General features: G+C 45.5%; 1 protein-coding gene across 1 annotated transcript; it reads left to right on the top strand.

The window, feature by feature from the left end:
- Window positions 1–291: 291 nt before the first annotated feature.
- TNFRSF11A (TNF receptor superfamily member 11a) lies at window positions 292–60389 on the top strand. The gene is made up of 10 exons (XM_084774264.1): window positions 292–419; window positions 28968–29049; window positions 30140–30265; window positions 34100–34243; window positions 38678–38771; window positions 40735–40829; window positions 42967–43080; window positions 45173–45225; window positions 47359–48142; window positions 59217–60389. The coding sequence occupies exons 1-10, from the start codon at window positions 342–344 to the stop codon at window positions 59564–59566; spliced, it is 1920 nt and encodes a 639-aa protein (XP_084630390.1). The 5' UTR covers window positions 292–341; the 3' UTR covers window positions 59567–60389.
- The last annotated feature ends 11700 nt before the right edge of the window (window positions 60390–72089 follow it).

The raw sequence follows: 72089 nt of genomic DNA on the forward strand, positions 1-72089 counted from the left end.
GACAAGGCCCGGGACAACAAGGCAGGGTCTAGCCAAGGTAAAGGGCAACCTTGGCAGGGCTGTCTAGTGCCTGTTGGGGGGCGGCTACACCCGAAGAACTCAGTGCCGGGGGACACCAGGGCGGGACCCAGCGCGGGTCTGGAGCCCCCCTGGAATGCCCATGTCACCTGCGCCCGGTGCCACGGCTGCCCACGTTCCGGCACCCCCTGGCGGACGCGGGCGGTGGCGCGGGGGCAGGTGCCGGGCGGAGCCGGGCTCGCGGGGCGGGACGAGGCGGGCGGAGGGCGGCGTCGTCCGCAGGGGCCACAGAGGCCGCGCGCCCTGCCCGCTCGCACCGCGCCATGGCCCCGCGCGCCCAGCGGCGCCGCCAGCTGTCCGCGCCGCTGCTGGCCCTCTGCGTGCTGCTCGTCCCGCTGCAGGTAAGGACCCACACCGCCGTGCCGCAGGGTCGAATTCCCCTGGCGCCTCAGCCTCACAAGCACCAGCTGAAGTTGGGGGATGGGGTGGGAGAAACGGGGGACCGAGACACCCAACTGGAGCGTGGAGCGAAGGAAAGGTGAATGGAAGGACGAGGTTTGCGGAACCCGGACTCCGAGACACGGCGTCTACAGAGCGCGGGGCTCTGGTGGTACCTTGGTTCTCCTGTCACACCCAGTAGGCTCCTCCTGCCTGTTGCTAATGCGGGTCTCCGGGACTCTCAGGGAGATCGTTTCTACGGACCAAGTTAGTGACTCTTTCCCAAAAACTGCTACCAGGAGGGTGTGCTTTCAATCCGCGGGAATCCCTGGGAACGCGGAGCCCCTGACTTGGCCTTCGCACCTTCCACTGTCTTAGTTTTCCCTTCATCTCCCCAGGCGAAGGTGGAGAGGTGTAGGAGGATGTACTGAGTGTGCACAAAGGTAGAATTTGGAAGATTCCTCGGCAAAGCTGACAAACTTTCCTTTTCGTGTCTTCCTTTCTCCTCCCACCTCCTCACAAGCAGTTCATGGACTGGCAGGAATTGCTTGTGCTTAGAAACCTTTGACCATGTTAGGATGAAATATGTCTTTGCAATGGCAGAAACTAGGGTGATGATGCGCCTCGAGCTATTCTTGATGCCAGGAACAAGCTTCACAATCGTTGCTTCCACCTGGGACGGGCCTGGGCCCAGCGGCTATGGGCTAAGATGTTAACTGGGATGCGCAGGACTCGGGCTAGGTAGGGCCTTTCTGGAGGTCTCCAGGCACCATCAGCAGCCTAGGGGAAGAGGTGAAATTCCTCCCTGCAGCCAAATTTTCTCACAGGAAGAGCTCCCAGATCTTTAAACCCCTCAGGGTCCATCCTCTGCCCCTACACTAAGGAGCTGCTAAGGGCTGGATGAAGAGCTTGGTTTCCACTTGCGGGCTGCTGGCAAGTGAGGGGTCTAACTGGGGCTCTTGGAAGCAATTTCTTTACTACCATCTTTCAGTGTGGCAGCCATCCCAAGCATGAAGCCAAATGCTCCCTTCTGTCCTGGTGGACCGAGCTGTGGAGTGTAGCAAGTCTGTATACACCCAAGGCTTCATGCTAAACGTCGTGTGTGCTTGGGGGTTCCTCCGAGGGAGGAAGGGAAAATGTCAGCGGGGTTTCTTAGCTCAGCAGTTTTAGATCCCCTTCCCTTATTAAAACAGCCTTACGCTTCTGTGACTGTCACTGCCCTGGGAGACCTAGCTGTGTTTGGGGTGAGGAGAGAGGAGAAAGCCAGCTTAGCTGACGTCAGGACAGAAATGGTGCGAATGTGAAATGGTGCGACAAAGGTGTTCAAAGTTGGAGCTGACCAGTATTCTAGTAAAGACTTGTTCTGCCTCATTCCCAGCAGAATGGGCCTAGTCCAGTGGTTGAGAGAGAGAAGGTGCAAGGACCTAGCGGAATTGATTACTTTGGGCACTTCAAATTGTGCTTAATGAAGTGTTTAATAGGTGGGACAGAGAGCTACTTTTTTTTTAAAAAAGCTAAAACAAAAACCAACAACAACAACAACAAAAAAAACAGGTCTCCAATGGATAGCTAACTGCCTCAGCAAAACCTGCCTGACCACACAGCAAAAAGGAAAAGAGAGAGAGAGAGAAAAAGTACACACATTTGATTCCAGCAACAAAACAGCATAGCATTTGGAACTAGTCGGCACCTATTTCGTATGTGTGTTTGTACGTCTGTTTGTATGCATGTGTGTGCTGGATGTGTTCTTGACTGGAGCCTGGTGCATGAAAAGCCAGCATTCCACTGAGCTACATCCCCAACCTCCTCATAGGCTTTTCTAATCTCAGGATAACAAGTGTGCATGCTGTGTGGGACTTGCTATGCTGTCTTATTTAGAGAACAGAAACCCAAAACCAGCTGTTACATGTTCACCATAGTCACAGATTTTAAACTGTATCTTTGACCAGCAGTTGATTAAATTGTGTGCAGAATTCGTGGGCACAATGGACTGACCACATGTGGCATAAGTTGATCTCTCAGATCACCCTGTCTCTAACTTCTATTTCCCTTCTGCTTCTCCTTTTAGCCATTTTAATTATATGCATTTTTTATGTGTAACAAGAAAAACTATTTGTGAGGGGTGGGCTAGAGGTCAGACTCCCATCAGTTCTCAACCTGTAAGTTGTCACCCTCTTGGAGGTTGAATGACCTTTCATGGGCATCCAATATCAGATAGCCTGTGTATCAGATACTACAATTGATAACAGTGGCACATCACAGTAATTTTATGCTTGTGGTCACCACAGTACGAGGACCTGTAATGCGGGTGACAGCATTAGGAGGGTTGAGAACCACTGGGTCAGAGGATAACCCACCTGGAAGTCACCTCTGTCCTTGCACCTCGTGAGGCTGAGGATGAAGCTTAGCTCAGCAAGCTTAGTGGCAGGCATGTTTGCCTGATGAGCCATCTCACCACCCAAGAGGGTGTTTTATTATTTCCAATGAGCCTACTGGGAATATGTGCTACTGAAATGCAAATTACCATTCAGATTACACTACGACAATGGAGATTCACACTGAGCATTAGTGGCATGCATTTGAACCGTGTGCAGAAGGTGACTGACCCCTGGTGCTCTTGGGTGTCTTGTTTGTGTCCTGCCTCCCCAGTGGAAGCCTGTGCTCTCTTAGATCTGTCTGCCTGTATCTGCAACTGAATTTGTTTTCAGAGCTAGTGAAAATATGCCTTTAAACATCGTTAAGTCTAATGTTGGTTGTTTGGCTACTCATTCAGTTGCACAGTTGTCACTGAGATAACTGTGCATACATACACCAGGTTACCTATGGCCTCAGGGCTGATTCCACTAAAGGCCGTTTACAGAGTGTAAAACATGCTGTTAAGAAACAGGACAAATGCATAATTGGATCTGCCCAGGTTATAGTCTAATGGCAAAGACAATGTGAGAAGCTGTAATGGTAATAAAGAACTGGGTGATAAGAAAACCACATTGAAGGGGGAGGGGAGGAAGAAGAGGAGGGAAATAAGAAGGAGGAGGAGGGAGAAGAGGAGGAGGAGGGAGGAGGGGAGGAGGAGGAGGGAGATGGCATGCTTTGGGAGGAAGAGGTTTCTCAAGTAGCCTTTGAAGGATGGAGGATCAAGCTTCAGAGAAGACATGGTCCAAGAGGTGGGTCAGGAAGAACGCTTTCTGGGTCAAGGGGATGGTGTGTGTGGTTTAGACATAAAGGGATCTTGCCCGTGAGAAACCGCCAGTGCTTATGACCTTACAGATTAGCATAAGACCCTGCGTTCAGGAAGCACACTGCACAGATGAGACAGAAAAGCTTTATAGTTTTGAGATAACGCGTGCATGGCCCTTGTTGAGGTGGTAAGGCAGACTATAAACAACTTGGCTCTGGAAAAGCCTATGGGGACCCTTCCAAGGAAATCCCCTAGGGTGTGGCTACCTTTGTGCTCTGTGCCACACCTTCTCCCGGAGACCTGGGTATGGATTAGCTTTTTGTTTGAGAACATGGACATACACTTATGAACTTTCAGATCTGGAGTTGGCAGGATTTAAGATGCCTCTCTCTTACTTCCTCTTGGCCTCCTGGACTGTCTGTGATAGGAACAGTCTCTGCTTCCACTGGGGACCATGAGCTGGCTTTTTCATTATCTGCTCAGCAGTTGTTCCTACACCAGGAAAATGATAACAATAAAGTTGTGTCTCTGAAGGTCGATAAATCACTGTTTTATGAGGCTCTGGAAAGGGGAGTTCCAGGCTCAGACCTCACGTAGAGTACTGTTTTGAGAAAGTGTAGAGTGAACTTTATCAGCTGTGGAAGTATCAGAAAAAAAAAAGTCCCTTGTTGAATTTTCTTATTTTTGGAGTGCATGGGGGGGGGGGGTGAGCAACTTTCCCTCCTCAGGTGTTTGATGGATGCTAGGTATGTCTGTGCTTTTTCTCTGGGTGTGAGTATGTGCCTCCTCTGATAGGCCTTGCTGTCCAGCTATTTCAGGCCTGACATCTCCTCCTGATCCCCTACCCCCAAGAGCTAGCGGCTCCTCTCCTGCTTCCTGCAGCTTCCTGTTCTTCACCTACAAGGGCACCCAGATGCCTGCAAGTTGCTAGCTCTACCACTGTGTCTCCCTGACTACATAAGAGGCTTCCGATGTTGGCAGGTTTTCCTCCTGCAGTTGCATCCTTGTCCAAGTTTGCTGTAGGCGTCCCTCTGGGTGCTTGAGAGTCCACTGCTAGAAAGACAGTTTAAGTTCAGCTCATATAATCTGCCCACAAACACGGGCCAGAGGAACCAGGAAGGAGCTGTGGGCTTCTGCCAACCGGCTTGGTCCCTCCGAAGTTGGTCAGGTGCTTTGAAGTTGGAAGTCCTGTGGGTGTTTTCTGTCCTGATTCTAGACATGAACGAGGTGTGTTTCCTGCTATTGCTCCTTTCCAGGCCCTGCCCCCCACCACCCCTATTCTTTACCTCACCCCTCCCCACCCCCCACTCCCAATGCCCCCAGTCTGCCTCTGTCACCATGGAGCTGCTGACATATCTCTTCTCACAACAGCGCGTTCTCTTTCTCTCTGACATGCAGCCCAAAGAACCCGCAGTCAGCGAGTGGAAAAACATTCTTTACAGTGTGTGATGACAACTTTATATCTTCTGTCATTCTGCTGGCTGCCATCAGCCTTCAGCCTTCGGTTACCAGGGCCTGCTCTATGCAAGGGGCATTCAGCTTGAGCAGTGAGGGGAAACATATGTTAAGTGTATGTGTTTGTTATAGTGAGATTAACACCCCCGACTGCTTTGACACTGTATCAGGCTAAAAGAAACAGACCAAAGGACAAAGCCTCATTGGGAGAGCAGAGGTCTATTCATGTGAAGATGGAGCGTTTTCAGTGGGAACATCCCAACCCAAACTGTCCAAGGGTATTGCCTATGATGCCAGGGAAGAGAGGCAGCAGTTGACCCTGTCCTCCGGAGTGGCCAAGAACCGCAGGAGGCTGAGTGGAGTGTTTTCTGTAACTAGAGAGGGTAGCCCTTCCTGGAGTCAAGGGTGTGAGGCAGAGAGAGAAGGCATGAGCCGGCATCAAGACTTTAAGTGCAAGCAGAACCAGCTGCTCAGATATAATCTTGCTGCACGTGATCTGGAGAGAAACCTGGGCCAGATTTGGGTGTCAAGGGGAGGAGTAGCCAGGGCTGGTGTGGGCCGGCAAAGAGGCCTCTGCCTTGGTTCAAGGAGGCGCTAGAAAGGGCTCAAATCAGGTCAGGGCAATAGCGAGAGAGGAGTGGAAGGAAGGGGCAGTTTCAGAGCTACTGCCTATCTATGCCTGTGGTGCAGGTGGCAGAAGGTGCTGCTTGCAGACACAGTGAAACAGCATCAGCAGCCTGGCAGAGGCCAGGGCAAACACCTTGCTACTCGGATTATGTGTTTCGCAACTTATAAGTGCTTGGTTCAAATCAAAGCTTTTTTCAGGTTCGTGTGAAAACAGACTTTTCCTTTTTAAAAAAGGAGGGGGGAGGGGTGAAGTTTAATGTGCTGAATTGTAGCTTAGAGTTTCTCCAGCTGGCGGTGAACATTCCAAAGGCCCAAGACCTCGCCTGGGTATGTGTGTGTTCTGGAACTGACAGAACCCATTTCCTGCCCTAGAGGTGTTTGGGGATGTGACAATCAGGATGCAAGCTCCACTCTGAAACTCACTGAAGACACAGAGATAAAGCGGCATGTGATCTCCCGAGGGCACAGCATCAGGACATCAGAACAGGTGTGGCCTGACCTAAGGTCTCCCACAGCAGCACAGAGAGATCCCCGCCTCCTACACATCCTTAGGCAAGGATGTTTATGTTGGACCAAAACGTGTGTGATCGTTTTCCTGGCAGGTTGCTGTTGCTTTCCTCTCTGCCCAGCCCCTCCTGGCTTCCACCAGGAAAACATTCCTAAGCCGGCAGGTGACTCAGGAAGAACTGAAGACCCTTTAGGCTCACCAGAGAAATGAAGCTTATTGCATTTCCTGCTCAGAAAGCCAGGAGCCCAAGGGGCACATCCTTGTTTGTGCCTGGCAGAAATCTGAAGGCTTTCTATTAAAAATGAGGAAGAAAAACTAGCTTTGGGTGAATGTGCCACCTAAACTGAACAAACAGGGAAATGGGGTGTGGCGTTGCCTACAGTGTGCAAGCACAGGCAGGCTTGACCAGGCCAGAGTTCCTGTCCTCCAAGTGGGGAGTCGACCACTTCCCTAAAGTCTTCATAACTGCATTTCTTATTTTACTTTATTTTTTCCTTTAAAAATTTTTAAGTTATTTTTTCCTTTTTATTATTTTTTATTATTTTCCTTTTTATTTTTATTTTTTTAGTTTTTCCTTTTGTGTGTGATGTTTGTGTTTGGAGTATATGCACACATGTATGTACACATGCAGGGGAGAGGTGGGCGTTGAGTATCTTATTCTATCAGTGCTACTTTATACTTTTGAAACAGTTTCTCACTTAGCCTGGAGTGGTGTTGGCGCCAGAAAGCCCAGCCAGTCCTTTGTTTTCAGCTGACACGATGCTGGAGGCACAGACATGTGAAACCCTACCATACGTTATCACTTGGTGCTGGTTTCTGAACCCAGATCCCTGGGCTCGTGCAGCAAGTGCTGAGCCACCGAGCCATCTTCCCAGAGCCTCTTTTACTCCTTCTAATGCAGTTAGCACCCAGCTTGAAAAAGTCTGGCTTACAACGCAGCAGGTGCAAACCCCATGTCTGGGCCCCTTAGCTTCTCTTCTGTGACTCAGTTAGACAAGCCAAGCCACAGCTACGGTGCACATGTTGCTTTTGAGGCTTGGTGGAGTTTCCTCACATCTGCCCTCACCAACCTGTGCCATTGCTTACCAGTTACCAAGTCCCGGGAATGTCCAGAAAGCACATCTAGCGCCAACATATCTTCCAAATGTGTTCTTTAGTGGGTCAGTGTCTTCTTTATTTTAGTACTTTTGTTTATTATTTATTATTATTTTTAATACCTTTATTTTATTACACATGTATAAAACAAACTACATACAGTAGGGAGAACCATGTGGCAATCATGAGAATAATGAGTTCTATATATGTTACATTCATAGTGACTTGGCCATCTGCATTCGTCTCGTTTGAAGTAAATGTTTTTCCTGTCTTGTTGGGTCTAGATCTCCGAATGAGATTCAGTATCTATCTTATCTCAACTCTAATAACTTAACTTCTTTATCTTGATCTAAAACGATCTTGCCCCCTAACCAGCTAAACTTGGTTATAAAACTATACTATCTGGTCTTCAATGCCCCTCAGAGACTTGAGAAAGAATAAAACTTAAATTCCTGAGTGAATCTGCAGTGTGGGTTAGCAGCTTCCAAAATATACAAACTGACTTAAGACAGTTTACTGCCTGACCAGTTACCCAATACACTTTATAACGTTGGAGCCTCATCTTCAGCTTTCTGGCTTAATATTTCTGCCAGACTTGCTCACAGGGCAGGAACTATTGAGGACTTGTATTTTAATCCTTTCATTGTTCAAGATTGTTCATCCACAACTTCCCTACCCCCAGGTTGGCCATGCTGGTTCCCCAGACCTCTTAGTCAGCATTTTCCCTTTCAAGGCAGTTGACACTCATTTAATACTTATTGGCAAAGCTAAAGCTCCCCAGGGTACTGCAGAGAGTACGGGACTTCGGACTTAGCAGTCTCTGATCTCCCGGCCCCAACGCCCAATGCTTCCCTGTCTGAGATGTCCAGGAGCATGGAGAACGATGGCTTTGACTACCCTAGTTTGGTTCCTGTTGATTTGACCAAAAGCATCTTGGCCAAGAAAGTCTTTATTTGGCTTACTGGTCGCAGCCACAGAAAATCACTGAGGGAAGAAGTCAAGGCAGGAACCATGGAGATATGCTTGTTTACTGGCTTACTACCCATGGCTTGCTCAGACTGCTTTTACACACAAGCCAGGGCCACCTGCAGACGGTTGGCACCATCCTCTCACAGTAACCATCAATCAAGAAAATGTCCCCGCAGACATGCTTACAGGCCAGTGGATGAGGCAAATCCTCACTGAGGTATCCTCTTCCGGGGAGATGTTAGTTTGTCTCAAATTGACAAAAACTAAACAGCACATTGCCCCAGTGCTCAGGATTCGGAGGGGAGAGGGAAGAAGGGTGGAAGAGATGGAGGCGGAGGCAGTAGAGCCTGCTTGAGAAAAACCTTGTCTAGGCTGGTGTCTGACTGCCCAGCCAGAGAGAGGAACTGGATTTGGTAGCATCTGGACCGTGGAGCAAGAGATGTGGGCCCAAGACCCAGCAGGCTGTACACATCAGGCCACAGAAATCTCCAACTGTGTCTTTGATCCCAGCACCAATCCTACCTGGGAACCTCCACTTGAATCAGAAGCTCCAGGGTCGGTCACAGCTCCTCACCTCCCAGCAATCCTGACCAAAGAAGGGAGCTGCGGTGGCAGACCATGGATTTTATAAAAAAGGCTTGTGCTAAGTGGCGTTATCAATAGGATAGGATTGCTGAGCTAACTGAAAGCATTTGCCACATGTTGACCCCTTCTGTGTGCCGTACTTGTGCTAGCTTTATCTGTCTCACCCACTCCACTGGCCTGGAAGATAAGAAAACTGAGACATACATAAGTTAAGAAACTTGCCTTCTATCATACAACTGGAAAGGGGCAAAGGTGAAACTCATTTCAGGCATGTGTTCTGGTGGCCATGAGCTTAACCCCTCAGGTGAACACCTTGTTTGGCCCTCTCAGAGGGCACAGAGAGAGGCCTTCTGGAGTGTGGGACAGAAGTAAACTCTCAGAGGACCTATGTTCTAATCCCCTGTACCCATATACAGAGCAAGGTGGCATGCACTCTAATCCAGCTACTGAGAGGCAGAGATAGGAGGGTCCCAGGTGCTGGCTAGGCAGCTAGCCTAGCCAACCAGTGAGCTTCGGGATCAGGGAGGGACCCTGTCTCAAAAACTTACAGTGAGAACTGCAGAGATGACTCTGTGGTTAAACATGATTCCTGAGCCATCATGAGCGATAGGCTTTCTCTGCCAATGAAATAAGCCAATTCAAGCTTATTCAATTCAATTCGTTCGAATTGAACGAATATAAAGGCAGGTTTATTGGGGGCAGCTCTTGCTCGGGTTCACTGATCTTATAGGAGGAGATGCAGCCAGAAAGACAGAAAAGAGGGGGAGGGATGCAGAGGGGAGAAACGCAGAAAGAGAAAGCAAGAGAGGGGGTAGGGAAGAGGGAGAATGAAAGGGAGAAGGGAAGGGGGAGGGGAGGGGAAGGGAAGGGAGGGGACCAAAATGCCTCACTTATATAGTGAAGAGCCTCTGGGGGAATTCAGGGTAGAGGGTTGGGTATTCTAACCATGCCGTCTAACAGGTAGGGACTGACATCCATTTTGGTATGTGAAACAAGAGCTTCAACCACTTGTCCCAAGTCTGAAACCCAACATCCCAGCCTTTTGTTGATAATAAGTGAATAAGGGGGCAATGTAATTGTATATGACTACTTCCCTGATGACATTGGGGCATCTTTATTGGGGATCCAAAACCTGGAATATTGGCCAGGTCTGGAAGAGCAGGCTGCTGTCCAAGTGCTGCAGGACCATCTGGGGCTATAGCTGTGAAGGCCCAGTTGAATCAGTTTTGGAGGCTGGACTGGAGCAAGAAACAGGCTGTTGAGTGACTGTACTTATCTGGAGTTCATTTGACCTGTGAGACATGGATTCCAGTAGATTCCCTGAAGCTTACAAGAATCTTTTTTTTTTTTTTACAGAAGAGATACATTTTAGATATATTAGTATTACCACTGTCTGTAATCTGTACTGAAATCCACATTGCAGAAAGAGCAGCAGCCCTCCGCCTTTGAGTCTTAGTAAAAGATGCAGTAAAATGATTTTGGTTGAAAGCCTTAACACTCTGTCCTATATCTAGAAGACTGATTGTATATACATTTTTTTCCTAGCACAGTGAGAGTCTCTTTTGGGTCTGTACAAAGGAACATTTAAAGTCTTGAGCTTGTGACGATGATAGTGAATCTATAGTGGAATGCTTTGCCAGAGTTAGGCTAATAACTCAGAGTTCCGCTGAATAATGTTAAGCTCTGAACTTTTAAGTCTTAATACAACAGTAGCATAGTGAGGAGAATAAATCTGATTGACTGTGCTTACTGGGTCCTTATTTCTTTTGCATAACTTAAATCACTTTTTAAAAAATCACCATTTAAGTTTTTATGTCCTCCAAACTTCATTTACCAGCCTTAAAACACCTTCTTAGACCCTTGAGAACTTTCTTAGTTCCTCATAACTTAATCTTTCATGTGCTCAGACCATACAAGGAGGGCTGGAGTACAGTTCCAGAGCCTCACATAACAAACCTGGCGTCGCATACCCGCCTCTGACCTCAACCGCAGTGCATCCACGGCTGGGACTTGCTGCCTTCTAGTCTGGCTGAGAGAATGAGTCCTGAGTGCAGGGAAAGAGCTACCTCAAAGGAGTAGGAGGAGAGTGATAGAAGAGCTGGCCTGACACTGTCTTCTGGCCTCTGTGCATGCACACAGATATGTGTACCCACACGCACACTCACACACATATAAACAGATAGATCTTAATAAAAATTGAATAAAGATGGAAAGAGATCAAGGAAGACATTCAGGGTTGAACTCTGCTTCCATGTGGTGTGCTCACAAATATTCTCTCTCTCTCTCTCTCTCTCTCTCTCTCTCTCTCTCTCTCTCTCTCTCTCTCTCTCTCTCTCTCTCTCACACACACACACACACACACACACACAAATCCTTAGAATGGCTAGACAGAAACGAGCTTGTATGCTCTGGAAAATTCATTTGTGGGGTCTGTGTTCTCTAGTAGAGGATGTGTTTGTTGAAGGATTTCTGGAGGTGTTAACGAGTAGAAATGAAAATGCTCCCTTTCGTCTACAAGAGATAAAAGGTACGCAGAGTGCCTTCAGCGCAGGCTCTGCGTGCCAGTTGATCCCTGACTCACAAGGAAAAGAAGTGTGACTCACTGAATCCTCCCTGCTACTTCCTCAGGCACAGGCACCCTGACACCAGGCACAAACTGTGGTAAACCATGATGCTGCCATGCTGCCACCCCCAACACAGGCCACGTTCCCTCTACACTCACAGACTCTACACTCACACACCTATGGCCGCCCTGTGTATCAGCCCTGCTGCCCCCTCCACATTCACATAACATTTGCCCACTGCCACTGCCTGCTAGGGTTGGGGTTAGATGTGACACCTCACACAGCCTTCTGTCAGAGGCTAAGTGTCTGGGCCCATGAACTTTTGGAGGAAGTTAAATTACATTTTGAAGGTTCTTTCTGCCTTTGTCTTATAATTATAATGAACTTGAGCCCACTCCTGGGATCATTACTTGTCACTGACTTGATTGAATTTGGAATTTCCAGGCTTGTAGCTGGGCACTTGCCTTAGAGAAGTCCTATAGAGGGCAACAGAGGAAGGGCACCCCCTGGATGTGGGAGGCCGCGGTCCCTGGTTCCGCCTCTCACCCCATGAGATGGACAGACCGCTGTCTTCCACCATGCTTCCCCAGCCTCAGAGGACCTCTGAACTGTGAAGGAAAATGATTCTTTTCCCCCTTGAGTTGTCCTGTCAGGTGTTTTGTTCAGCACGGTGATTTAAAGTTAACTAATATATGTCCTTCGCCCCTGGGCTCTGTTGATGTCTGTGTATGCTGTCTTCCATCACGGACATTTTGTTTTAGTTCTTTGAAAGGCATTCCACTGGTAGTAGGTGTGTGTGTGTGTGTGTGTGTGTGTGTGTGTGTGTGTGTGTGTGTGTAAGGGGGGTGGTGCAGAGGGGAGGAGGGAGGAAAGGAGGGAGGGAGGGAGGGAAGGAGGGAGGGAGAACACACATAGAGAATAGCAGGGAATACTCTGGGTCACCCTCTGGGTCTCAGTTCTCTGGGTGGTGGGTGATGCCCACGAAGATGACGATGGGGTGTTAACACAGTGACTGGAAATCTAAAAGCAGACCTCTGATCATGGAGGGTGGGATGTAGGCAGAGCAATCAACTTCCCTGTGGACATATCTGGACTTGAACACAGCTGTGCCTCAAAACTCAACCCAGTAATTTCTTTTTATTTTTATTTTCAATTTGTTCACTTTACAGCCCATCTGTGGCCTTCCAGTCCTACCATCCCTTCCTCATCCCCCTTCCTCTCCTCTTGGCTTTATATACAGGGAATGGTCCTCCCCCATCATCTGATCTCAGCCTATCAAATCTCATCTGAGCTGCCTGTATCCTCTTCCTTTGTGGCCTGGCAAGGCCGCCCCGCTAGGGGAAGTGCTCAACGTGTGGGCACCAGAGCCCATGTCAGAGGCAGCCCCTATTCCCCATATATGGGACCCATAAGGAAATAGTGCTGCCTATCTACTACTTCTGAGCAGAGGGTCAAGGTCCTCACCATGCATGGCCCTTGGTTGGTGCATCAGTCTCTGCAGCACGCGTGCACCCCCACCTCCACCCCCCGCCTGGATCTGTTGGATCCATTGCTCTACTTGTGGAGCTCCTGTCCCCTCCAGGTCCTTCTTTCCCCCATCACCCTAAAGTCTGGCTGTGAGTCTCAGCATCTGCTTTAATCCCCTACTGCAATATGGTAATTTCTATTGGTCTCATGATTTAAAATAGAAAAGACAACATTATAAAACTGTTTCCCACTTCTTAACAGCCAGATTTTACCCATGAGAATCCTGATGACCAAGATATTGGGGTCTAATCTATGTGTAAAAATTACAAATGGCCAAAGCCCTGCAACACATAGCCAGTGAGCCTAGATGTACAGACCTGGACTCTTGGCGGAGGGAAACCCAGATCCTCTGTGCTAAGAGTAAGTGTGTGTGGAACAGTTCATAAGCTGAGCCAGGGGCCAGTTCTCTGTTTCCTGGCCCATATGACAAGCACAAAAGGGCTTGTGTACTGTGTCACCCAGCTCTGTGTGCTATCCCTATTACAGAAGAGGCTGAGGCCCTGGAAGAGATTGCTAAACCGAATTTTGCAGCTTCTTTCCCCCAGGGTAGCTATGCCCCAAATTGATGAGTCTTTCCAAGTTCATGCTTGGAATGTAAACTCGATTCAGAGCAGGTAGGACGTGGTTAGGGTTTTCTGTAATGGAAAGGCATGAGCTCACCGTGAGCCTTTGGGGAGTTCATGAATTGGGGAGTTGAGCGCCGTCTAATGCAGGAATTACAAACCATCTAAGCAGGTTGCTGCATCTTACTTGTGAAGATGCAAAAGAATAAGGAAACCTGTCTTTAATATAGCGCCTGACACACAGTAGGTCTTTAATAAGGGCCAATTTGTTCTTAGTTCTGTTCAATATAAAGAACGCCTGCATCCAAGTGTAGTAGAAGAGTCTCAGCATCTATTACCTCTGTGGTTCTTAACCTGTGAGATGCCTTTGGGGCGCTGAATGACCCTTTCAGGGGGCTCACATATCATATATTTATATTACAATTCATAACAGCAGGAAAGTCACAGTTATGAAATAGCAATGGAAATCATTTTATGGTTGGGGCCACTACTACATGAGGAACTGTATTAAAGGGTCGCAGCATTAGGAGGGCTGAGAACCACTGTGTCACATGGATGTTTGTTTGGTCCTTTCTATCAACAGACACATGTTTCATGTTTCAGGGACCTGTGGTGGGATGGAGTGACCCAGTGAAAATACTTAGGGGTTATCTTACTGGCTTCAGAGGAAATGGAGTACAGAGGGCATAGTCCAAGCTTATAGTTCACCAGGTACACTAATGAAAAGCAATGGTGAAATATCAAAGGAGCTAGAGCAGGAGAAACCCCAGTGGCAAGACCACCCAGCCCTGGCATATAACCAGCCAGGTGCAGCGAGAGCCAAGTTAAACAAAATGATCAAGTTGAGCAATCCCACACCTCAGTTTAGAAGCTGGCATGAAAAAAGTTTGAGAAAGGCCATACAGTTGCAAGAGGCCAGACTGTGTTCTAGATCAAAGATCCTGGGCCAGGCTGCTGAGAGGAACTGCATGGAGTGCCTAGAGGCAGGGCTGAGCGGGTGGGCAAGGCTGGCGGTCTGGAGAGGCTGGCCTCCAGCCTGGTCTCTGCAGTCACCCTGACTGGCCATTCAGACAGACCCTCCATGTAGAAATGCTGTCTCGGTTCTCCTCCAAAGCTACCGGGTCAGAATCTTCAGCTTCATGCTTTTCATGTGACCCTCCACACACTGGAGGAGATCTGAGTCTCACCTTAAGGCCAGCAGGTGCAGCAGCAGCAGTGGCAGACAAGTCCTGCAGTCCCTGCCTGGGCCCCTTTGATTGTCCAAGACTGTAGCAACTTGAGACATCCCTAGAATGGGAACAAAGCATAGAAATGTCCTGGACGTCAGTGGGCCAGTGAGCTCCTGGAAGCCAAGCATAGAAGTCATTGATTTTTACCACACAGGAAAAAAGTCTTCATTTAATATAAAATAGTAAAGAAAGGAATGAAAAGAATGGCAAAGGAAAGAAAAGGCAGTCTGTCACACTGAGAGGATAAAGGAGCGTTCACAGAGCTGTGGGAATCAAGTGGAGTGAAACACAAGTCCAGACTCCTGATCACCACTGAGAAAACAGACCTTCCTTGAACTGTCTTTTCAAGTATCCCACAGCTGCGAACCTTTCACTCTTTGTCTCTCTGGAAAACAGAAAAACTTGCATGAGATTTTTGACCTACAAGGACTCCTTCGTGTTTCCCTTGGGTCACTTACTTTATTTTCAAGGAGCAGAGATAATAAAGGCACTGTAAAGAGTATAAGAAAGAAGGTGGGGGGCTAGAGAGTTGGCTCAGTGGTTAAGAGCACTGTCTGCTCTTCCAAAGGTCCTGGGTTCAATTCCCAGCACCCACATGGCAGCTCACAACTGTCTGTAACACCAAGATCTGACACCTTCACACCAATGCACATAAATTAAAAATTAAATAAAAATATTGTAAAAAAAAAAAAAAAGAAGGTGGAGCAAAATTAACAACCTTTGATAAGGCCCTGCCACTCTTTATCTTTAAAGATGCACATCTGGAGTCAGAGTGGTCCAGGGTAAAGATGCTGATGGGCCCATAAAAAACAGCTTTCGAAGTAATTTATGAAGTCAATGGGTTAGCAAAATGGTGACTGTGTGTCTTAGTCACTGTTCTCCTCCTGCGCCATGACCAACATAACTTAAATAGGAAAACATTTAATTAAGGGCTTGCTTATAGTTCTAGACTGTGGGTCCATGACCATCATGGCGGGATGCATGGCAGCAGGCAGACAGGCATGGTGCTGAAGAAGTAGCTGAGAGCTCACACCATGAGACAACCACCATGAGGCATTGAGAGAAAGAGCCGAATTGAATCCCAAAGCCCATCCCTACTGACACCTCCTCAATAAGGCCACACCTCCTAATCCTCCCCAAACAGTTCCTCCCACTGGGAACCAAGCATTTAGATGTATGAGCCTCATTCAAGCCACCACACTATGTTAAGACCTTTGATAGGCTACAGTAACTCTTCGTCAGTATTTATTTTTTAAATTAAAATGTGACCTTTATGAAATATTTTTTGTGAATGATGTATATTTCATGAAAACATTTTGGCAACATAGGAGAGAGAGAAGATTTTGTGCTGTGTGTGTTTTGTCATGGTTAGCAGTAATATTTTAAAACTTCATGGCAAATTGTCTTAGTCTATTTTATGTTGCTCCAAGCAAATGATTGAGGCTGGGAACCTTATATGGGAAAAGATGCACTTGGTTCATAGTTTTGGAAGCTAGAAAGTCTAGCTAGCATGACAAGTGCCCTGCCCCCACCCATCTGTATCCCAGCAATGTAGACAGATGGCATCCCATAGCCGGGGAGTACTCAAAAACAGTATCAAGTGAGTTCAGAGGAGGCCCTACAGCAAGAAAGGAAGCAAGAGACCCACAAGAGGTCAGACTTTGCTTTTGTAGTAACCATCTCTTGAGAGCTAATCTGCTCCCATAAGACCCAAACCACCTAGGGAACATGTCATGACTCACCCTCACCCTCTTCCCACAAGGGAGTTATATTGTAGAATTAAGCCACACATGGGTTTTGACAGGAACCAATCACCTTCGAACCAGAACACGAATGCTGTGAGTCCTGCCTGGTAAAGAAACCATCATGACATGCCTGTGATGTGCAGGGTGATGGTAACAGCTAGTGTGGTCTGAAAGCAATAACACACATTCCTGATGGAGAGTCCCTCAAGAGAGGCGAGTGGAGGCCCTTGGAGAAGGTGCAGCAGTTACCACAGAGACCCTAGGATATTGGAGATGCCAAGACCGTGGGTTTCTGCCAAGGATGGTAGAAGGAGTAGAGCTGAGCTGAGCCTACGAGTCAAGCTATGAATGTAGCAGCCGGAAGAGCTAGAGAACTGAGGCATCTGCCCTTGGGAGCACAGAAGATCACGAGTGAGTTCAAGATGTTGAAATTTTGATTTACACAGTGGTTTTGTTTAAAACTGATTGTTTTTATGACTTGCCTTTTCCATTTTGGAATATGAAGGTATGCAATTATTTTTTGTTATTGTTGTTAAACTGAAAGACTTTAAATTCTCAAAGAGACTTTAGAGTTTTTAAAATGTTGAAAAATTTTTTTAGAGACAGTGGGACTTTTAAAGTTGTACTGCATTTTGTATTATATCAACATGAGGTCTTGGGGCCATAAAAGGAAAGAGTATGGTTTCACAGTGATGTGTATGCGTGAGAAGCTGACAAGGGTGCATGGCGCTGGTTAGTTTTATTTTCAATGTTATGTAACCTGGAGTTACCTGGGAAGGAGAACCTGCGGGTGTGTCTTGCTTGGTGATTAATGCCACTGCGGGTGGCACCATCTCCAAGCTGAGAATCCTGGGCTACATAAAAATAATTAGCTGTGCCTACACTTCACAGTGAGCCAGAGAACAAGGCAGCAAGCAGCATTCATCTGTGACCTTTGCCTGCGTGCTTCTGCTTTGAGTTCCTACTTTGACTTCTCTTGATGGTAGACTCACTCCGACATTAGGAGTTATAAGCTGAAATTAACCCTCTTGACCACACCCCTCACACATTGATTTTGGTCATGGCGTTTATCCCAGCAACAGAAAGCAACTAGAACAGTACCCATATGGATGGCTCTTATAAAACAATATATGAAAATAACAAAACAAGTCAGTGAAGATATCGGGAAACTGGAACCCTTTGCTGGTGTGATGTGAAATGGCACGGTTCCTATGGGAACTCTTCAGAAACCTAAACCTAGAATTATCATGTGATTTCCAGCTATACTCCCAAAAGATTTAAAACACAATGAACTATGCTTGTGTGCCTTTGTTCTTTAAAACATTGCTGACTGTAGTCAAAAGGCAGAAAAGGCCCAAATATACATCAACAGATGGGTGAGTCAGCAGAATGTGGCATATCCTTACAGTAGAATATTATTTAGTCGCATAAATGAAGTTACATACATGATATGATGTATGCTACATGGTATCATATACAGCCTTGGCAGTATGCTGAATGACACAAGCCAGACGCCAAAGAACAAACATGGTATGTTTCCACTTACATGGAGGTCAGCCAGATGATCCGAGGTAGGTGGAAGAGGACTGAGGAAGTATTACTTTATGGTTATGCTGGTTCTGTTTGGGAAGATGAGAATGTTCCCAAGCTATTGGGAAAAAGGCAAGCTATTGTTGCACACTCTTGGGATTATAATTAGTGACAATGTGCACTTCAAATGGTTAAAATGGCAATTAAAATTTTTATTTCACCATAATAACACTTTTTGAAAACCTTTATATGCATTTACTTTATGCTTCCTTTATTCATAAGCCATAAGTTTTTGTTGTTGCCGTTCCTCTGGGGTATTTGTTTGTTGTGTGCAGCCTCCTCTAATGGCTGCGGAACATTTGTTCCTTTTCAGTGAGGATCACTTCAGTGTTTCCTCGGGGGCTCATGCACAGCTTAGTGCAGCCGTGAGCTCTGTAAGTTCCTTGGTGCATCTCAGATGCCTTGATCACCTACACTCAATGACTGGAGAATCTACGTTTAAACCTTTTCAGCATAATTCTCCGTGTTCTTAAGCATGTGCAGCAAAAATTCAGCACTCTCTTTAGGCCACCAACCTGTGCCCAACCCCACTGTTTGGCCTGATCGCACCTGGTGTATATACCATATCTCACCCAAAAGGCTCGCATTGCTTTTTAAAAGCCACATCTTGCAGACAATTGGTGGCTTTTCCAGTATCTATGTCCTTGGTGGTCTGGGCAGTTTCATGGATGTTGTTAAACTGAACGAGAAGATTCGAGATTCTCAGTTTGCATGATTTTGTAGGGATTCTTAGGTCAAGCAGCAGCTCGGGATGCTTCATAATATACACTGTACTGTAAATTACACACAAGGTGTTAAAATGCCAAAGGAAGGACAAGCATAAAGGGCCAACTCCTGCGCATCATAATGGGACATTCCGACCATCACTGTTGAGATGTTTGCTCTGCCAGCCTTTGCACTCCAGTCCTCTCTGCTGGAGCTCAGCATCTTAGTTCTCACCTTGTCCAGAAGGGCTGCCATCTTCTTGTTGCCTTTAGTGTCTCAGCAGTCTTTATAATGCGATTCATGTAGTTACTCAAAAGAAAAGACTCTCCCTCTCTGCTGTATCGCCTTTGCTGCCCTTGCCTGGAAGGCCGAGAATCCTGTGCCTTCTCCTCCCTGCATGAGAGCTCTTGCTAGGTCCAGGCCAAGCCCTGCGTTTGTCTTCGTGAGCCACATCACGCTCTACCTTTCTTTCCACTTCTTCCCTCTGACCCAGCCCTTCCTCCTTCCCTTCCCAGGTGTGGGTCCTTCTGTGAGTCCTTCTCCATCAGCTCCCCACCCCCACCTCCACGCTCTAGCAATACATACCCAGGGAGGGTTTGGACTCCCAGGTGCCTGGACCAAGCCTCCCCTCCTTTCCTTGCACTCTTGGTTGGAATTGAACTTGGGCATTGAGCTTAGTGAGTCTTGCCAGTGCTTGGCTGCTGTGGGGGACTCTGCACTAGTTTTCTTTCCTCCCTTGTGTCAGTGTCTACCTGTTACTAAAAGCCTCAAGAGATCATAGACAGACCTGCTACTTAGTCATGCGTCTAGCCAGCACTAGGAGCTCAGCACAGTTGTGATGTGTGATGGTAACAGATTTTTAGAAGAGAGGATGATGTCTTGTTAAACCTAGACTAGCCCAAACTCAAACACTAAAAACAAATGGACAAAACAAAACAAAACAAAACAAAACAAAAATCAAAGCAACAACAGCAAAATGGTCTTTTTTCTATTACTTGTGGAGATAATATATAAACAATTGTCCAAACCTTCTACCAGAATAGTGTGTATATAGGGAGAAATCAGTTCATCCTTGTAATCGGCAATGCCAACAGTAGGAGCTGCCCAGCTGGCACGAAGGCCTTCAAGCTCAAGTCTTGAAGGTCAGTCCTGCACACACATTCATCAAAGACATTTTGGAATGCCTAAATAATTTAGGATCAGGGTAATTATAGGGTTTGTGTGGGGGGGTCATGATTCTCTTTATTATCTTCTCAAACAAACTAAACTTATCTTTTTATGCTGTATTTAGCAGAAATATGTGAGTCACACTTGGGTAGGAGATTTTCATTCAAGAACTGTATATAAAAATGTATTTATTTAAAATGGGTCATATTTTTGAACACTCAGGGAGCTGTTGAACTCTATATATTTTGGGGGTTTGTAGTACTGTAGATGGAAGCCAGAGCTTTGCTGTGCTGGCCTACTGTCCTGCCACCACGGTGCCACGTCCCCAGCCCTCACACTGTCTCTTTCTGAACCCACTTCTTTTGTGGTTTTGCTCTTGTACCAGGTTGGTACAACTTGAGGCTCCAAGTTTCCAAAAGCTTCTGTGACTTAGTGGTCTCCAGGGCTGGGTGTGTGTGTGTGAACACCTGAAGAGTGACACATTGGGGTACACCAGTGCTCTCCACATGCTTTGCTGTTCTCACTGTGCCCTAGGTTCATGGTATAGTTTCCATGGGTGCCTCTTCAGTGCTCCTTAGAAATGTGAAGGGCAGATTTTGTTTGTACAAAAGCAAAGTGGGTCTTCTGTTTTGTCCATATCTGTAAGACTGAAAAATGCACTTAAAAGGTTTCTAAAAGTGAGAATGTTGCTGGGCGTGGTGGCACATGCCTTTAATCTCAGCACTCAGGAGGCAGAGGCAGGCAGATGGCTGTGAGTTTGAGGCCAGCCTGGTCTACAAAATGAGTCTAGCTCAGCTAAGATAACATAGAGAAACCTTGTCTCAGAAAAAAAAAAGTGAGACTGTCTAGACAGGCATCGGGTCACAACTTGATCAATGTCCTATTTACCAAGAGTAAGGGCAGATAGAATCTAGCAGCAGCTCTGTCAGCAGCTGCACTGGGTAAACTCTTGTCACCCAAGTCCTTTCACACAACCGAACCCCAGACACAGAACTGCAGAAGTGACTCGAGCCTCTCTCGGGGACCTCGGGAGGCGCATCCCAGCCCAGCCCCATGAAGTAGCACCTCTTGACCTGTAATCACACTTTGTAAAGCAGGAAATCTTTACCCTGGTTGTGCTTCTGAAACCCTGTGTTCTATGGCCCTTGTCTTCTGGAACCATGTTAGAGTGCACGCAGGGGCACTCTCCAGCCTTCAGGACAGTTCTTCCCCATCTGGTGACATGCCTTTCCCTTTGTCCTCCGAGTGAATGAGTGGGTGGAGGGAATTTATACCAACTAATTGTGTTCAGGTGTGCAAGGAAGCGTCCTTCTTTGGCAATCAGGCTCAAAAGGATGACTGTTGAGCAATCCTGCTCCCAGCGTCTCCCGGAAAGGGCTGGGTCTGGGCTGCTGCCACTTGCTTGCACAGAGTCCTTGTCACGGTGCTGCACCTGACTCTCAGGGCAGCAAGACGGACAGAGTTATCAGCAGTGCACTGCACATTTAGAGTGTCTTACGTTTTGGCTTTTTGATTATCAAATTATAGAAATGTAACACCGGCCGTTGTTCTGTCCAGACCGAATTGGAAGCCCGTTCCAAGTGACAAGACAGGCCTCTGTCACCATACCCCTGGCTCCATTTGTGTTCTCCAGTCACAGTTTCTACAGATCACCCTGTCAGATTTGATGTCCATTAGTGTTTAATTTTTTTTTTCCCTAGAAAAAAATGACCCTATCTGACTTCTGGCTACAAAGGCCCCAGAGTCATTTCCATTTCCTTTTAAGAACATTTAACCAGGAAATATGACGGTGGGATGTAACCCTTCCACACACAGACATGTGACTCCCTGATGGAGAAGAGCGAGGCAAGGCTGGGCGTGGCCCATTGAGGAGCACCTGTCTGGCCTTCCAGAGGCTGGGCTCCATCCCTACCAGTGCAAAGAGCACAGCAACAGCAAACCCAACATCTCCATGAAATAGAGGCAGGCAGTGGAAACTGCCGGAGGAAGCCGCTAAGAAGGCAAAGCTGAAAGGCCACCTGGTCTCAGGTGGAGGAGCTGTGTGCTGGCTCATCAATAGAACTCCCTGGCTGTCTCCTTAGCTGATGAAGGAAAAAAAAAATAGAACTGAGGACTGAGAATAGCCAGTTCATTTTTAATCTCATCACTTGGGAAGCAGAGGCAGGCCCAGCTCTGTGAGTGCTAGGCCAGCCTGGTCTATGACCGAAAAAAAGAAATAAAGTAAAGGGCAGAAAGAAACACAAAAGAAAGACGTGACTGCTCCTAGGTATGGCGGAGGAGGGGGAGGTTTGCTGTAGATAGAAAGGGGAGCATGGCCAGAGGCAGGGACATCTGGGGGAGTCCAGAGTGGACATGACGCTGAGCCGGCCATGTGAGGAGCATGGGGAGGGGACATCCAAGCCACAAATAGATGAAAAGAACCAGGTAACTGAAATGACTGGATTATACAGGAAAGGGCAGCTGGGAGAAGGGTGGAGAAATTTAGGGTAGGCAGTGTGCATCACCAGCCAAATCCTGTAACCAGCAGGCACTGAGGGCTCCTGGGAGAAGGTCTGTTTTGCTGTGTTAATGGCCACTTCAGTTAGCCTTTTGCCCTGGGTTTGAGATCTAGCAGTCAGGGCTAAAGGGAGACTGTCTCAAACAAAGACACAACAAAGGGGAAAGGAGAAATGAAAGCATTTGTCTGTGGGTTATTGGCTCTTCAATGCTGACTCAGGTAGCTTTGTTTACTTGCAGAGACAGGTGGTTCAGAGAAGGTACTTTCTCAGAGTGAGCCATTTCTAGTAAGAGATCCTCCAGTTGTTTGAGAATAGTCACTAGAGACTGGCTTTCCTTCTATTCTGGGTAGGCTCAGTCCCAATAGTGCCTAAGGAGGATTTTTAAACAGTTTTATTTACTATTTTTGTGTGCTTATATGGAGGGTACATTGCTTAGCCATGGAGGTCAGAGTATAATTTTGTGGCAGTTTTCTTCTTCCACTTTTGGGTTGAATCTAGGCATAGAAGCCCACTAGCCTCTGGAAGGATTTTCCCTCCGAAGTCAGGATTGTGATGCAAAGTGCTACTTTCTCACTTAAGAGTTTCTTTTTTAAAACAAAACATTCCACATGGTTTAGTTCTACCATACCACGTAGAAACCTGATGCCATACTTTCTGAAATCATGGTCAAATTCTCAAATACAGTCATAGATGGATAGCTTTTATAAAGTACAATCTATGCCTGCCCCCCCCCCCCATTTCTCCTTGGTGAAATTTTTTACTGCTGACCTGACAGAGAGGGTCAAGCCTCCTTCTGCAGTTTTCTATGCCAGTATGAATTTTCACTGGAGCAAGAAAGCAACTTTAATACCCATAACGACATTCTCTACAGTTGGGCCGGTTAACAGCTTGAAAAAATAGACGTTTAAGACAGCCCTCCTGCAGGGCTATGCACAGGTCTCCTGCTCTGTGACAGAAGCACATTTCTTCAACTATGGCTTTATTGCAGAGGGCCATAAATCTACACTGATTTATAAAACGTGTTTATATGCTTCCGTGTGTGTGTGTGTGTGTGTGTGTGTGTGTGTGTGTGTGTCAGAGGACAACTTGCAGGAGTTGGTTTTCTTTCCTGGGAATCAAACTCAAATTGTCAGACTTGGCAACAAACCAAGCCACCTTGTGGCCTCCAGAAACTTTAACTTAATTATAATTTATTATCTCTTCCCAAGCCTTACAAAGGCTGGGAAATATTTCTTCTCGAAAATTCTGTCAGTTGTTAAGCCAAACACCAGCCTATCTGCTTTGAAACAAAAACACACAAAGCAAGAGAAGACGCCTGGCAGTGAGCTAGGAAAGCCGAGGAGCAGTATACCAGCCTGCCCCTGAGGCGCCTGTGCAGAGCTGTTGGCTGAATTCACACTCTGATATTCCTTGTGAAGTCAGGAGAAGTATTTTTAAGGCGATTAGTAGATATTTATTGTCTCAAGCAAAGAGAAATTTCTAGCTTATTGATTAAATTGTAGTAGGGCCCTCGCAATACACTGCCTGGTGGGTGGGTGTTTTTGTTTTCTAAGAATAACAAGTTCTTAGAAAATTTGTATTTCCCCAACTACCCCTAATACAACCCACTGCAAACAGATGTGGTCCCTAAGGCACTGATCCTGAGTGTCTCAGGTTCTCAAATGGGTCACAGTTTGTGAGTTTCAGAAGGATGTGCTCAAGACTCACAAACAAAGGTAACACTGGCTGTGAGTGGGAAGGAGAAAGTGAGTTCAGGGCAGAAGTGGGAGGAGACCTCTACCAAAGCATGTGAGGTGTTGCTTCATTTGCATCTCACACAGGACTGCAGCCCTCCTCAAGAAACAGGCTTTTAAAATGGCCCTGGGCTTGATCTTTGTCATGAAGGCAACTGTGCTCGTAAAGCTCCAACTCTAGGGTTTTTAGAAGGAAACAGAACACACTAAAAATGAACATAGGAGCCCTCGGGAACCAGAATGTGGGCTTCTCAACCCAGTCATCCAGAAAAATTTGCTTCCCAAGGCCCATCATTGCACCTTCCTTATGTGTTGAGCTGTTAACATCAGCAGCCAGTTGCCTGTCATTCCCTGGGGGCCTCCTCAAGTCACACTTCAGCAGGAAACTGATCTTATCAAGCTATGACTTCAGTAGCATGACAACCAATCATAATACTACCAGGAGTACTTGTGTGCTGCCCCAGTTCTGCACATGTGGAGGGAAGCATAGGGATGCTGCTGGCAGGGGTCCTGAGTGCCCACTGCCGGTGGGCAGTGCAGCCAGTGCTAAGATGATGGTGTCAGGGCAGGAGATTAGTGACCCAAGTGTTTAACTGGAAGACACCTATTCCTAAACACACACACACACACACACACACACACACACACACACACATACACACACACACTAATAAAAAAGCAAAACTGTGTCAGGGTTAGCTGGGTGAAGTAGTGCATTCCTTTAATCCTAATATTCAAGAGGAAGAGGCAGGAAGATCCCTGTGAATTAAAGGCCAGCCTGATCAATATTGCAAGTTCCAGGCCACCTAGGGCTACAGAGGAAAAACATTTTCGAGGATTAGACAGCAGTGATGCCTATATGCCTGTGGGATATACTAAAATCATGTCTGACATCTTTAGAAGTTCATATGTATGATGTGTAAATTATATAATATCTCATTTTTGTGAGAAAATGCATGTGGGTATAAAGCTATAAAAAGGCAAATGCTTGGGAGAGGGAAATGAGTTTGAAGCTTTGGAAAGCCTCCTCCCCTCTCTTTCTCTCTCTCTCTGTGTGTGTGTGTGTGTGTGTGTAAATACTGAGCTAGACATGGACCTGGATGCTGAGGGAATCAGAGTCACAGCTTAGATGTGAAAGCACATGCTCTACGAACTTACTTTGATGATGCTCAGTAGACTGGGCGTGGAGTCCAGCCACAGGCAAGACCATCAACAATGCTCTTGAGCTATTTGCTTCAGCTTTTCTGTCAAATTCCCCTAAAAAGCACCTTCCTGTGAGTGTCACCCAGGCAAAGTGTGTGCTTATCTGACACACACCGTTGCTGTTTTCTTAATGGGTCAGACGCAATTGATAACATTTGTCATCTGAAGTGCAGCCTGCCCACACATCTATCCTTGTCATCAGTGTGTACAAGTGTTCACATCCTTAGGCTCAGACAGATCCTGTCAGATGAAGTCTGCATCAACCACATCCAGTTTTGCCATTTGCCTCTGTGTGTCCCTCTTATGAGAGCCACTGAGACCAAGAAAAGAGTCCCAGCTCCATGCAGGGAAATGGAATCCTGTTAAGAGAAGAGGGGCCAAGGAAGAATATTGCCTCTTCTCAGCTGTTCTTACGAAGATCTACTGGGCTGTGATGTCTGAAGGCCCCATCACCAGGTGACTGTACAGGAAATGCCCAGTTCATGTAACCTTCCATCTAGGAGAGTGTTAGCCAGATCCAAGAAGCAAGTCCAAGCACAACCCTCCCACTCCAGCCCTTCCAGGCCCCTAGTTACTGTCTTCTCTGATCTTACTTGTCAGGCCAGAGTGAGGTCAGAGAGACCCTTCCCACATTCCACTCAGTTGGTCTCTGGGCTGATGTTTTCCTTCTTTTCTTTTTAAGATTTTTTGATTTTATGTATACAGATGTTCTATCTTCATGTACACCTGCATACCAGAAGATGTCATTAGATCCCATTGTAAGATGGTTGTGAGTCACCATGTGGGTGCTGGGAATTGAACTCAGGACCTCTGGAAGATCAGCTAGTGCTCTTAAGTGCTGAGCCATCTCTCCAACCCTTGATGTTTTCTTTATAGAAGCCTTTTCATAATTGAGGCATTAAGATAAGTGGCTTCACAAAGCATGGTGGCACATACCTGTCATCCCAGCACTCAGGGAGGTAGAGGCAGGGGGATCTCTGTAAGTTTAAGGCCAGCCTGGTCTACAAAGCAAGTCTAGGACAGCCAAAGCTACACAGAGAAACCCTGTCTTGAAAACAAAACAAAAAGATAAGTGGACTTCTCCAAGTCCTATTACCTCTATGTTTTTCATCCAAGCTGGCTAATGGGCAGAGAAACTCTTTGATTTTGGCATTGACCAAGGATAACTATTTTTGCTATCATCTCCCATTTTTCTTTTTAAATATTCTTTGCCAGCATGTATATAATGGATTTCAGTCATTTTCACCCTTCAATTATCCTACTCCCTCCCACACGGAACACTTCCTTCCTTTAACAAGGGCCCAGCCTACTTTCATGTGCTTTTTGTGTATGTGACCCACCAAGTTTACTTACATTTGCTTGTATGGGTATAGGAGGGAAGTAACATACTGGACCATGGGCAGCTTATCAGTGGCTACACCGTTCAAGAAAGCGACTCTCCTTCACTAGCCACGTAATGGGAGGGGGAGGGGGCTCACGAACCCATCTGCTTTCCTCGATGAACCTTTGCCAGGCCCAGTCCTGTGCAGGTCTTGTGTGGTAACACCACTACAGTGAGTTCATGAATGGGATGGCCACGTCATGAGAGAAGACATCTTTTGCAGCACACCTCCTCATTCTCTGGCTCTTGCATATCCCTGTCCCCCTTGGAAGGGGTGATATAGATGTCCCATTTAGGGCTGAGCTCTCCACTGTCCCTTAGTCTTAGTACGGGAGCAGTGATGAGCCTCTTCGTTAGCTGTCGCCTGATGCCGTAAGAAGCTTCTCTGACGGAGGCTGAGGGCAGTGCTAATCTCTGGGTGTTAAAGTGAGTGTTTAGAAAGGCAGTTTGACCACATGTCCATTTAACAGAACAAAAGTTATGGATTCTCCTCTAGAGCCTATAATCTTTCTAGTTTCTAGCTCTTGACCAAGTTTACAGAATAAGGCATGAGCATCTCCGGTATTCAGCAAGCTTCTAATGCAACCAGACAGTGATTGCCACTTTTAGAGCGGTTACGCCACTATTGCATATGGCAGGCTTGTCTCCCGCTTCTTCGCTAACACTGAGCTCCATCCATAGACTGACCTCATATTGCCCCTCCCTGTGTCTATTTGAACTGATGGCTTTGTTTACATAGTTGTTGCTGCCCCGTCTCCCTCCAGTTGCCCGTTTCTATGTCCTCGTGGGGCTGTTGTCCATGTCCTACAGAGCTGATCTCACCCACTAGGTGCTGAGAACGTCCGTGGTCTCCTTTGGCTAAGGTCAGGCTCATCTGCCTCCGTAGCATCTGCCCAAGTACATATTTATCATTTAACTCTAAGCTCCATGGGGAGGGTCCTGTGCCTTGTTATCTGGAGCAGCTAGGGGGCGTGACATGTGCTGTGCATGCAATGGGGGGCTCTGACTATTCGGTTTCCTGTGTTCCTTCTAACACAACTACTTGTCCCTGTGTTTGTTGTTGCCTTCTTCTTTTCACACCGAGGAAGTTGAAGGAGATGAGAGGGGACATGGCCATTTTGTATTGTATATTAGAATCGCACTATTTTGGAGCATCTATCAGTTACATTCACTTTGCTATGAGCACACAGCCTCACAGAAACCCAAAGGAAGAAGGAGTCATTCTGGCTCATGACTTCAGAGGGATCACTCCGTTAATGGTGGCGGACGGGGGACACTTCATGGAGACAGAGGTGTGAGACCGGATGTTCACACCACAGCAGACTGGAAAGCAGAGCGCGAACCCTTCAGGGGCCTCCTACAAGGTCCCCAAACAGTGGCACCATCTGGAGGATGAGGTCAATCCAGGCACATGGAGGGAACATTGAATCTCAAGCCATGAAGCCTGGTGACAGAAGTTCTGAGTGTGCCAACAGCTTGGCTGGATGCCACAGACAACATGCTGCTGGCCTTACCCCTCAGAGTGCCCACAAGGCTTTGCGGTTGCCACCTTTTAACAGTTTTAAGCAGTGTTAAATAGCCTCTAACCGACGCAGGGAGCTTATAACAGTGAATCCCCTGGTTTAATCACATGACTGGCTCATTACATTCCTGTATGAGTTCATGGAGGAGATCCCCACTGACACAGGAAAAGTGGGGTTCCCACAGACGCAGGAGAAGTGGGGCGAACTTCTTAAATGTCTTTCTCATCATGAAGAAGTTTCCAACCGTCTCTGTACACATAAGAATTTCCTTTAATTTACCCTATCACCCTGTCACTGACGAGTTTTAAAGGGTCTAAACAGGTCAAGTGCTGTGCTAAAATGTTGGGTTCATATATCTGTAGAGGATATGGGCTAGCCTAGGAAAGTGAAAGATCTGAAGCAGTAGTATCAGCAGTTTGTGGTATTTTCGGTGCTTTATGGGAGTACAATTTGACAATTTATTTTCCTCTACATCTACTAGCATCGTGTGTTTCTGAGTTCATATGGAGGCCATTGGGAGTTGGTCCTTTCCTTTTACCATATGTTTCCAGCCTTGGCAGCAAAGCCCTAGCCACTGAGCCATCCCTCCAGCCCAGCCATTCATCATTTGTGCTGTCTAGAAATAATCTGTGTATAATGTCTTCCTCATGCCACGTTTCTTTTCAGGTGACTCTCCAGGTCACTCCTCCATGCACCCAAGAAAGACATTATGAACATCTTGGACGGTGTTGCAGCAGGTGTGAGCCAGGTACTCCTGAACCTCAAGGCTTTCTAGATTTTCCCCCTAAGAAGTGAAGAAATCAATAGACCTTTGGTGATAGTGGGAGGTAATGATATTTGCCACTCAGAAGACAGAATGCTCTCCCTCAATAGGCATCATCACCTACTAATCAAAGGCAATTTGAGAAAAAAGGCAGTTTGCTTTGTCCAGAGAAGGCAAGGTTTCCTAAAATCACATTAAAAAAAAACATAAAGTGCAATTGATACTTGAAACTCTGTGCACAGAAGTCTTATTTTGGAATAAGCAAATTGGAATTGCTTAACTCTTTTCAAACCTTCTCCCATATACCAGCCGGAGAGTACAAAGTTTGTATGCTCCTGTGGACCCAGCCTGCTAGATCCTCACTCTCTCTTGCTATTGAAGAGGCAGGCTGGGCTACTGTGTAGCTAAAGTCTTTTGGATGCTTTGGCTGCAAATAGCTCTTGAATGTACAGGACACAGATCCAATATTTTTACCAAGTACAAGTGCATGCAACTATGTGTGGGTGTATGCCTGTAGGTCAAAGGAAACTAGCCATTAGCTGATTGTGCGTATAGAAACAGGGAGCCAATTAGCATGGTGAAGGCAGAGCAGAGTTTGAAAAGCAGCGGGGAAAGACCAATCCTCCAGCTTGTCCCTTGTCTTCTCTTGGTCTATTCCAACTAACCCCCCAAGTTCTGTAGGCATCACCTTAATTCCAGAGATCTAACTTCTCAGTCAGCGGAGTTTGGGCATGCAGAAGATGCTTGGCTGGTTGGTTATTTTGACAAACTAAGGGCCAACTGTAGCACCAGCAAACCCAGGATGGAACAACAGTAGTTACAACAAACCCAGGCCAGCAGAGGCCCCAGGGGCCCCGGGTACTGTACCCTCACATCTTACCCTGCCTTAGAACGGCCTTCTGGATGAATGGTCCTGCAAACCAGTCCCGTAGGTTAGTGTTTCTTTCTTCATTTGTTCCTGGGCATTTAATTTAGATTCTCACACATGCTCGGTGCCTGCTCTGGTTGTTTAGTTTTGATTTGCACATTTACTGTCATTCTGTTTTTGATCGGTACGCTGTCTTCTCAATTTAAGGGAAGTACCTGTCTTCTAAATGCACTCCTACCTCTGACAGTGTGTGTCTGCCCTGCGGCCCAGATGAATACTTGGCTTCCTGGAATGAAGAAGACAAATGCTTGCTGCACAAAGTCTGTGATGCAGGTGCGTCTGTCACACGACACGAGACACTGGGGGTGCGGGGATGGACTCTCCATCTTTTGTTCCTTAACTCTGCTCCACAGAAGCATGGTACATATCCCCTCTGCTTTTCCTTTGAAGAGGTTCTGCTCCTGTTTTTATGTCCCCTTCCCCAGTGCATCGAGTTAAACTTTTCACCTTTTGTTCCAGAATATGTTTGCACAGGGCTTTACCTGTGAACACATCTTTCCATTGACAACAATGTTCCCTCAGTGTTCGATGGGTCTTTTAATCTTTCCCTAGTCCTGTAGTTGTCCCGTTTTAAAGATACAGAAATTGAGGCCTGAGGTTCAGTGACTTCTCCGAGATTAACTAACAGATGAGAAGCAGGACTCGGACTGACCTTCTGGCCTACGAGCCTTCCATTACACAGTGTATGGTTTAGTGTTGGTTTGTTGCTTCATCGAGCTACCGTAATAATTTTGGGGAGGGAAGCTAGATGATGATGATGATGATGATGATGATGGTGATGATGATGATGATAATAATAAATGCTTTGCTAGGCTCTTACTCTGTAGTTCAGGTTGGCCTGGAACTCACTACCTAGCCCAGGTTGCTCTCAAACTCACCGCAGAGCAGTACCCCGCCTCAGCTTGACAGGCTGATATTACAAAGGTGAATCTCCATGCTCAGTTCCTTAAAAACACAGCTCATTCTTAGGAATCAGGATCAAAATATGTGTCCTGGATCCCTAAGAGGTTCTTTTCTCTCTCTCTCTCCCTTTTTCTAATCTGAGGACCAAAGCATCCACCATGTCCCCTAGCGGGCCTTCTGGTGTGGATTTAATAGTTACATCCCATAGGTGACATTTTTCATACTCTTACCCTGGTTTTTCTTGTACATTGCACATTAAATCTAGAAGGCTGACAGAATTCTGTTTTATTTTGGCTAGGGTCTAGCAAAACCCCTTCAACCATAGTACAGTTCATTTGAATAACATTGGGGGTTTTATTTTTGTAATATTAGCTAGGTCTTTCCCCTCCCCTTTTCAAACTGTGCTCTGCCTTCACCACGGATAATCGGCTCCTTTTGTTCTCTATGCAGTATCAGCTAATGGCTAGTTTACTTTGACCAAAAGTCCTACAGCCTTGCATGTTTGCATGCACATGCACTCATCCTGATAAACGTGGCCTGGATCTCCCCCCCCCCCCCCAATGCTGGGTATCAATACCAAGGCTGCACATGCCAGGCAGATGCTACCACTAAGCTACATCTATAACTCTTGATTTTATTTGAGAAATAGAGGCTCCTGTGTAGCCTGGCCTCCATCTTCCTGCCTTTGCCTTACAAGTGCTAGGATTGCAGGTTTGTGCTGCCCGACTAGAACTATCTTCATTAGGAATCCCGGAAGTTGGTGTTTGATTCTGTCTTCTTTGTTTAATAGCCATATGCTTCATATGAACTCACCCTGTCAATTCCCACCCCACCCCCACCCCCAAGAAGCATAGCATGTACAGAAAAGGCACACTAAGTTCTTGCAACTTTCAAAAATCCTGGCTGGCTCACTCAACTTCCTTCTGAGCATTTGCATGGCCATGATGAAGTCATGAATGTGCTGTGTCTGAAGTCCTACAACTTGTTACACACACTAGTTTTCTAACACTACCACATGCATCCTTATGGTCTGTCACAGTCAGTTCTTACACACACACACACACACACACACACACACACACACACACACCGATCAGAAAAAAGCCCAAGTCCCCCTGAGACTTGGCCCTCTTAGCCTCTGAGCCATCTCTCTGTCCCCTGGTGGGACATGTTATGTAGTGCTGTGCTAAGTAAGTTACTGACTGAGTCTTTACAGACTGTGCCCCTGTTGGATACAACTAGGAAGTAAGCATTTCTGACTGCAGCAGCTGGCCGGCTTCAGGCTGGAGAAAGTGCTGTGGAAACTGGGCACCAGCATCTGATGCAGCCCTTCTTATTTCCTTTGATGACCTTGACTCACCACTGTCTGTCGGAAATAGGGATTCATTCTGTCTACTGCCAAAACTAAAGCTGGACACCAAACACATTAGACTGTTCTTAAAATATTGCCACCCCCATTCCCTTACACTTGCATAGGGTCCTGGTAGTGTTTGTGCATGTTCCTGTGTGTTTTTATGTGCTACATGGGTGTTTCTGCACAGTTGCCCTTTGCGCAACAAGGTTTGGGCAGTGGGCACAAGGGGCTCATTGCTTCGGTCTAAAAATCATAAAAACAGGAATGTTCTTTCTTAGCTGGCTATGACTTGAGACAGCAAAAGAAGAAACAGGTTTTGATTTCCCTGTCTCTTTTCTGATTGGAAGTTAAGATCTAAGGGCCACATAGATAATCCAGATGAGATGGGATCTTTCCTCATATATAAAGTGTTTTTTTTTTAAGATTCATTTTATTTTTAATTCTGTGTATGTGTTTAGGGGCTGGTATGTACTTGTGCTTATAGGTGCCCAAGATGGCCAGAAAAAGGTGTCAGAGCCCCAGGAGATGGAGTTACAGGCAGGAGTGAGCTGTAGGACATGGGTCCTAAAGATGGAACGCAGATGCTCTGCAAGAGCATCGTGTCCCGCGTGTGTGCACACCTGTACAATCGATTTTCCTTACAGCATCTGTAGTCTATGAAGTCACCACAACCATCAGATTAATGAGTCCTGGACCACTCACTGCTCCTAAGAGCACGGAGTAGACTACAAGCATGTTCCTTTAGGCTGGGGACCGAGCTAAGTGGTGCAGTGTTTGCCAGGTTCAACTCCCAGCACTGCCCTGAAGGTGGGAGGCAGAGGGAGGGAGGGAGGAAGAAACCCGAACCCAGAGGCCGCTGTTCAGAGTGTAGAGTAACTCCCAATTATGTGGTTCTACCCATGTGACAAATGACTGCGAACGCGCTAGTGAACCAAGACATGTGAATCTGAACAAGAATGGTTTGTGAGTTGTGCAATGCGCTTTCTAGATACTTAAATTCCCACATGCCCCCTGCCAGCAAACTGAGAGAGGTTGGAGGCTGGAGTAAGAAGAAAAGTGCTTTCTCTCTCTCTCTCTCTCTCTCTCTCTCTCTCTCTCTCTCTCTCTCTCTCTCTCTCTGTGTGTGTGTGTGTGTGTGTGTGTGTGTGTGAGAGAGAGAGAGAGAGAGAGAGAGAGAGAGACAGAGACAGAGACACAGAGAGAGAGACAGAGAGAGAGAGAGAGACAGAGAGAGAGAGACAGAGAGAGAGAGAGACAGAGACAGAGAGAGAGAGAGAGACAGAGAGAGAGAGACAGAGAGACAGAGACAGAGAGACAGAGAGGCAGAGGCAGAGGCAGAGGCAGAGGCAGAGGCAGAGGCAGAGACACCCCGGACCATGAGACAAATAGACTACTGCCCAAGTGTGCACTGCTGCCTGCTTCTGTGCTTTGTCTACCTGCCTGAGCACCCCAGAACCTTCAGGACCTCAGGAGGAATTCACATCCCCAGAAACACCCTTATGTCTAGCTAAACTTTCTTTAACAGTTTGTGTGACATCTGAATTTACAAAGGTAAGTAAATAAACAACGCACTGCTGTATGTTTCCCCAAATAATAAAACCTACTAATATAAAACTGTTTAGAGAGCCCACGCAATCCCTAATTATTACGAAGAGAGGGGTCTGTTGGGCAGTTTCCTATCAACAAGGAAGTATGGGACGGACTTCCTCAAACCCAGTGAGTCACTCTGTTGGTGGCCAGAAGCAGCTGCCTGACTCTTTGGAACTGGGTTGGGGACAGAGCACCAGGTGGACAGTGCATTTGTGTCTCCTGCCCCTTGCTGGTCTCTGACTGTCTCTTTTCTTCCTCAGGCAAGGCCCTGGTGGCGGTGGACCCTGGCAACCGCACGGCCCCGCGTCGCTGCGCATGCACGGCCGGCTACCACTGGAACTCAGACTGCGAGTGCTGCCGCCGCAACACGGAGTGCGCGCCGGGCTTCGGAGCGCAGCATCCCTGTACGGGTACACGGGTGCACGGTTGCTGTTGTGTGTGACGCCCAACATCTCTATACAGCGGCACTGTTTTTGGTGTGCGCTCTCCCACCGAACTCTGTTGTGAACCCCTGTCCAGAGGGCTTCCTGTGATTTGTCATGGCTGTGTCTAGGGTGCTCCGAGGAGCCCCTCAGAAACCTCAGCGCAGGCTACAAATGAGTCATCAGTTTAGTCCAGCTTGGAACAGAACATGTGCAATCATGCTAAATTCCTTCACTCTCCCTCCCATTTGTGGCAATGAGTCTCAGCATGTGAAACCCGAGGGTCCCCACTTAGCGATGAACGGTACAGTGCAGGGATCTTCAAGGTCTTACAAAGCATGCCGCCTCTCAGAAGAGCGTGTGCATCTCTGGATGCTTTGTAAATTGACATCTACGGATGTTTCCGATTTAAAGCGTTCCTAAAGGACTCAGCTGTTGTGGCATTATAGCCGCAGTAACGCTTTGAAAGCTGGCAATGGAGGGTTAGAGAGACGTTTCTGTCTGTAGAGTGCACGGTTCGTGAGCACAGGCTAAGCCGCACACCAAGAACCCACATTAAAAGCAAATCCCAGCTCCAGCTAGAGGGCATGCCGGACACACGGACACACGGACCCCTGGGACAGGCTGTCCAGCTAGCGCAGGCGCACACAAAGTTCCAGGCCAGTGACAGACTTTGCCTTAAACAAAACAGTGGAAGCGCCTCAAGTCAGAGCCGGGGAGGTTGTCTGTGAGCAGGAAAAGCCACTCTCTCCTCACCACTGCTTAGCCCGACTGCCGCAGAGTTCACACACTTCCTTCTTTGTTTCCATCCATCCGCCTTCCACACGGAATGGCCGCCTTGCCTTTGTCTGGAAGTCTTTTCCCACTCCATCAAATCCCTTCACATAAGCACTAATTTGAAATCTGCTTTTTCAAAAAAAAAAAAAAAAAAAAAACGCTTAAATTGACTTGGGTTCACACGTTAAAAATTTATTTGTTTCCCCTAGATTGAGCTGTTGCCTGCTCATTCCTATATAACTGGTCACAAATGCATATATTCTTTAAATTTTAGAATTATAAAGGTTCGCGGCTTTTGAACTGTGAGTGTAGGATTGCCCCGTGCTTGTATTTGGGGCTGAGTGTCTGTCTCAGCAGAGTTTTGCATTAGCACGCAGAGCCCACGTTCTGGTTCTGCTTTCTGGGTTGTGTATGCAGCTGCTAAGGAGGGCAGCTCCCCAGCACCTTCTGAGTGCTCCATCCTTGCTCACTAGTGACATGAAGTTGGTTCTATTCCTAATGCTCTGTCACCTGAGAACCCCATTGTGCCCTTCAGCTTTGTTGAAGGCGAAGAAGCAGGAATCCTTTCAACTTACAAAAGTGCTTCTGGGAGCCTGTCGCCCGTCCGGCTTCTAGGAAGTGCTACAAAGCAGGTTTTCAGGGTGCAGCAAACCGTTGCTTATGCTTGCCAGGCTTTCACTTAAAGGCATGATTTGAAAGCCAGTGTGCTTGGACAGGGCTGGGAAAATTAAAATATTAATCATTTGAACGCACATGGAAGCATGTGTCTAGCCAGCACGGCAGGCCTCTGCGTCAGAGTCCTGACTCACCTGCACATGCCCTCTCTCTCTTGGAAAAGCCAACTTGACCTTTTAATTAGTAAAGACAGACCTCCCTACCACAGTGGTTCCCTCCAAATTCTGTTTTTAGAATAGACAAGGGTAAACAAGGTACCCTCATATGTCTGGAGGATGAGAAAAAATGAAAATGAAAAAAAAAAGGAGTAAAAGGAGGATATGACTGCGGGGTGGGGGTGGGGGTGGGGGGGAGAAGGCTCTTTGCAGATATGAGGGAGAGCTCAGCCAGAGGCAGAGGAGTCTGGGAGAGTCCAGAGTGAGCATGACTCTGAGCAGGGCCATGTGAGGAGAGCAGGGAAAGATGAGAGCCAGAAGACAAGGAGGCCAGGAAGGTAAGGGTGGGGTGGGGGACAGGAGGAAAGGACCAGTGTCGCCAAAATGGCTGGATTATATGGGGAGAAGAAGCTGGGGGAAGGGCAGCCCAGCCCCTGAGCTAGAGAGTTCAGTGTAGGGGGCAGGGTGTGGCAGCCAGGGGACCCTGTAGCAGGGACTAAGGAAAGCCTGGAGAACCTGGCATCAGCTTTGATATGTTACTAGGCACCCCAGTTAGCCTTTGGCCAGGGCTTGGGACCTAACAATTCTCTCTGCTTTCAACCCTTGGCAAAGATACCTTTTTGGTGGTAGGTAGATCTGAGGTGGATGAGTAAGAATTCACTCATGAAGCTGTGGGAATACGCTTAGTTAGTTGGTAGACTGCTTACCTAGCATGTATGAAGCCTTGGATCTGATCCCTGGTATTGAATAAAATCTACTATGGCGGTGCTCACTCATAATCCTAGCACTTTGACAGTAAAGGCAGGAGGACCAGAAGTTCAAGGTCATCCTTAGCTGCACAGTGAGTTTGAGGCTGGCCTGGGCTTCAAGAGTCCCCCACTCCCCAACAAAAGTCACTCACGCCACAACTTGCAGTATGTTTGAATTCAAAAACTGGTGACCCGGTCCCAAACACCATTTTCCCCCATGACACTTTTGCTCTGGGTCAGTAGGGAAAGAGAACTTCTGGCTCAGTTTAGCACCGCTATGATTTGGGTCCACAGCAGAGGTTGGAGCAGAGAGAAGTGTAGCTCCTTCTGTTAGTGTGAGGAGCCTGGCTGTAAAAGGGAGAAGGGAAGGAAGGCCTTCAGGGTACTTCTCCAGGGTCACCCAAGAATCACACAGAAGTCCGGCGGATGGAAGGGAACCCTTCTCAGAATCTTCTAGATTGCACTAATCTGTTATTTTTGATTTGCAGTTGTGTGTGTGTATGTGTGTGTGTGTGTGTGTGTGTGTGTGTGTGTGTGTGTAAGTACATGCATGTGAAGGCCAGAGGCCTTGGATCTCCTGGAGCTGAGTGTTCTAGGCAGCTGTGAGCTAACTGTTGTGGGTGCTAGGAACCAAACTCTAGCCCCTGTGATCATCTTTTCAAATGCCATTTCAATTCATGTTAGTTAGTAACAGTCCTGGCCTTGTCACAATTACTTGAAAGCTGGTCACATGGCCATATCAGTGTGGCAATGTATCTTATTTATTGAACCAAATTACAGAAATCAAGCATATACTTCCTACCAGGCATGTACCAAGAATTTTAATGTCCTATTTTAGGTTTATATTTGTGAAAATAAATCATAAAAGTGCTACTAGTTTCAGAAGTCATTTGTGGTTTTGGGACTAGGTCTGATGTTGTTTTCATGTGTAGTCAGTGCTGTTCACTTGCGCCTACCAAAGCGTCAAGTGCCAGTTGCAATAAAGATAGGACACGCAGAGCTTGAGGCATCTCTCGCTTTGCTGACTTCACTCAGGAGGAGTATGAGTGTGAATCAAGCTGATTGGTCAAGACCAGCTTGTGTTCTGAGCACTGTGGATAAACGCAAGAGTCTCATCACTTGCATTTAAGTTTTCTTGGGACACAGCCCAGTCCATTTGCTTCACATACTGTTTATGATCTCTTTTGTGCTATGAGCAATTACAGCAGGCGCCATAGGCCTAAAAGGTGTAAGGTAGTTATGCCCAGCCCTTGGCAGAAGACCCTGACACCAATCCTTTGTATAGGAACAAGAGACTTACAAGCATTTTTTGTTTTGTTTTGTTTTTGCCTTTGTTTTGAGGGAGGGGGAAAAAAGTGTAGCTACCATTACACTTCCCAGCCCTGTGAAAGGAAGTTGGTCGTGTCACTGTGGCAATGCACCATCATTTATTTACTAAGTGAACTGCTGGCAGGCATTTCATTTGTCCTGGATTTTAAAATAGTAACATTTGTAGTGAATAGTATCATATAGCCCATATCCAAAACGCTTGGAACTAGAAATGTTTCAGATAACACACACACACACACACACACACACACACACACACACACACACACCACACACACACACACACCAATTTTAGAGTAATAAGGTGTCTTGCATTTGGAAGAACACATTTCCCTTAAGGGCAGTAACAGGATGCACTACATTTTATGGAAGACAAAAGCTGATGCAGCCATGAAGGCTGGAAATAGCCGCACAGCAAGATCCAGCTACGTAAGACTAAAGAGGAAATATGTTGAAGCATAAGATAGTGGCTCTGGGTAGGAACGGACCAGGCAGAGCTGGTCTTAGCTGGACATCAGACATTAGCCTCAGAGGCCTGACATGAAAAAAGCCAGTTTCTGACAATAACTCAGTAAGCACTTCCTCCACCCAAGCCTGGAGGAGCTGAAGGTGGGAAGATAAAGGTAGCCAGTCAGACGTGGGGAAGATGGGGCTAGTGCTCCAGGGACACTGTCCTGGCCGGTCTCTAAGTGTCCCTCTGCTTTTGATCTGTTGGTTTTTGTCTTTGACAGTGCAGCTCAACACAGACACGGTGTGCGTGCCCTGCCCCCTGGGCTTCTTCTCAGATGTCATTTCATCCACAGACAAGTGCAGACCCTGGACCAAGTAAGTGACCATCTGTGTGTGTGGAAGCCCAAGGAGCTGTTGGGTATTGACACCCTCCTCAGCAGCTCTGGGTGAAAGGCGGTTTGAGGGCGTTGCCACCCATGTCCATCCATGCCACAGTGGGAATGAGGCAGGCAGGCCCACTGCTGGACCCAGCGTGTGCTGGAGCTTTGTAGGGGGTGGGGTGGGGGGGGCTACTATGGGTGGAGGGTAAGGGCTCCAGTTATGCTAGACATGCCCTCTATGTCGGAGCCATGTCCCCTGCCTGAGTTAAACCATTGTCGTCATCACTACTCCTATATCCCATCATCACTGGTTTAGTCATCTGGAAATGTGTGCACACAGGTAGCCCTGGTCTGTGTAAGTGTGGTACCCAATATACCTTGGGTTTTCTTGTGTAATACTGAAGCTCTTTATATACTGAATAACAGGTTCATCTGTGCCTTTTGTTTCATCCCATGTACAACCATCTTGATACTTTGTTTTTAATCAATAGTTTAATTTCAGATGTATTTATTTATGATTTTTGTTGCTGAGGATGAACCCAGGACCTAGTACATTCTGGGTTACCTGGTGATTTTTTTTTCTACTCTGAATTGGGAGTCTCTGTGGCTTCTTACGCCTGCCATGTATCTCACTGTGGAATTGCACCAGCACTTCCTTTTCTTTCTTTCTTTTTTAAAAAAATATTTATTATTATGTATACTGTGCTCTGCCTGCGTATACACCTGTAGGCCAGAAGAGGGCATCAGATCACATTATAAATGATTGTGAGCCACCATGTGGTTGCTGGGAATTGAACTCAGGACCTCTAGGAAGAGCAGTCGGTGCTCTTAACCACTGAGCCATCTCTCCAGCCCACCCCAGCCCACCCTAGCACTTGCTTACAAGCTCCTATGTAAGCAGGTCTGGGTTCTCTGCAGGGATGAGTTAGTGTGGTAGTGGGACATGCACAGTGAGTTCCCTTACCTAAACGCTTGGAGGAGGCTACGGACCTGTTTGAGGGTCTGGCATACTTTTGGATGTGTAGTGATAACTCTTTGGGGAGGGGTGGGGAGAGTGATGCCAGATGAAACCACAGAATTTTGTCTCTCATGTACACCTTATACCAACACTCTAAATTATTTTTATGAGTGAAATGGAGGTTCATGATGTGAGATTTCCTAGTTGTGATTTCATGTCAGTGTTCCAAAAGTTTCACATTTTGACTGTTAGATTTGAGGTTGGGGACTGATTTACAGTCTTTCTCTCTCTCTCTCTCTCTCTCTCTCTCTCTCTATATATATATATATATATATATATATATATATATATATATATACACACACACACACACACACAAATATATACACACATACACATACATACATATATATGTATATATACACACATATACATATATTTACATACATGTATGTATGTATGTAGTATGGCACCTCCCATGAGTTCCGTGCAATGGACTCCTTGGGTCTCCCTTGCATCCTGTTGTTTAATACTGGTTATAAGTGTAAGGAGCTGCTCCTGCTGTTGCTTCGGCTTCTCCCCTGGCCCACCTTTCACTGTTTTCAGACAGGGTCTCACTATGCTCTCAGGGTTGCAGGTGTATCCCAGCACATGTGGCTCGGTCAGATCTTACCTCGCTCTGTCTCCCAATGCATCCTATTCGGGTTCTACATTGAGACTGTTTTTATCTTCTGATGTGTGCTCATCAAGACTCTCAGCAGTGGGACTCCTCTTTCCTGACGTCCCTCCATTCTTGCCCACTACGTTTCAGTACTTCTCAGAGCATTCTCCAAGCTCTCCGTGCACCTCTGAGGGCTTCTGCTCCCGTGCCAAGGCGGGGGATGCAAGCATCAGGAAAGATATGGCTTCCCTTCCTGTGGGAGCTGGCACTCTAGCTTTGTTTGGTTTTTAAAATTGAAAGTGTTAGACCACAGCCATCGCCTGCTTTCTCTCCTCACAGCTGCACCCTGCTTGGAATGATAGAAGCACACCAAGGGACAAAGACATCAGACGTGGTCTGCAGCTCTTCTCTGACACTGAGAAAACCACCCAAGGGTATGATGAGTAGAGCTTGTGAGTGGTACATGGCTCCAGGGTGGCCTCTCTAGGATGATAATCTGTATCTACAGAGATTCATTTGTGCTTTTCACCTCATCCTATCCACCATGATCTCGGTATTATTTTCACTTTTCATCAGTATTTTATTTCATTGTTTAAAATATTTATTCTTCTTTATTTTATGTATATGGATATGTTGACTACATCTATGTTTGTGCAGTGATCAAGGAGGCTGGAAGAGGGCATAGGATCCGCCAGCACTGGAGTTGCAAACAGTTGTGAGCTGCCATGTGGGTGCTGAGAATCCAATCTGGGTCCTTTGGAAGAGTAGCAATTTTGTTTTGTTTTAAACAGTATGAGCTTTAAACAAATACTTGTTTATTTATTTTATGAACTTCAGTGTTTTATCTCTATGTATGCCTCTGCAAAGCATGCATGCTTGACCCTCCGAGGAGGCCAGAGAGGGTGTTGGATCTCCTATGATGGTTGCAGACACTCACATTAGTCACCCTGTAGGTGCTGGAATTGAACATGGGTCCTCTGAAGAGCAGCCAGGGCTTTAACTGCTGAGCCATCTTTCTAGCTTCTCTCCTCCATCATTTTAATAAATATTTTAATTCCAAATGCTCTCCTTGCTCCCTTCTCTTCTTGTTCTTGTTGCTGTCCTTCTTGTTATTTCTTCTCCTTCTTCTTGTTGTTCTTATTTTCTTCTTGTTGTTGCTTCTCTTCTTGTTCTTGTTATTGCTCTTGTTGTTGTTGTTGTTGTTCTTCTTCTTCTTCTTCTTCTTCATGTTCTTGTTCTTCTGTTTCTTCTTCTTGTTCTTGTTTTTCGTGTTCTTGTTCTTCTTGTTCTTGTTCTTCTTATTGTTGTTATTGTTCTTCTTCTAGTTGTTGTTGTTGTTGTTGTTGTTGTTGTTGTTCTTGTTCTTCTCCTTGTTCTTCTTCTTCTTGTTGTTATTGTTCTTGTTGTGTTGTTGTTGTTGTTCTTGTTGTTCTTGTTCTTCTTGTTCTTGTTCTTGTTGTTGTTGTTGTTGTTCTTGTTCTTGTTCTTCTTCTTGTTATTGTTCTTGTTGTGTTGTTGTTGTTGTTGTTCTTGTTCTTCTTCTTGTTCTTCTTCTTGTTCTTCTTGTTCTTCTTCTTGTTCTTCTGCTTCTTCTTCTTCTTCTTGTTGTTGTTATTGTTCTTGTTGTGTTGTTGTTGTTCTTCTTGTTCTTCTTGTTCTTGTTCTTGTTCTTGTTCTTGTTCTTGTTCTTGTTCTTCTGCTTCTTCTTCTTGTTGTTGTTGTTATTGTTCTTGTTGTGTTGTTGTTGTTGTTCTTCTTCTTGTTCTTGTTGTTGTTGTTGTTGTTGTTGTTGTTGTTGTTGTTGTTGTTGTTCTTCTTCTTCTTCTTCTTCTTCTTCTTCTTCTTCTTCCTTCTGTTTGCTGTGGATTTGACCCAGTGCTTTCCACATGCTAGGCTACTTGATAATACATTTTCTTTTACACTGAGTTAGGGGTAAGCCATAAACATAAATGTCAATGCCACTGCCCGGGCATGGTACAGGTGATAGTCATAGTGAGGGTGTCTATGTGGAGATTCGGATCAAGCCAAAGAGGGTGACTTGTTAGACTCTGCTGGGATCATCTGTAAGTCTGTGTGGACTAAGCTATTCTAAATATGTTTTTGAAAGTTTATCAGGAAGTTTCTGGTAAACTGAAGCTTCTGTCTGCTTGCTGTAGGTGAGTGGGTTAGTGTGAGTGGGCCTGCATCTCAGAGGAGAGCAGATGAAGGAAAGATCTTTCTAATGTGGCGGGAAAACCAGGCCACAGAACAACAATAACAGACTGTCATCAAGAAATTCAGGTTGCTGGATGACAAACTCAGAGGACCTGGACAGCTTGGTGGATGGCAGTTCACTTATTCTAGGATAGAGCTAGGACTGTGGTCCTGGGCTGGCCTCCCTGGAGGGGACGCCCTTGAGCTCAGTGGTCTAAGCTGTGGAGTACATCCTCGCCCACCTGGGAACTGTCTGCAGTTAGTGTGGGAGCTCTCCACTTCCTTGATTCTTGATTCTTGGGTTGGGTTATTTATAGGACTTTATTTTTTAATTTGGTAAAATGAATAACCTTTCATGCCATGTTTTCTTCTCCACAGAAGCACAGGTGTACTTGCCCAGTCTCATCATTCTGCTGCTTTTCGTCTCTGTGGTGTTAGTAGCTGCCGTCGGCTTTGGCGTTTACTACAGGAAGGGAGGAAAGGCGCTGACAGGTACTACTTCTATGGCGGCGTCTGAAAAGTTGCATTGGCCAGGCGGTGGTGGTGCACGCGTTTAATCACAGCATTTGGGAGGCAGAGGCAGGTGAATCTCTGTGAGTTCAAGGCCAGCCTGCGTTGAAGAATATGGATACTTTCCAAGGAAGTATCTTAGGAGATGAGTAGATTGTCCCTGACTGTCGCGGAGTCTACTTCTTAAACTTTTTACTTATGGGGCTGAAATGATATAGTTCAGTGTTTAAGAGCACCGGCTGCTCTTCCAGAGGACCCTAGATCGATTCCCAGCACCCACCTGCTATCTCACAACTGTCTTAACTCCAGTTCCAGAGGACCTGACACCCTCACATAGACATACATGCAGGCAAAACAGCAATGCACATAGAATAAATAAATACAAAATTTATGTGTATTCATGATGTATGTGTGCGTGCATGTGCCACAGTGTCACACGTGGAGGTCAGAGGACAACTTTGTGGAATTGGTTCTCTCCTACCACCAAGTTTTGGGGGCCAAACTCAGGTTCATCAACTAAAGTATATTTGCACCCTAAGATAAGTACTGTTTGTGTCTGAGTTTTTGTTTTCTAGTCGCAAAAATAATGACCAATCTGTGTGCACATATATAATATTCGGCCTTTCTGAAATTGCTCGTGGGTCATTGCTGGGAGCCCAAGTTGGTTCTCTGTGCAGCACTCCATACACAAGGGCTGTAGTTAATAAATAAATTAATTAATCCTGTAATATATCTCCTTTGGATATACCTATTTAAACATAGGCAAATGCTCATATAAGTGGATAGGTTGGGGAAATTTTGATTGGGATATTATTTTGAAATGTGAATCTAATATAATGATAGATAACTATATTTTTGGAATTTAGAGGCTTATTTTTAAAATAAAGAAACCGCTGTTACTTCATTTCTTGGGGATATCTATAAAAAGTTTGATCATGTTTTAAAACATCACATCATGTTTTACTTTTATATGACATTGCTAAAAGAGGTGTGCTTTTAATAAAGGGATGGCAGGCTTTAGGTTATTTTTTCAGATATATCATAATCACTTAGGTTTTTAAACTTATTATGTGTTTGTGATATATGTATAGCCATATGTGCCATGCATCACACATATGTGGAAGTCAAAGGACAGTTTTATGGCAGTTTTGTGGGGTTGGTTCTCTTTTCATCTTTAAGTAGGTTTCGGTGGCAGGGGAGGGGGTGCTGGAAAACTCATGTTCAAGAAGCAAAGCACATCTCACTGAGCTTGCAATCTTGACCCTCAGCAGGCTGACAAAGGAAGAGTTTAAGGCCAGCCTGGGGAACACAGGAAGAGCCCGTCATTAGAACCAAAAGTCCAAGGGATAGGGCTATACCTACTGCTAAGGTGCTTGCCTAACATATGGAAAGCCCTGAGTTTGATCCTGAGCACTGGGTGATGGGAGTGAGGAGAAGAAAGAGATGGAGGGGAAAGAGAACGGGAGAGAGTATGTGTGTAGCAGGGGAGAGGAGGAGCAGAAGGCGGAGGGGAGAGGGGAGAAGGGCTGAACACACACACACACACACACACACACACACAGATGGGCACACAAGGAAGGGCATACACATGTGAACATGGATGTGGATATGCATGCACAGCAAGCATACATACCTACATGCATGCACACCACATAAACGTATACAACCAAAACCAAAAACCATAAGAATCTGCAGCTCCTTACTTCAGTCTTAATAGTGAGAAAACATTGAATTTTCATAAGGGGTAGGATAAAACTATCTTCACAGAATACTGTCCCACCTGTACCTTCTTTGTAGGTCAAAGACTACAGTAACAGATGTATCACATAAACACATTCAGAGAATATTGCACTGTATGAAAATTTTTGCTAATTAAGTCAATTTTAGCTATTCTTGCCACAGCATTTGACATGGTGGATGAGTTAACCCATTTCATTATGGTAACTACTTTGCCACCTACACTGATTCCATGCTGTATAAGTTAAATATATAAAATAAAATTTAGATTAAGAATAAGTAAAAAAAATTATAACATGAAGTTCTCGTCTTTGCTTTTTGTTTGTTTTTTTTCCAGCTGATTTGTGGAACTGGGTCAATGACGCTTGCAGTAGCCTAAGTGGAAATAAGGTAAAAGTGTTTAATGCTTCCTTTAAGTGCTGCCACAGGCTCTAGAACAGCATGCACTGCTTACCAGGCAGTTAAACTCCAGTCCCAGAACCGATCCCTGTTGAGTAAGTCGGTGCCCAGTGTCCTTATTATGCCCCATTCCCGATGCTCCGCTGAGCCCCAGGCTGGAAACTGACTGGCCCCAAGCATGCTAGGCAAGCACCTCTGAGCCACACAACAGTCTTTATTCTAGTTCTGTTGCCTCTGTGTACGTATTTTCAGAACTGACCTTGATCACCTAGCATGGATTCCTTGGGTTCTCCCTTTATGACTTTCTTTTACGCTGTAGTTATTTAACAAATCTTCTGCTTCGAAATAATTTCAAAAACAAGCAAAAAAATATTAAGACTACTGCAATGAAAGACTTGATGCATAACGCCCAAATTCACTGACAGCTTACGCTTTATTACATCGATTTATTCTTTGCTTTTTCCGTGCATGAATAGAGTGAGTCTGGGCTCACTATCGAGTGACTCGAGATAGTGTATTCCTCTGTTCTTAAATGTCTAAATGTACATTAGGAATGAACAGTCTTTGTCTAACAGTAAAATTACCAAAATGGAGAGACAAAACAAAACAAACAGACAAAAAGTGACTGTGGCTGGAGACATGACTCAGTGGTTGAGCAGCTCTTCCAGAGCGCTGAGGTTCAGTTCTTATGTTAGACAGCTCACAACCATGGAGGGGTGGAAACCTATGCCCTCTCCTGGCCTCCTGGGGCAACACACACACGCACACACACACACACACACATACACACACACACACACACACAGACACACACACACAGACACAGACACACATACACACACACACACATACACACACACATACACACAGACACACACACACAGACACACATACACATACACACATACACACAGACACAGACACACACACACACATACACACATACACATACATACACACACACATACACACACACACATACACACACACATACACACATACACACACACACATACACACACACATACACACACACACATACACACAGACACACACACAGACACACAGACACACACACACACACAGACACACACACATACACACACACACAGACACACACACACACACACACACACACACACACACACACTAAAAATGAAGATAAATCTTGTTTTAAAGAAGAAAGGAATGAATGCTCCTGTTCTTCTCACTGTCTCCTTAAGAATAAGTACATAAATAAATGAATGCATACGTTTGCTCAGTAGTAGCACTGGGTATGCAGCCTAGTTGAAAGAATGCTTGCTTAGCAGGCACAAAACACGAATTCAATCCCGCATTGAGTAAACTGGCCTTGGTGGTGCTTGCAAGTACTCCAAGCATCTGGGGCGGGGCGGGCGAGGGGGGGAGGGGAGTAGAGGCAGGAGGACAAGAAGTTCAGCATCATTATTTACTCAATAATAAGGCCAGCCTCGGTTACATAAGACCCTGTCTCAAAAATCTAAAACAAAACTGCAAAGTGACTTAACTATTTCCCAACCCACGTTTGATGTTAAGATGCTGATTATTCAAGTTTGCCCTTTGCATCTGTTCTACAGTATAAAATACAACAACTGCAGACATTGGGCTGGTTTCTATAATTCAGCTCGATACTACAAGGTCCGGCCTCGTCTGCTCCTTTTCCTGCCTGAATCTTTCCTTCCCAGCATCACTCCTGACTCCTTTCATCCTCAATAAGCTTGCTCATTTGTTAAATTACAAGACACGCACAACTAATCCTTGCCACAGCTGGCTACTGCCTGCAATTTAGTGCTTAGCTACATCTTGTTGTTGCTTTGTTATAGACACGCCATAGTCACGTGTTACTTGGATTATCTCTTTGCTTGTATAGGAGTACAGATGCTATTCCTTGCGGTAAAGATCCAGTCATTTCTGGTTGTATCATTTTTCTAGACTTCTTCCGTATTCTCTCATTTTAAGCAGCATAAATAAAACCATAGAGTAGGGGATATCTGTACCTGCCAGGGTATAAACAGGCCGTAGCAACACTTTTCAGCAGTGGTTAGGAGAAGAGGTTGTACTAACTCTGGATATTAAGGTCTTTGCCTTCTGAACTCACATCCCCAGGAGGCCTCAGGGGACCGATGTGTTGGTTCCCACTCAGCAAGCTCCAGTCAGCAAGAAGTGTGTGAAGGTATCTTACTAATGACGCTGGAGGAGAAGATGGCTCCAGAAGACACATGTTATCCGGAAGATGGTGTTGCCGGAGTCTGTGGGCCTGGGTGTGCAACAGGGGGGCCCTGTGCAGAAGGCGGAGATGTCAGGATGTTTACACTGGTCAGCGAGGTTGAGACGCAGGGGGACGTCTCAAGGAAGATGCCCACAGAAGACGAATACACAGACCGGCTCTCGCAGCCCCCTAATGGTTCGCTGTTCCTGATCCAGCCTGGAAGCAAATCCACACCCCCTTTCCACGAGCCCCTGGAAGTGGGGGAGAATGATAGTTTAAGCCAGTGCTTCACAGGGACGGAGAGCACGGTGGATTCTGAAGGCTGTGAGTTCACTGAGCCTCCATGCAGGACTGACTGTATGCCTGAGTCCCCTGAAAAGTACTTGAAGAAAGAAATAGAGGGTGACAGTTGCCTACCCTGGGCGGCCAGCTCCAATTCAACAGATGGCTACACAGGCAGTGGGAACACTCCCGGGGAGGACCATGAACCCCTTACGGGGTCCCTGAAATGTGGACCATTGCCCCAGTGTGCCTACAGCATGGGTCTTCCCAGTGAAGCAGCAGGCAACACGAAAGAGGCAGGAGAGCAGCCTCAGGACAGGCCTGATGGAAAGCTTCCAAGCTCGGAGAGGGGACCAACGGGGTCTGGGAATTCCCCCAGTGACCAGCCACCTGCATCTGGTGAGTAACTTTCCTGGGCTCCTGCTTTTGAGCAGAAGGGCCTGTCTTGGGTAAAGGGTTCAGAAGTGTGTTTCACACGAGAAACACACAGCCCAAGTCCCTTCTGTGCTAAGAGTCTTTATATACAGGGTCTCTTATAGCTCAGGCTGGCTCCAAACTCACTGTGCCTAGCTAGGATGACTTTGAGCTCCTCCTCCTCTTCCTCCTCCTCCTGACTCCATCTCTCCAGCACCGGGCTTACACATTAGGGCATCATACCTGGCTTACCTGGGCTTCATGCGAGCTGGTCAAGCATCCTACCACCTGCGCACACTTCCAGCCCGTTGGTAAGCATCTCTACAGGGCCTTTGGGTTCTCTCTGTGCATTGCACTGTGGATTGTGTTGAGTGCTCACACAACATCCTCCACTGGTGAGGTTGCCACATCTCTCAGGCAGGCCTGAGTCTCTGCCTTCAGGCTTCTCGTGGTTGGGCTTGTGGTTGGTCCTCCAACCACAGAACCAAACTCTGAAAGACCAAGTCAACAGTCATTTTAGGAGTGGCTGAATCGTGGTGTTCCCTCTATTAGGTGGGGGTGGGGATTAAATAAACTTGTGCTTAAAAATCCCAGGACAAAGAAACTGTTTAATTGATCCTTAATTACTTATTTGAGTAGCGCAAGTTAATGATGCAGTAAAAATGTCCTCTGTTACTTTATAATAAAAGCCTCCTTTGTAACCACCACATTTAAAACATTTATAAAACCCAGATGATAATTTACAATTTAGCATCATTATAGAGATTTATTGCTGCAACATTGCTTAAACACAAACAGCCCACCAATGATAATATTATGAATCCCTCTCCCTCCCCCCCCCCCCTCTCTCTCTCTCTCTCTCTCTCTCTCTCTCTCTCTGTTTTTCTCTTTCGCTTGCATGCATGCACCTTAGGGTAGAACACCATTTGCTAAAAAATTATGTAGTTACAGAGGACTGACAGTGACAGTGTCATTTGACTCTGGGTGTTAGTAGCATGCTCAGAGGTAGAGACGTCACTGAGAATCCTTTGAAAGTAGTAAACATTCTCGAGAAGAAAAAAAAAGGATAGATTTGTACCAGTTCAAAGGCTCTGCAGCATCCTCCAGCCATTGGAAGGAAGGAAGGAAAGAAAGAAGGAAGATGGAAGGCAAGCAGGCAGGCAGCCCTCAGTGGAGTAGGCCTTGCAAGAGGTGCCTTTCTTTCCAGGCTCTTGGTTGGGGATACAAGTGGTGCCAGCAGCTGTGTCTTATAACAGGACGGGGTGGCCAGATCGGAGCCTAAAGCACAAAGGCTGTTTTTGGCACAGGTACTATTGGTTCCTGGCTTGATTAGTAGAACAGTGTGCTTTCCTGTCTCCCAGGCAGTGTAGTCTCCTGTACACTGTACTGAGAGAACTGATCTTATTTTCCCCCTCAAGACCCTAGAACTTTAAAAAGTGTTCATGAGAGAGAGAGAGCGGGGGGGGGGGGGAGGGAGAGCAGGGAAGGGCGAGTCAGAGGATTGTGACCGCAAAAGCCAGCCTTTGCCCTTCTATCAGACTGAAAATAGTATCCGGCTGTATCTGTCATTAGCGTTTACTCCACAAGCACTGAACAGCTAGGCATAGACAAAGGAGTCGATCCTGTGTCATCAACAGTGTTAATTGACACTGAGGCATGCAGAACATCAGCAGAGAGCTGGCCAGCTCAGCACCCGCTGGTAGGCCAAGGTAAATGCTTGCCTGAGGAGAGGCAGCAGCCAGATTGATTTTTAAGGCCATCCCATTCTCGCCATAATTACTTCTACATGAACAGTCCTTATGGTCAAAATGATGTATTCTTGGCGTTTCAAACAGTGTCATAACTCATTCTCTAAACTGTGTGTGAAAGAGGGTGATGCTTGGGGAAGGAGACAGACCTTAGCCAGGCTCCTATGAGCAGGGCGCTCTCAGGACTGAAAGCAGGGCCTCCTCTCCTGGAATTTTAGATTTTATGCCATGTATCATTTTGTTTACTTAAACTTATAAGCAAATCAGGTGGTTTCTGCGTAAATCACAATAACTGGGGACTTCTGGAGGAAAGAGTACCAAGCCACCATCTTTTGGAAAAGACTACATTGTATCTAGTGTAAGTGTTCATGTGTGCATTCATGTGCACACACACCATGGCTCTTGTGTAGAAGCCAGCTTTCGGCAATCAGCATCTAGTGTGGCATTCATGTGGGCATGTGTGTGCACATATATGCACTGTGGCTGTTGTGTAGAAGCAAGCCAGCTTTTGGCAATCTGTATCTAATATGGCATTCATGTGTGCATGCGTGTGCACATACATGCACCATGGCTCTTGTGTAGAAGTCAGCTTTTGGCATTCTGCTCTCTCCTTCCATCCTGTGAGTCGGTGGGTTCAGCCTCTGGCTGCAGGGTAACTGCAGCATATGCTGCCGACGTTTTACAACTCCACACTTTGAAAAAACATTCTGCTTTGTAAAATAGGTTAAGTCTATTCTAATGATGTTCTAACTCTTAATGAACACACAAACACCTACACATATGTGCCCATGTCCATGTGTGGCACACACATACACACACACACATATACACAAACCTACACATATGTGCCCACACACATGAAAATATACATACCTACTACACACACACAGGAAAGTGAAAAGTATAAAAGCTGTGCTTACACCCCTCATTGTCTTGGGGCTGCCCTATTCCTGAGCTGACAGACCTCGTTTGGGAAAGGCTTGCTACACAGGAGTGTCTAAATAATTCTGATCATGATTCAGAATGGAACTCTTTTACACATTACTTCCTTCCCTGGTGTCACATGCTTAATTTTTTCCCCCAAATGCCTGAAACGGACCTTGCATTGCCATAAAAAGGAAAGCTGTACAGCAAGCATACGGGTAAGATAGAAAACGTCTGAGTGTATTTGGGCATGTCTGAGATTCAGTCGTGGAAGTTTGACAGTCTTATGTGGCATGCTTCTTGTGATTTAATACTCATATTGTGTGCCTCTTAACAACATGATATGCTTTTGAGAAGAAAAGAGTCCATTCAGCCTTAGAATGTAAATTCTGCTAGGGCGTGCCTTCTCAGAACCAAACTTGTTCTTTCTGCCTGAGGAAAACGTCTTCTGTATGTAGCAGTACAGAGAGAGCCCTCTCTATAAAGCCCACATTTACTAAAGTGTAAACATCTTTCTAATTCTAAGGCAGATTATTTGCTCATTATTTCCATAGTCTTAGATGCCGTTTTTAACACTGTCATGCTATTTGAGCTTTTATTCAGCTAAGTCACATTAAATATTAGTGTTACATCTACTAACCCATTTTAAATGTAATAAACATCCCCACATCACTCTTGCTTTGAAGTCCTAACTCTGAGTAGTTTTCTACCCTTCCACCAATGCCATCCCAGGGAGCACAGGTGGCCTCTAGTGCGTGAAGGTTACAATCACCAGTGACATTCATCCGCCACTCAGGGCCGAAGGAGACAGGTCAAAAGTCACATGTGACAGGTAGATCCCAGGAGCTTGCTGTCCAGCCAGCCAGGGAGTGAGCTCCAGGACCAGTGACAGATACTGTGTCATAAGATAAAGGAGAGGGTGAAGACTTGGACTCCTGCCCTCCGCATTTGCACCCACATATTACTCATGCATACGTCAGCTCGTGCATGCACACACACACACACACACACACACATTTTAATTACTGTGCACTAAGTACTTGTATTGACCACAGAAACTTATGTAGTAAGTTCCTCACCCAGGATCATGAAGCTGATAAGCAATGGGACAATAATTTAACTATGTGGCGTTGAAGCTTATGTCTTCAGGCACCATATGATTGCCTCTGAAATCAGTGCCAGCAGCGAGGGTTTATTTGATTATTATGCCTTGGAAAGGGCCTAATCTTCCATAGAATAAGAGGGCACACAAGCCTAGGGTGATTGGCTACTCTGGCTTAGCAAGGGGCTGTGACCAGACCAAGCGAAGTCCAGAAGTTTCCACAGGCAGGGGTAGGATGTGCACTAAGTGATGGCTGCCTGGCCTGTGGCATTTCTCTTCTATCCATTGTCTCTGGAAGTTTCTGTTCTCCTGACATTGCCTCTTTCTCCCACGTGCTTCTAGCCGCCTTCCATTATAAATACAACCAGCTTAAAGTGACTGTGCAAGGAGGGCCTGGAGGAGAGAAGCAGGAAGGACAGGCTCCGCTTTGGTTGTATTCCCAGGGGTGTCATGAGTCTTCCCGCCGTTGAGAGAACACTCAATTTACGGCCTCAGTAAGGCACGTGTTGCACTAGCACAAGGACCTGAGTCTAGATTCCCAGCACACACGTAAAAGCTGCAGCATCAGCGCACAGCTGGGATGGCCAACACAGGGACAACAAGAGCATCCCTGGGGCTCATAGGTCAGCCAGCCTAGCCAAACTGACAAACTCTGTGTTCAGCGAGACATCTCATTTCAAAAATAGCGTGGAAACAAAAATAGGGAGTCAAACAGCCAGTGTCAGCCTCTGGCCTCCTCGCGCATACACTTTCACAGCCATGCATGTACACCTGCATACGGTCACAGTGTAAACATGTACATTCAGCATGCATTCAAGTGCACATGCACACACACACACACACACACACACACACACACACACACACACACACACACACACACACACCACCCCTGCTCCCACCAGTGAGTGGACATGCTTCCTAGGACTCATATACACTCCTGGGGCTGTGGCTGTGAGCTGATCTCATTGTATATCAGAACCTAACAGTTATATTAGCTTGCAAGATTTAGGTTGGATAGACAAGAGGGTTATTGCTAGAAAAACTACTGAAAGATTTGATATTGTTTCAAGAATGAGTTACTAAAAATATCTTGCCATTGAATGTGAAGTAGCTGAAAGGGCTGAATGGGGGCACAGACTCTCCCTGCGCACACTGTACTTTCAGAAATGAGCTTTCATTCCTACACTGCTTTAAGAAACTAGACCAAGTTTGCCATTCTCCCATGGCAAAGTTGAAGGATCCAGAGGATCCTAGAAACCTACAGGAAGAACATTATGATAGGCAGATTTGGGCCCAGGGGTCCTGCTCAAACTATGGCACCAGCCAAGGACAAAAGAGGCCATAAATTTCAAACCCCTATCCAGATCTAGCCAATGGACAGGACATTCTCCACAGTTGAGTGGAGAGTGGGGTCTGACTTTCACATGAACTCTGGTGCCCCATATTTGACCACATCCCCTGAATGGGGAGACCTGGTGGCACTCAGAGGAAGGATAGCAGGCTACCAAGAGGAGACTTGATACCCTATGAGCATATACAGGGGGAGGAAGTCCCCCTCAGTCACAGTCATAGGGGAGGGGAATAAGGGGAAAATAGGAGAGAGGGAGGAATGGGAGGATACAAGTGAGGGGATAACCATTGAGATGTAATATGAATAAATTAATAAAATAAAATTTAAAAAAAAGAAAAGAAACTAGACCAAAAGACTGAAGATCTTACCGACACACGGTGTAGATCTAGTCTCGGAGGTGTAGACTCCATTCTCCATTGTCAGAATGCTGTTGAGAGTTTTCCAGCAAGCACTATGGGGAAACATAGCCTAGGGTCTTCATCGAACCCCTACCCTGATCTACCCAATGGACAGGACATTTTCCACAGTTATGTGAAGAGCGAGGACTGACTCTGACATGAACTCTGGTGCTCCATATTTGACTACCTCCCCTTGGTGGGGAGGCCTGGTGGCACTCAAAGAAAGAATAAGCAGGCTACCAAGATGAGACTTAATAGCTTATGACCATATAGTGGAGGAGGAGGTCCCCCTCGGTCATAGACCTAGGGGAGGGGAATAGTGTGAAAGTGGGAGGGAGGGAGGAACAGGAGGATACAAGTGATGGGATAACAATTGAGTTGTAATATGAATAAATTAATAAAAATAAAAAATAAAATAAAATAAAATAAAGAGCCTTAGGGCTGGAGACATAGTTGAGATGGGAGAGTGACTGCCTGGCATGCACAAAGCCCAGACTGAGTGTCCAGTACTACATAAAGCAGGAATGGTGTGTGTGCCTGTGACCTCAGCAAGCCTGCAACTCCAGCACACAGGAGGGCGAGGCAAGAGGACCAGAAGTTCAGGGTCATTTTCTGCAGTGTAAGGAGTTTGGGGCTAGCCTAGGGAAAGACAGACAGTGAATGGCGGGGATCAATGGACAACATCTACAGCTCTCTGTCTTCTTAAATATGTAGGTCATTGGTAGAGAAAATTAGATTTGCTAACACTTCAGCAATGTTGGAATATGGCCATCTTAGACGATGCTACTTCCTGAATCAAGCATGTGTGGGGACAAAGCCAGAGCTGCAGTCTTACTTAGCACGCAGCTCCTCAGGACTACTGACACAATCTGCAGAGCCTACTGAAGAACGAAAGTGCAACACGCCTTGTGGGAAAAGTAATAGGAACCTGAAGGTGATGGATGTGATCCTGGGCAGGTGTGCAGGTAACACACCCACTAGGGTCACTCTTCTGCCTCTTACATACTGACAAATCTAGGGTGCTTTTAAAAGTTAAGTTTAGTCTGTACCAGTTGACTCTTTTCCATGAATGTTAGCTTGGTGAACTTGACCGAAGATTGTTTTTTTGTCATAAATCATTCCTTTACATTTTTAGAGAGAGTGTGTGTGAGTGTATGTGCACATGTGCACACACGTGCCACAGTGCAAGTGTGGAAGTCAGAGGATCATTTTCAGAGTTGGTACTCCCTTTTGCTTGTGGGATTTGAGGATTGAGCTTAGGCTTGCTTGAAGAGTGCTTTTACCCAAACAGCTGGCCCATAAGTCATACCTTTGATTTTTTAAAAAACCTGAAAAATAAAGTTGATAATCTCATTCTCTTTCTAGGTAACTTTACTTACTGGCAGCAATTTATTTTGTTTTTTAATATTTTATTAATTTATTCATATTACGTCTCAACTGTTAGCCCATCCCTTGTATCTTCCCATTCCTCCCTCCCTCCTGCTTTCCCCCTACTCCCCTCCCCTATGTCTGTGACTGAGGGGGACATCCTCCCCCTGTATGTGCTCATAGGGTATCTCTTCTTGGTAACCTGCTATCCTTTCTCTGAGTGCCACCAGGCCTCCCCATCAAGGGGACGTGGTCAAAAATAGGGCACCAGAGTTCCTGTGAGAGTCAGACCCCACTCTCCACTCAGCAGTGGAGAATGTCCTGCCCATCAGCTAGATCTGGGTAGGGGCTCGAAGTTTACTGCCTATATTGTCCTTGGCTGGTACCATAGTTTGAGCAGGACCCATGGGCCCAGATCCGTGCATCATAATGTTCTTCTTGTAGGTTTCTAGGAACCTCTAGATCCTTCTATTTCCCCATTCTCCCATGCTTCTCCCACCTAAAGTCCCAGTAGGATGTCCTCTCCTCTGACCCACTTTCCTGGTACGTGAAAACTTTCATGGGACACGCCTCTTGGGCTAGTGTCTTGATGTAAGTGAGTATATACCATTTGACTCTTTTTGCTTCTGGGTGAACTCACTCATTATGACCATTTCCAGTTCCATCCATTTGTCCACAAATTTCGGGAATTCCTTGTTTTTAATAGCTGAGTAGTATTCCATAGTGTAAATGTTCCACAGTTTCTTTATCCATTCTTCTACTGAGGGACACTTAGGCTGTTTCCATGTTCTGGCTATTAAGAATAAGGCTGCTATGAACATGGTTGAGCATATTTCCCTGTTGTGTGGTAGAGCATCTTCTGGGTATATTCCAAGGAGTGGAATAGCTGGGTCTTGAGGAAGCCCTATTGCCATTTTTCTGAAGTAGCACAAGATAGATTTCCAAAGTGGCTGTACTAGTTTGCATTCCCACCAGCAATGAAGGAGTGTTCCTCTTTCTCCACATCCTCGCCAGCATGTGGTGTCACTTGAATTTTTGATCTTAGCCATTCTGATGCATGTAAGATGGAATCTCAGAGTCGTTTTGACTTGCATTTCTCTGATGACTAAGGAAGTTGAGCATTTCTTTAAGTGTATCTCAGCCATTTGATATTCCTCTGTTGAGAATTCTCTGTTTAGTTCTAAGCCCCATTTCTCAATTGGGTTATTTGGCTTGGTGGTGTTTAATTTCTTGAGTTCTTATATATTTTGGATATTAGACCTTTGTCAGATGAAGGGTTGGTGAAGGTCTTTTCCCAGTCTGTAGGCTGTCACTTTGTTCTGTTGACAGTGTCTCCTGCATTATAGAAGCTTCTCAGCCTCATGAGGTCCCATTTATTGATTGTTGACATTAAGGCCTGGGCTGTTGGTGTTCTGTTCAGGAAGTTGTCTCCTGTGCCAATGTGTTCCAGGCTCTTCCCCATTTTTTCCTCTAACTGATTTAATGTCTCTGGTTTTATGTTGAGGTCTTTAATCCACTTGGACTTGAGTTTTGTACATGGTGACAAATATGGGTCTAATTGCATTTTTCTACATGTAGACATCCAGTTAGACCAGCACCATTTGTTAAAGATGCTATCGTTTTTCCATTGAATAAATTTGGCTTCTTTGTAAAAAATCAAGTGACCAAATATGTGTGGTTTCATTTCTGGGTCTTCAATTCGATTCCATTGATCCACCAGCCTATTGCTGTGCCAATACCATGATGTTTTAATTACTGTTGTTTTATAGTACAGCTTGAGATTGGGTGTGGAGATTCCTCCAGAGGATCTTTTATTGTATAGATTGTTTTTGCTATTCTGGACTTTTTGTTTTCCATATGAAGTTGAGAATTGATCTTTCAATGTCTTCAAAATATTTTGTAGGTATTTTGATAGGGATTGCATTGAATCTGTAAATTGCTTTTGGTAAGATGGCCATTTTTACTATGTTAATTCTCACTGGCAGCAATTTAAAAGATCTTTGCTTGTTCCTCCTGCCTGGCCCATGCCTTCCAGGAATGATATTCACTGTTCTGTGAACCAAAGGACTGTGAGTTGTCAACCGGGTCCTGTAAGCTGAGGTGGTTGAGTCCCACACTGAAAACCCAAATGGCAAACACGAACGTGTGTCAGGATTTTTAGTGTACTGCTGTCAGGATAAAACTGCTAAGGGAAATGGCTTGGAATGAAATGCTCAACGTGCAAGGTTTACACAAAAGCTTTATGTGTCAGATGACACAGAAAAGCTCAGGGTTTTCACTGGGCCCAGATTCACTGAGACTCTGACCAGGGAGAGGGAGACAACAGTGGCTTCCTCGTGGTGATTTGTGGGAAGATAAAAATGTAAATGGTGAATAAATCCTATGTACCATGACACCGCCAGATAAATCTAAGTGTGATAAGGAGAAGGAAGAGTGAGATTAAATCCAGAATCGTAAATCAATCCTGCACTAGCTAGAGAGGCCTTGCATGTTTTAATATATTGAGGAACAAAAGCAGCAGATGATGTCATAATAAAATAGTAGAATGGAGCTGGAGAGATGGCTTAGCTGTTAAGAGCACCACCTGCTCTTTCAAAGTTCCTGAGTTTAATTCCCATCAACCACAGGGTACCTCACAATTATCTATATTAAGATCTGGTCCCCTTTCTGGTGTGCAGGCCTATATGTAGGCAGAACAGTGTATACATAATAAATAAATATATTTTTAAAAAATAGTAGAGTGACTGTACTGAGGAAAACTGAACTTCTAAGCAACTCACAGTTACTGATTTAATTAAATACATAGAGCATGTGCTTAGTTAGAATATAACATTTATGACATGTCCTGTTACTTTGGTTTCTTGCATTGATTTTCCTCTAATGAGTTTATCCAGCTGAGAATTAACAAGCTGGAAGCACCCCAGGGAGGGCTCCCTTCCTAAGGTAGCTGCTGCTGGGTGGAAACACAGCTAGGCCCCCTGATGTTAGGGGTGTGGCATAGATTCCTGATGCTATCCACATAACCCATGCTGTGGCCTGTGGGCCAACAGCAGGAGCCACAGATCTTTGTGTCTTTGGATTTGTTGCCCACATTGAAAATCTTTATCTTCCCACCCAGTGCCTCCACACTGGCTTCTCAGGCGTACCCCACCAGCAGGCGGAGGGCTCCCCTCCTTCAAAGGAATTTCCTGAATGCCCATAGCACCTTAGCCACTGTCTTTAAAAAGCCCTTCCGAATTTGAGGAAACTTCATTTGGAGGGAGGTGGTGCAAACTTCATCTTATTTGTTTAAATTACAATTGAGCTGGATCACAGCAGAAGACAGGCCTGGATGGTGAGCACTGGAAACCAGCAAGGGACCACTTTTGCTGTCCCTGTCTCCTGTGATGTTGAGTGTTGGGGGTTTGGGTGGTTATTTTTCACCTGAGAAATTTGTGGAACATAGGTGTTTAAATGAAAGAATAAAAAAAGGGAATGGGCATGTTCCCTGATGTCTATTAATCTGCTTGCCAGAAGGTTTGTTAGCCAAAGACTGGTTACTTTCAGTCCCCCACTCACCCCCTAAGGAATTCTAGAACTGGGGTTCAAAAAGAATGAATGAGTTGGATTTCTTCCTCCTCTTCCTCCTTTTTTTTTTAAGAGGAGTAAAACTGAAATGTATTAATGTCTGCCAAATTCTGAGCGCGCTTAGCTCCATAATCATCGTGCAGGGTTGAGAGGTCAGGGAGCTTTGGAAGGTGGTAGGAAGGCTGTGCCTCAGCAGCCCCACTCCACGCAGTGAGCTGAGCGCTGCTCAGTGATCATCACAGCTGGACCGCTGGCTCCATCCTACTGTGTCCTCCCCTCGCACTTCTTTCCTTCCACCGTCCTCTCTCCTTGTTGTCTTCTCCCTCGCCTCTCTTTCCCTCTATCCCCACCTCCAAAAGCTTTCTTCCTTCCCTCCCTTGCTTCTCTGCAGCTCAATGCTGTCTAGAGTGCGGAAGCGATGCTCGTGAGGTGAGGTATGAAAAGAGGACGAGAGTGACCCTTAGGCTTGCCTCCTTTCCTGTCTCTTCCCCTCTCTCTACCTCAGTGTGCTCGCTAAGATGACCCAAGTTTTCCAAGGGACTCCGACTGCCAGTCCCGTAGTCCCTGATGCAGTTTCTGTATGCTTTGTCCCCTGCAGGGAACGTGACAGGAAACAGTAATTCCACGTTCATCTCCAGCGGGCAGGTGATGAACTTCAAGGGCGACATCATCGTGGTCTATGTCAGCCAGACCTCACAGGAGGGCCCGGGGCCTGCAGAGCCTGATCCAGAGCCGGTGGGCCGCCCGGTGCAGGAGGAGACGCTGGCACGCAGAGACTCTTTCGCGGGCACCGCGCCTGCCTTCCCCAGCTCGAGCGCCACCGCCACCGGGGCTGGGCTGCAGGAGCAGGAGCAGGGCGCGAAGGACAGGACGACTCGGCCGGTGCAGGAGCAGGGCGAGGCTCAGGGCTCACGACATACCCAGGCATCCGGACATTGTACAGAATGACCCTGCTTCTCTACCTGCCCTTGGTGGCCCAGGGCACCAGCGGCTTTCCAAAACCATGTATAGTGGCTTGCCACTGCGCACCTCCTCACAGGTGCAGACTGCTGGCTCGGTGGTGGCGCTCACCTCTCACTTCCCCCTGTGCTGCTCTATCCTCTGCCTCCCAACGCCTGGTATCATTCAATTTGGCCTTTATTGCAATGTTGGTGCCCTGCATTATTGAGGTCTGTACCACCCCGCCCCCATATTTATATTTCATTGCTTTTGCAGTGTTTTCTGTACTTGCTTCTTGTTCTTTCTTTCTTGATTATTTAAGGGTTTTTCCTGACAATTCTGAAGGTACTGTCTCCTTTGTATTATTTTGTACTCCCACCTACAGTGATCTGGTAATGGCTTTTGCCAGTGTCCTCTGGGCACTTTTAAGAAAAGGCCAGATGTGTAAAGCTGAGGGGTGAAGTGCAAAAAAAAAAAAAAAAAAAAAAAAGAATAGCAGGACTTTTGTTTTCTGAAAATATTCTATATCTCAGTTTTTCTCAAAAGAAGGGTAGGAGACACACGACCACCAAGGCTTCCAGTGAGCATAGATTCTTGGCACCCACGTCTAGGGCATGGCCTTGTCCCTACCTAGTTTTTCTGTTTTGTTTTTTCACAGTGGCAGTACTGGCCACTAAATCTTAAGAAAAAAAATAATCCTAGCTTTTTGTAGTGTGGTGTTCTTATTTTTCAATGATTAGCTGCCTAGAAAAGATGGAGAAAAAGGCCAAAGAGAAAAAAGGTACCAGGCAAATTCAAGAAAGAATGAATAAAGTTGATATGTTAATTTGCATTTTCTCTTTCTACATAAGAATGTCGGTATGTGTTTAGGCAGTAGGCCCTCTTTTCTTCCAGAGTATTTGTTTATGAGTAATGTAGCTGTATGGAAGTAAAAAAAATCCGTGTGTGTGTGTGTGTGTGTGTGTGTGTGTGTGTGTGTGTGTGTTACAAACCAGGATATCTAAAGAGATGGCTTGAAGTTAAGAAAACTAAGAGTTTGAGTTCAACACCCAGCATCCCTCTGGGCAGCTCACAGTGACTTTAGCTCCAGCCCCAGGGGAGCCCATTTCCTCTTCTGGCCTCCGAGGCAACTGCACACACACACACACACACACACACACACACACACACACACACACACAATTACGGGTCAAATCTCCATAAGGTGAATGTAAGAAAATTAGCCATCATATAGGTGATTTTCTTTTGGCATGGGCCCTTTTGCAAGCAATCCACTTAAAACGGAAAGAGGCCACTGGGGTAGGTTTATCACGAGCCCTTGTTCTCAGTCAGACACACTGGAGAAAAAGCTACAACAGCTAAGGAAGTTGCAAGCGGTTTTGTAGCCTGGAAGGTCCTAAGCACGTTCACAATGGCCATTGCGCAGCCACAAATACCCAGCTGACCAGAGGCCCATCCGCCACTGATTTCTTCCTTCTGGGTGCATTTCTCCTGCGGTCATAGCAGCTGGTCGTGACTTTTAATGCAGAGAATGACTCTGTGACTTATGGAGCCCTTTCACTAACATAAAGAACTGCAGCAAACAACCACGGTGCTGGAATGATGGAATGATAGAAAATCTGTTAATATCCATCCAAAGAGAGATATTACTAAATTCAACAAAATCATTATACCTTTTGGTGCAGAATGCATTAAACAAACTCCACAAACTAGGATGCGGAGCTACAAGTTCACATCCACTACGACTGTCATCCTCTCTCCGCATCCACATCAGAGTGTCCGTGACAAATATAAACAATATAGTGAAGAGAATAATGAAAAATTATTCCCATGGCATGATAAAGAGATTATCACACCTTTCTTTGCACATAAAATGTTATTTTTCATGTCTTGTTGAAACAAAACTCGTGACAAAAGTTGTGGTCCAGCCAAGCATGATGACATGCTCCTTTAATCTCAACACTCGAGAGGCAGAACCAGACCTGGGAGGTCAAGGCCATCCTGTTCTTCACCTTAGGTTACAGGACAGCCGGGTCTACATAAAGAGGCCCTGCCTTAAAACAGAACAGAATTGTGATTCAAATTACTTCTGATCCCTACAGTGTGCTATGGTGTCAAATATCAGTAGTATTGTGTCCTACTGGCAATGTATCTTCTACTGCTATCCTTAGGTAATTGTTTAGCAGACTATTTGGCAGGAGCCTGAGAAAAGGCTCAGCAGTTAAGAATTACATTGCAGAGGTTGGGCGTTCAGCTCCCAGCACTTCCGTCAGTTCAGAGTTACCTGTGACTCCAGCTCCTGGGAGAGCCAAAGTCCATGGCTTCCGAGGGCACCTGCATGCTCATACACACAAACAGACGTAATTGAAAATAAAAAATAAGCCTTTAAAAGTAAAATTCTGAAAGTCTGGCTACCAAGCAAGAAAGTTAAAATTGAACTAAGTGTAGTGTTTTCTGTCTACATGTGACCTAGGCAGTAAAAGAAAGAATTTCTTTCTATCTGTTAAGTGTAGAGTAGTTCAGGTGTCAGGGAAAGGAATCTGGCTATGTAACAAAACACTCTAAATTCATTGGCTTAAAATAGCTACCCATTTAGCTCATGATTCTACGAGTTGGGTCCACTCAGGTGGTTCTCAGGCCTGTGTTCCGCTGTGCGGGTTCACTCATTGGCAGTGAGGAGACACTCTCCAGACTGTTCTACCTGAGCTATTCCACCTGTTCCTGCGATGCCCTGGCCTTCCAGCATCCAAGCTGAGCCAGATCCCCTTGTGGTTTGGAGTCCCTGGGAGAGCAATGACACTCCCCTATCCCCCTCCCCCACCCCATCCCCCACCCCATCCCCACCCCCACCCTCACCCCAGTGGGTCTTGGCTCTGGGTTCAGCCTTGTAGATGAATTCTGCCACATCCACTGACCACAAGAAGTTAAAAAGCTAGGCCAGATTCTCAGGAAGTGGAACCTGCCCCAACTCCTGCTATGGAGAAGTTTCTGAGGGACCTGGGGATGTGTACCAGGGGGGGAGGGGGAAAGAAGGGAGCCCCCTTTGCTCTAGCATCCAGGCATTGATTAAAATAAAATGCTGACGAGAAGAATGTCTTGGGCCATTTGAGAAAATGCATATTTCCAATCCCTAGTAAGCAAGGAATTCCTGGTGACTGGATCCTTTGATGTCCACAGCTGTGGATCGATTCCTACAATGGTGAGATGCTCAAATTTGTATTTAGGTATCAAAATCCTAAAGCAAATGGAGTGGGTTTAGGAACTGGGTCTGCTGTACTCTACGGAACTCCAATGGCAAACAAACAAACAAACAAATGAACAACAACAACAACAAAATGGAAGCATGCCTATTTACAAAACAAAAATTACTGGTGCGGTAGCTTGGGCTTAGAAACCTGAGTGTGGTACCTGGAGGTCATGCCTCAGGATGCTGTCCACTTTGTTTCTTGTGACCAGCTCTCTCATTGACCTGGCACTGGCTGACTGAGCTAAGATGGGCTAGTGATCCAGCAAGCGCCGGAGACCCACTTGACAGCACTGAGATTATAAGCCCACGCTACCTCGTCTGGCTGGCTTTTTCACATGTGTCCTATAAATGGAACTCAGGTTCTGGTGCTTGGATGGCAAGACCTTTACTAACTGAGCTGTCTCTCCGATTCTAAACCAGCTCTTTGTGACATGCTAGGCATGAGGGATGAACTTCAGCAAAGGTCTGTCTTTAGCGGGATAATTGTGATGATGTTAAATGTTTCCTTCTTGGTAGTCTGATAGCATATGACCTGCTACCCCATTGTCCCTTGGCTGGGAGGAGATGTGGGGAACACTGAACATGAGTTGTGTAATTTGCTTTGCAGTTTAGGACAAAGCACTGCTTTTCAATAGGATGCTTTTAATGTTTGGGTCCCTGAGAAGCCAGAGAAAGGAGAGCAAAGACCTAGGAAGGAGGGAATGCTTGCTTTGGGTGCCAAAGGAGGCTGCTGGGAAGAGGTGTCTGTGGAATTCCTGGGTCCGAGGTTAGTGCTGATGAACAGGCCACCTCACACTGCCAGAGCCCTACCAGAAAAGAGATAGGACTTGCTACTGTGTGACTGGAGTGGCCAAGAGCAAGCCCAGCAAGAGTCTAGCTGGCATCAATGAGGCTGGGCCCAGAAATCACTGGAATCCTTGACAACAAGCCTATAGCAGTCACACCAAGAAACTGCCTTTCTTCATCCCTAAGACGACAGGGTCACCTACATGACCTCTGTATCTATTGACATCTTCCATCATGGCTACCATGGCTTTTCTGAGCTTGACTGTCTCTCTCTTCCTCCTTGCCTAACAGCTATCTGGGCTCATTCTTGGCCAACAGTACACTTTCAAGTCCCCTTAGTAAAATTAATATACTGAAATGCTTTTCAAATGAAAAGAAATGGGAAAAAAAACCCTTAACAAAATTATCACTAGCACAACAGACAGTAAAATTACCTGTCTGGTAACTTGTATCTTTATTCTGGCCAAAGAGCTGGTAATGTGACTCCGTTTGTCTAACTGATGGAGGAGGCTGACATTCCCAGTCAGGCCTCTTTGAAGGTCCACCACATGCAGGTGCCTTACTCTGCCTTGCTTCTCACTTGTGTCAGTGGGAGAGGGTGACTGCCTTTGGACTTGACAGGTGTGAGGAGAATCTGGGATGCAGTGCAGCCACACTCTACCCATGTTCCCACAGCACTTTCTCTCGGGTGTCCCTCTCTATGACTGTCCTGTCCTAGACTCCGAAGCCATCTCATATACTGCCTTTCTGAGTCAGACCAGATGCCTGGATTGAGCTCTGGCACCCACCACAGACACCTATCTACTCCTGGGACACATCTTTCCACAAACAGTAGGGAAAGCTACAACACCTGACCAAAATGTTTTCCCTGACATGTACATAGAGGCTAGGTGCTTAACTGCCCATCGTCCATCTGGTATTGAGAACTAACAGTTAAAATGGGCTCTAGTTGGTCTTTTCATCATAGCTGAAGACCTTCAAGGAGAGTGACTACCATGTGTGAGGGTTGAAAGACTGTGTGCTATTTTCATCTCAGGTGTCACACTACAGGACCAAATCACCATGGGAGATGATTGGAGCTTTCAGTGTGTACTGGGATTCTGGACAAAGTGCTTACCTGGAAAGCATGAATTCCATTCCTGGAAGCCATGTAGGATAAATCCAGGAGTGGGTGCTTGTTATCATAGAGCTGGGGGTGCAGAGACAAACTGGGATCACTAGGTAGCTCTGCTGGCCCACCCAGATTTCAAAGGAAAGACCTGGCCTCAAAAAGGGAGATAGTCCCCAAAGAATGATTCCCAGTGTTGTCCTCTCACCTATAAACACACACACACACACACACACACACACACACACACACACACACACACACATGCATGTGTATACACACACAGACACACAGACACATAGACACACACACATACACACACACATACACACACACATGCATACGCACATGCATGTGCATACACACACACACACACACACGCATAGCTGTCACTGTACCCCAAACTCTTGATCACCCCAAGAGCAAGGAGGCAGGACACCAAGGCTTTGTGGACATTCAAGTCGCAAGAAAACGCACATCTCATGAAGAGGCTGTTTTTTCTTTTTTTCTTTCCTTTTCTTTTCTTTTCTTCCCTGAAACAAGGTTTCTCTATGTAGCCCTGGCTCTTCTGCCCTCACTTCATAGACCAGGCTGGCCTCAGGCTCACAGAGATCCACCTGCCTCTGCCTCCCCAAGTGCTGGGATTACAGATGTGTGCCACTAGCTTCTTACAAAGTAGTGATGCTGCAGTCCAGTGTTGGGCACATCAGTAGTCCACTTCTCTTTACTGATGGCTAGAAGTTTTACTCACTGGCATTTAAAATTCTTTTCTGTTAGAGACAATTACCAATAATTATCTAACTCTAAAACCTGTTTTGGACACCGAACGGGATTTCACTTCTTTTGGGTAAGCATCAGGAGTGATGTGGTGGGGTCATGTGGTAAATTATATTCTATTTATGAGAAATCACAAACTATTTTCCAAAGTGTCTACAGGATTTTTTATTGCCTTCAGCAATGATGACAGGCTGAGCTACTCCACATTCTCCTTAGCACTTGTATTGTCAGCCCTTTGTTTGCTCTTATATTACCCCCTCTAGTCAATGTTTTCATAATCCTTTCATCTGTTGATGAACACCTAGGCTGTTTCCATTTTCTTGCTACTATGACTAGAACAGCAATGAATGTGGATGAGCAGTATCTCTGTAGTGGGGTGTAGAGTCCTACAGAGTCCTTTGGGTATATGGCCAAGAGTGGTATAATTGGATCTTGAGGTACATTTATTCCCAGCTCTCCGTGGTAGCATCATACTGCTTTCCACCGTGGCTGAACAAACTTGCAGTCCCAGCAGCAATGAGTAAATGTTTCCCCTTTCCCACTCCTCCACAATATGACCTGTCATTTATTTCATTGATCTTGACTACTCTGACTGGGGTAAGATGAAATCTCAAAGTAATTTTAATTTGCATCTCCTTGGTTGTTAAAGATTCCCTGGTTGCTAATGTTTATTTAAGTGTTCTCAAGCACTTGTGTTTCAGCATTTAAGAATCCTGTTTAATTCTATATCTTGGTTTTTAACTGGGTTGTTTTCTATATATACAGTTTTTTTTGTTTGGTTGGCTAGTTTGGTTGTTGTTGTTTTAGTTCTTTATATATTTTAGGTACTAACTCTCTATTAGATGTGTAATTGGTGAAGATCCTTTCCCACTCTGTAGGCTGCCACTTTGTCAAAATGATAGTGTTCTTTGCCATACAGAAGCTTTTAAAGCTTCTGGAAGTCTCATTAATTAATTGTTGCTCTTAGTTCCTATGCTATCAGTGTCTTTTCCTGTGACAGTGAGTTCAAGTCAGTTCCCCTACTTTCTTTTTGATCAGATTCAGGGTGCTGGTCTTATGTTGAGATTCTTGATCTATTTAGATATGGATTTATTGTCATTCTTCAACATGCAGCCATCAAATGTGACCAGCGCTATTTGTTGAAAATGCTCCTTTTTCTCAATGTGTGCTTCTGCCTTCTTTATCAAAAATCAGGTGTTCATAGGTGTGTGGACTTATGTCCGGGTCTTCAATTTGATTTCATTGATTGATCAACATGTCTATTATGCCGAAAGCATTTTGCTATTACCTATAGCTTTGTATAGCTCTTGAAATCTAGGATTGTGATAAATCTAGACATTCTTTTATTACTCAAGATTGTTTCAGCTCTCCTAAATTTTGTGTTTACAAATGAAGTTGAAGATTGTCCTTTTTGTTTCTGTGAAGAATTCTATTGGAATTTTGATGAGGATTGTATAAAATCTATAGATTGCTTTTGGTAGGATAGCCATTTTCATAATATTACTGGTAGTGACCCATGTGCATGAGCGATCTTTCCATCTTCTGGTGTCTTCTTAAAATTCTTTCTTCAATGTTTTAAATGCCTTAAAGATTTTTTTTTTGCCTTAAAGATTTTTAATATGCAAATCTTTCATTTGTTTGGTTAGAGTTATCCCAAGAAATTTTATTATTTGGGAGGGAATATTGTGAAATACCCTGTTTTCTTATTATAATTTGTATATAGAAAAGCTACATATTATTTTTTATAGAAATGCTACTGATTTTTGTGCTGTAAGTTTCTGTATTTCTTTCCTGAAAATGTTTATCACCGGTAGAAGTTTCCTGGTTGAATTCTTAAAGTCTTTAATGTATAAGATCATGTCACAAAGCAAGTCTCAACAAATACAAGATAATGGAAGTAACCCCTGTATCTTATCAAACCACCACAGTTTAAAGCTGGATTTCAATGACACCAGAAACAACAGAAAGCCTACAAACGCATGGAAACTGAACAACTCTCTACTGAGTGCCCCCTGGGTCAAGGCAGAAATAAAGAAATTAAAGACATTCTAGAAATCTATGAAAATGAATGTACAATATTCCCAAACTTATGGGACACAATGAAAGTAGTGCTAAGTGGAAAGCTCAGAGCATTAAGAACCTTCATAAAGAAATTAGAGAGTTCTCACACTAGCAAATGACTGCTCTAGAGGACAAAAAGAAACAAACACACCCAAGAGGAGTAAATGGCAGGACATAATCAAACTCAGGGCTGAAAAATCAGTAAAAAAGAAACAAAGAGAACAATACAAAGAATCAATAAAACGAAGAGCAGGCTCTTTGAAAAAAAATCAACAAAATAGACAAACTCTTAGCCAAACTAACAAAAAGGCAAAGAGAGAATATCCAAATTAACAAAATCAGAAATGAATAGGGAGACATAACAGCAGACACTGAAGAAATCCAAAGAATCACTAGATCATACTTCAAAAACATATATTCTACAAAATTGTAAAATATAAAATAAATGAACACTTTTCTTGATAAATACCACTTACAAAGTTAAATCAAGACCAGATAAGCAATTTAATAGACCTATTTAATAGATCTAAGGAGATGGAAGGGATCATAAAATGTTTCTGAACAAAAAAAAAAAAAAAAGCCTAGGGCCAAATGCTTTTAGCACAGGATTCTACCATACTTCAAAGAAAGCTAATACCAATAGTCCTTAAACTATTCCACAAAATAGAAACAGAAGGAATTTTTATTAATTCACTTTATGAGGCCACAGTCACTCTGATACTCAAACCACACAAAGATCCAACAAAGAAAGATAATTTCAGACCAATCTCCCGCATGAACATTGTTGCAAAAATACTCAGAAAATACTCATAAACTCAGTACAAGAACACATAGAAAAGATTATCCATCCAAAAAATATTATCCATCACGATCAAGTAGACTTTATCCCGGAGAGGCAGAGATGGTTCAACATATGAAAATCTGTCAGTGTACTCCGCCATATAAATAAACTGAAAGATAAAAAAAAAAATCACATGCTCCTCTCATTAGATGCAGAAAATGCCTTTGACAAAATTCAACACCCCTTCATGATAAAAGCCTTGGAGAGATCAGAATTAAAAGGGACATACCTAGACATAATAAAGGCTATGTACAACCTACAGTCAACATCAAATTAAATGTAGAAAAAGTCAAAGCAATTCCACTAAAATCAGGAACAACACAAAGCTGTCCATTCTATGCTATTTATTCTCTATAGTACTTGAAGTTTTCGCTAGAGCAGTACAATAAGACAACTAAAGAAGATCAAGATATTCACATTGGAAAGAAAGAATTGAAAGTATCGCTGTTTGCAGATGATATGTGTTCATAAGTGACGCCAAAATTTCTACCAGGGAACACCTACAGTTGATAATCACCTTCAGTGAAGTGGCTGGATACAATATTAACTAAAAAAATCAGTAGCTCTCTTATATACAAATGTCAAGTGGGCTGAGAAAGATATCAGGAAAACAACATCCTTTATAATAGCAACAAATAACATAAACTATGTTGGAGTAACCCTGACCAAGCAAGTAAAAGGTATTGGAGGAAGGTCCATCTATGTTTCCAAATGTTAATTTTAGTGCCTTGAGATCTGGTTACTGCTCTGCCATGGGCATTGTCATGAATGTTGAACTATCTCCTGTAACCATGTGATGATAAGGAAAGTTCCCCAGTTATTCCTGATTGGCTACATAAAGATGCTGAAGCCTATGACTGGGTAGGAGCGAACAGGCAGAGTTTTAGGTGCCTGGGCTTGGGTTCGAGGGAGAGAGAGCTGCAAAGCAGGAGGGGAGGGACAGAGAGAAAAAGAGAGAGGGAGGGGGGAGTCGCCATAAAGCACGACGGCAGTGAGCACATGATGTAAGGACAGACTGATGGAGCAGAAGCCACCCCAGGGATCAGCAGATTGGCAAGTGGTGGGCTTTTATGTGGGTTTTAGAGTTACTAGGATTAGAGTGGCTCAGATTCTGTCAAGCATATTCAATACAATTCCCAACAAATTCCAGCACCATTCTTTACAGGCCTTAAAAGAGTAACACTTAACTTCATATGGAAAACAAAATAAAACAAAACAACAGCAACAACAAAAACAGGATGGCTAAGCACAAACCTGCACCTTAAAGAACTTCCAGGGCATATCACTACCCCTGATTTCAAGCTGCTTTACAGAGCTATAGAGATAAAAACTACATGGTATAGGCATAAAAACAGACAGGTTAATGAGTGGAATTGAATAAAATATCCAGATGTGAATGCACACACCTATGAACACCTGATCTGTGGTAAAGAAGCCAGAATTATACAGTGAATAACAGATAGCATCTTCAACAAATGGAGCTGCTCAAACTGGGTGTTAGCATGTAGAAGAATGCAAATAGATCCATATCTGTCACCTTACCCAAAACTCAAGTCCAAGTGGATCAAAGACCACAACTAAAAAGACATTCTGAATCTGACAGAATACAAAGTGGGGAAGAGCCATGAACTCCTTGGCACAGGAGACAACTTCCTGAACAGATCACAACAGCTCAGGCTCTAAGATCAATAATCAATAAATGGGACTTCATGAAACTGAAAAGTTTCTTTAAGGCAAAGGACACTATAAATAGAATGAAGCAGTAGCCTACAAAATGGAAAAAAAATATTCATCAACTTCACATCTGACATAGGTGTAATATCCAAAATACATAAAGAACCCAAGAAATCAGACATCAATAAACCAAATAACCAATTAAATACTGGGGTACAGTTCTAAACAGACAATTCTTGACAGAGGAATCTTGAATGGCCAAGAAGCGCTTAAAGAAATGTTCAGCATCCTTAGCCTGCAGTGGACTGTGAATCAAAACAACTCTGAGATTCTGTCTCACAGATGTAAAAATGGCTAAGATCAAAACCACAAGTGACAGTTCATGCTGGTGAGGATATGGAACAAATGGCACACTCCTCCATTGCTGGTAGGACTACAAACTTGCACGGCAACTTTGGAAATCAATATGATGGTTTCTCAGAAAAATTGGAATTGACCCACCCCAATACCCAGCTATACCACGCCTGGGCATATACTCAAAGGGTGCTCCACCTTATCACAAGGACACTTGCTCAACTATGTTCACAGAAGCTTTATTTGTAATAGCCAGAAACTGGAAACAACCTAAATTGCCCCTCAACTGAATAATGGTTAAACAAAATGTGGCACATTTACACAATGGGGTATCACTCAGTTGTTAAAAAAGTAACTTCAGGCAAGTAGATGGAACTAGAAAAAAAACCATCTTGAATGAGGTAACGTGTGGGTCCTATCCCACAGGGATGAAGCTGGCTGAGGCTTGTCCTGCAAACCGGTCACACAGAGCACGGAAGGATGAAGGATGGTACAGGTTCTGCTGCTGGGAAGGCTGTGCTGAGTTTTCCTTAGCCTTTTGTAGATCAACTGAAGAAGGCTTTGCCCAGAGAACTGGTCAAGCAGAAGGCCTCCTGAGCAGGGAGGAAGCTTTCCAGTGGGTCTGATCACCCTGAGCCCCCCCCCCTTCATGCAGAGCAGTTGCCCTTTAGCTAAAACAATGCACCTGGAGTCTGCATTTCTTCCAGCTGGGGAACCAGGTAACTGAGCGGGCTTAGTCAAAATAAAGACAGAGTCAAAGAGCTAGGTGTTAATTCACTAAACTAATGTTCTCTCCAAACTTAATGACAAAAGAAAGACAAAGCTATAAAAGGAGCTCCTCCCATTCCCTGACCCAGAGACCTCTGGATTTTAATCCAGGGTATGTGAATTGCAGGAGGCATACCAGGACACCTCCCAGGGCTTGCCTCCAGGGCAGCTTTGATATGTGTTTCTTCAAAGAGTCAGCTTTTACACCTTTTGGACGGAAGTCTCTGGGGTTTGCTTTCAAAGTGTCTCTGCAAGGAACTAGCCTTTGGACACATTTTGTCTAGGGTCTTGTGGACTGTTGCCAGCAGGGGGTACACCCACCTATTTCCAAGCTCAAAGCTTACTGGGAGGGGGCGTCTCCTCCACCTACAGACAAAGGCCTACAGTAACCCAAATCCAGACCACATAAGTGGACATTAGCTGTAAAGAATAACCATGTTACAATCCACAGGCCCAGAGAGGCTAAGTAACAAGGAGGGTTCAACTGGGGGAGGGCACATGAATGTCTTTGGGAAGGGGAAGTAGAATAAATATCATGGGCGGACTAGGGTGGGTGAAGATGGGAACAGGAGGGATCAGGTTAGGGGAAGATGGAGGGAGGGAAGACTAGGAGAGACCACCAGAGTTGGGGGGTGCATTTCAGGGGCAAGGTAGAAGCCCAGTGCAATGCAAACACCCAGGAATCTAAGAGTGGATAAGGAACCTGAACCAGCCATCTCCTGTAGCCAGCAAGACTTCCACCAAAACAGCCATAGAACATTGCACGTACAATTTGTCCTGCCTGCAAGAAGTGCTGTGGTAAAGGTGGCACAGAAATTGGGGGAGTATCCAAAAATGACAGGTCCAGCTTGAGAGTCATGCATGAGAGGGAGCCCATCCCTGACACTGACTGGACCCCCAGAGGCTTGCCAGACAC

This window comes from Acomys minous, assembly GCF_964271855.1.
Source record: "Acomys minous genome assembly, chromosome: 1".
In the NCBI taxonomy this organism is placed as follows: domain Eukaryota; kingdom Metazoa; phylum Chordata; class Mammalia; order Rodentia; family Muridae; genus Acomys; species Acomys minous.

Excerpts from the sequence above, each read along its gene's own strand:
- TNFRSF11A (XM_084774264.1), top strand. The coding sequence starts at position 342 with ATGGCCCCGCGCGCCCAGCGGCGCCGCCAGCTGTCCGCGCCGCTGCTG. Across the intron at positions 40,830-42,966 it reads ACTGAGAAAACCACCCAAGG|AAGCACAGGTGTACTTGCCC; the intron begins GTATGATGAGTA and ends TCTTCTCCACAG. Across the intron at positions 48,143-59,216 it reads TGACCAGCCACCTGCATCTG|GGAACGTGACAGGAAACAGT; the intron begins GTGAGTAACTTT and ends TGTCCCCTGCAG.